The 72,089-nt window shown below is 36.3% G+C and overlaps 3 protein-coding genes and 2 pseudogenes across 3 annotated transcripts; all 5 read right to left on the reverse strand.

Moving 5' to 3' along the window:
* Positions 1-235: 235 nt before the first annotated feature.
* On the reverse strand, positions 236-4,200 carry LOC110208953 (trace amine-associated receptor 7a-like; annotated as a pseudogene).
* An 8,918-nt stretch (positions 4,201-13,118) lies between these two features.
* LOC110208889 (trace amine-associated receptor 7a-like) lies at positions 13,119-14,174 on the reverse strand. Its single transcript, XM_020987081.2, has one exon. The coding sequence runs from the start codon at positions 14,172-14,174 to the stop codon at positions 13,119-13,121; it is 1,056 nt and encodes a 351-aa protein (XP_020842740.2).
* Positions 14,175-25,969: 11,795 nt separating this feature from the next.
* Positions 25,970-27,024, reverse strand: LOC110208887 (trace amine-associated receptor 6-like; annotated as a pseudogene).
* Positions 27,025-41,967: 14,943 nt separating this feature from the next.
* Positions 41,968-50,689, reverse strand: LOC110208952 (trace amine-associated receptor 8b-like). Its single transcript, XM_020987169.1, has 2 exons — positions 50,575-50,689; positions 41,968-43,022 (listed from the first exon to the last, which is right to left on the reverse strand). Exons 1-2 carry the CDS (start codon positions 50,687-50,689, stop codon positions 41,968-41,970), a joined length of 1,170 nt encoding a protein of 389 aa, XP_020842828.1.
* A 3,609-nt stretch (positions 50,690-54,298) lies between these two features.
* LOC110208951 (trace amine-associated receptor 6-like) lies at positions 54,299-62,199 on the reverse strand. The gene is made up of 2 exons (XM_020987167.1): positions 62,172-62,199; positions 54,299-55,359 (listed from the first exon to the last, which is right to left on the reverse strand). Exons 1-2 carry the CDS (start codon positions 62,197-62,199, stop codon positions 54,299-54,301), a joined length of 1,089 nt encoding a protein of 362 aa, XP_020842826.1.
* Between the last annotated feature and the right edge of the window lie 9,890 nt (positions 62,200-72,089).

The raw sequence follows: 72,089 nt of genomic DNA on the forward strand, positions 1-72,089 counted from the left end.
TCTCCCTGGAGAAGCTGGGGCTTGGAATGGGCTTTGAGGACTCTCCATCTGGAATTAGGGGGCTTCCCCTCCTGGTTGGGGCTTAGGAGGTGCCTTGACTTCTCTTTGTCATCTACTTCTTGTACTGGGCTTGGAGTTCACTAAAACACCCATCCAAAAAACTTGCCAGCCATGCTTTTCCACACCTCCAAAAAATAATAATAATAAAGTAAAAATAAAATAAAATAATGGGAACTTATAACCTGGAGTTCATGGCTGAGTTAAAATAGGGAAAAAAAACCCCTAAAATTTCATAAATATAGATTGGAGTTACAAACCCTAGGAAAGCATCAATTATTGTTTCCATAAAATAGGGGAACCATGAAATCACAAATGCAACCACTGCAATCAATGCCTAGTGATTTTGCTGCTTTTCTCTCCCTCTTGGACACTCTGGCTTGTAACTCTCTAAGGATGAAGATTCCTCTTTGTAACTTGTGTTTTCAATCTTTCTAGCCTGTTGTTTAGCTAGTACAAAAATCTTACAGTAAATTATTACCATAGGGTAGAGCCAAGATGGTGGAGTAAAAGTAGTGACTTGCTTGAGCTCTTCCCCAAACCTATCCAAATACCTGTAAAAAATGACTCTAAACAAATTCTAGAGCATCAGAACCCACAAAAAAACAGAATGAAACAAATTTCCAGCCCAAGACAACCTGGAAGGTCGACAAGAAAGGTCTGTGGTGCTGGGCTGGGAGAGGAGCACAGTTCAGAGTGGGCTGCATAGGCAAAGATTGAGCTCCAGCAAACCTGGAGCAGGCTTTAGGGGACTGAATCACAGGGCAGTTTGTGGCGGTTTCCAGACTTACCAACACAAACACCAAAGACAACTTAGAAGGTCAATGGGAAAGGTCTGTCAGCCCTGGGTGAGAGAGGAATGCAGCTCCTGGGCTGAGGTGGTAGTGGCTGCTTCTGGAACTCTTGGCCTACAGAAAGTGGGTATATCAAGTGGCTGATCAGAGGGGGATTGCAGGAATCTCTTTGCTGGTGCTAAGGCAAGATTCTCTTGCTTTGCCTGTGTTTAGATCTGGGTTTCAGTACTGGGTGGTGGTCCTGGGGTGAGGAGAAATGCTGGTGTGGTGGAGCAGAAGGAATCTTCTTCATAGTTCCAAGGTAGAAAAGAGTGCCTATGGTTACTTATAGACCAGAGCACAGTCCAGGAAAGTAGTAAACACCTCTCCTTTGATCATACCACACTGGAAGAACTGAAAATTTACAGGTCCCTGGAAGTACCTCTGAAAACAGATGCACAAAACCCCCAAAGCTTGGAATAGTATACCCTCCACAGTGGAAATAGAGCCCTACCTTAGTAGAGTTTAAAAGTAATTGGCTAGGAACATGAGCAAACAGTATATAAAAAAACTCAGACTATACAATCTTACTTTAGTGACAAAGAAGATCAAAACATACAACCAGAAGAAGACAACAAAGTCAAAGCTCCTATATCCAAAACCTCCAAGAAAAATAGAAATCAGTCTTAGGCCATGGAAGAGCTCAAAAAGGATTTTGAGAAGTAAGTAAGAGAAGTAGAGGAAAAACTGGGAAGAGAAATGAGAGTGATGCAAGAAAAGAGACCTCAAAAAATACTGAAGAAAATAACAACTTAAAAAATAGCCTAACCCAAATGACAAAAGAGGTCCAAAAAGACAATAAGGAGAAAAATGCCTTCAAAAGCAAAATCGGCCTAATGGAAAAGGAAATCCAAAAGCTCACTGAAGAAAATAATTCCTTAAAAATTAGAATGGAGCAAATGGAAGCTAATGACTCTTATGAGAAATCAAGAAATTATAAAACAAAACTAAAAGAATGAAAAAATAGAAGACAATGTGAAATATCTCATTGGAAAAACAACTGACCTGGAAAATAGATCCAGGAGAGATTATTTAAAAATTATTGGACTACCTAAACGCCATGATTTTAAAAAGAGCCCAGACATCATCTTTCAAGAAATTGTCAAGGAAATGTCCTGATATTCTAGAACCAGAGGGTAAAATAGAAATAGAAAGAATCTACCAATCACCTCCTGGAAGAGATTCCTAAAGGTAAATTCCTAGGAATTTTATACCCAAATTCCAGAGTTCCCAGGTCAAGGAGAAAATACTGTGAGCAGCCAGAAAGAAAAAAAATTCAAGTATTATGGAAACACAATCAGGATAATACAAAATTTGGCAGCTTCTGCATTAGGGGATCAGATTGGAGGGCTGGGAATATAATATTCTGGAGGTCAAAGGAGATAGAATGACAGCCAAGAATCACTTACCCAGCAAAACTGAGTATAATCCTTCAGGGGAAAAAATGGACATTCAGTGAAATAGAGAACTTTCAAGCATTCTTGATGAAAAGACCAGATCTGAATAGAAAATTTGACTTTCAAATACAAGACTCAAGAGAAGCACAAAAAGATAAACAGGAAAAAGAAATCATAAGAGACTTATTAAAATTGAACTGTTTACATTCCTACATGGAAAGATGTTATTTGTAACTCATGAGACCTTTCTCAGGATTAGGGTAATTTGGAGGGAATATATTATATTATCAATATATACACATATATAAATATTATTACACACATATATGTATAGGTGTATATGTGCATTTATATATGTATGTATATATGTGTGTGTGTATGTGTATATATATACATACATACACAGAGCACACAGGTTGAGTTGAATATGAAGGGATGATATATAAAAAATAAAATTAAGGGGAGAGAGGAAATTGTACTAGGAGGAGGAGAAAGGGAGAGGTAAAATGGAATAAATTATCTCTCATAAAAGAGGCAAGAAAAAGCATTTACAGTGGAGAAGAGAGAGTAGGCGAGAGGGAATGAATGAATCTTACTCTCATAAGATTTGGCTTAAGGAGGGAATAACATACACACTCAATTGGGTATGGAAATCTATCTTACCCTAAAGGAAAATACAGAGGAAGTGAATAAGGGTGGGGGGGAACGATAGAAGGGAGGGCAAATTAGGGAAGGGGGCAATCAGAAGCAAACACTTTTGAGGAGAGATAGGGTCAAAAGGGAGAACAGAATAAACAGGAGAGCAGAATATGATGGAGGGAATTATAGTTAGTCTTTCACAACATGAGTATTATGGAAATATTTTTCATGACTACACATGTATAACCTCTATTGAATTGCTTGCATTCTCAATAAAGGTGGGTGGGGAGGGATGAAGGGAGAGAATCTGGAACTCAAAGTTTTAAAAACAAATGTTAAAAATTGTTTTTACAATGGGAAATGAGATATATAGGCAATGGGGCATAGAAATGCTCTATAGGAAAATAGAAGGGGAAGGGGATAAAAGAAGAGGGGGCAGTTATAGAAGGTAGGGAAGACTGGGGCAAGGGGTATTCATAATGCATGCTGTCTTTGGGGAGAGGAGAAAGATGGGGAGAAAATTTGAAACTCAAAATCTTATGGAAGTGAATGTTGAAAACTAAAAATAAATAAATTAATTATTAAAAAAAATGACCATAAACAGAATGGGGATGAGGAACAATAGAAAACCTACTAGTGACCAACTTTGATTCATAGCACCCTGACAGCCTCCCACACAGGTGAGGGCACTTACTAATTCCTCCAGCCCATCATCACTGACACCAGTACCAAGAAGTGAAAAGATGTAAGTAATAACAAGAAGCCATGAGTATGCAATGCACACCAAGGAAACATTCAGAGTGAACTTGGTTGGGTAGACCAGAGGGTCAGTGACAGCAATATATGTATCAATGGAGATGAAACACGAGTGAAAAATGGAAGAATAACAAAATGATCTATCAAAATAACAGTGAACTTTACGGTAACTCTCTCCAAAGAACCAACAACACTCCACTGACCTCACCATGCTCAAGGGCATCACATTGGCTCCTACCAAAAAGTCAGCACAAGCCAAAAAAAAAGCAATGAGAAAAATTGGCAGGAGAGTGCAGCTGCTTGAAGTGAAGGATTGAAATCATGACCAAGAGGTTTCCCAAGACAGCAAGGACAGCCCCTGAGCCAAAGACCGGGTAGAGGATGACTGAGGCTGCTGGGGAGTAGGGAGTCTGAATGCAGGACCCATTGATGTTCTCATGGCACAGCTGCACTGCTTCAGGCCGTGTCCTACTGTTGCTGCTCCTGATTCTTCTCTCTGAACCTTGCAGAATTTTCATTGGCTTGTGTCTTTTGGGTCTTATTGAAATCTCTAATTCTCTCCTTAAAATAAAAGATGCATTGAGTTAATGTCTTAACAAATCTACCAGTTACTATATTTAATAAATTATGAATCTTTTCCATTGATAGTACAAATTACAAATCTTCTCATACATATTCAGAAGTTGGCCATGTAAGTAGAAACACTTTTGCAACTAATCTCAAAACAACTCAATGAATAGTCTCTGCAAATCTACTAAAGATTTCTATGAACATGTGCAAATGCCTTAGCTGCTTATTTAAGAAAATATCTTTCTGACCCTCTAGTAAATTGTTCTTTACCTCTGAGGAGCTTCTTTTTGTCAAGAGGGATGAGATGTGATGTGATCACCCAGCTCAAAGGTCAGCTTTTATTCTAATGATCTCCAGTGCCTGGTATCACTTAAAAGTTAATGTCCAAAGTACCCTGGAAGCGTTTAGGAAGTCAGCCAAAGAAATCCCATCCCCTTAAAACCTCCAAGATCAAAATCTTATAGTGTAAGGTATAAACTGAGGAAAGAATTTTTTTCCAGTCATTATCAGAAAAAGTACTGTTTAATCTATAAGAAATCTCTTATCCATTCAATTTTGTAATATATTCACATCTATTCACATGTATTTCATATCACAGATTTCATTATCTGATGGAGAACAATGTGTATGTATTTTATACATATATATGTGTGTATATATATACACATATATGTACATATGTGTGTATATATACATATATATGTACATTTAAATAATAATAGCATTTACATATCACTTCAAGGTTTGCTAAGAACTTTATATATGTTATCTCAATGCTCACAACAATACTGTGAAATGAATGCTATTATCTCCATTTTACAGATGGGGAAATTGAGACTGGGAGGTTAAGTTACTTGTGACATAACTTGAAAGTGTATGAGGCAGAAATCAATCTCAAGTCTTCCTGCTTCTTAATTCCTGCATTCTGTCCACTGATCCACTTAGCTGCTTTTCTTTTCTAGTTCAATGAACAATTTCTTTCTAAATTTCTATGTAAATCTTTGGCCTCCCAAAATTTTCCACCAAGGAGAATAGATTTATGAAGCAAACCACTGAAAATGAGAGAGCACTGATTCTTTGTCCCTTAAGTCAGAGAAAGGGCTGTGGAGCAGGCTGCAGTGTAGTATATCTTGGGGGAATAAAAAAGAATACTTAAACACGAGTCATGGGTTCGAATACCAGCAATGCCACTTGGGCAAGGCACAAGCACCCCACCTCAGTTTGCTTCTTTGTCAAATATGAACCTTGAAGTAGATGCTCTCTAAGCCCTATGCTCTAATCCTTTTATCTTTGATAGATTTTAGAAATACACATGCACTGTGATACTTTCTTCCCTTTTCCACTTATTGTTTTCTTTTCTTTTTCTTCGGCTTCAGTTCCCTTCTGCTGACTTTTGATGTGATTTTCCTCTGAGATGGTAGTGCTAAAGACCAACACAATTCTACTTTAATCCATTCTCTGCTCATCTGTCACATAGATTTTTCTAAAGCACACACCTGTTGATAGCATCCACCCATTCCATAAACTCCAGGGGCTTGCTATTAATTCTGGGTGAAATATAACATCCTCTGTTTGGTTCTAAAGAACCTGGCTTCTTTCAAACTTGCCAATCATCTTCTAACTTACTCCCTTCAGTGTCATCTGACGTTCGGGGGCACAGGCTTCTTTGCTGCTTCTCCTACAGGACGCTCTATATCCCCACTTTGAGTGTTTTCACCCTCCCTATTTTCCAGTGCAATATTACACCCCTGCTGTGAATATCACCAGTTGCCTAGTCTCTGTATTTTTAATAGATTTCTTTCATTTTAATATGACCTGCATACACATATATACATGTATATGCTACCTACATACATAATCATACAAATATATATGTCTGCATACATATCTGTATACACACATATATAAATGCATATACATACATATATAATAATCTCCTAGCAAGCCATCCATGGTACCAAAGAATATAAAAGTAATTAAGATAACAAATTCAGCAAAACCAACACATCAGTAGAGTCTGGTAGTATATGCATAGATTCCATACCTGAATAAACTAAGGAGGGAAGTGCTCAGTCAAATAAGCAACAAATGATCTTTGGGCCAGGCAGACAAACAAGAGCTTCCTACCCCACAATGTAAGTGGGAGAATAGGTCTTAGAAGTCTCACGTCTCTGTGCATATTCTCAAAGCATTTAAGCCAGCTTTTTATATTTTGCCAATAGCTAATTGTGGTTGATGAAGATTGTCCCATAGGCAGAATCCTTGTATACTCATTCTACTGAGATCCTAGAATTGCCTAGAAAACAGGAGAATAAAAAGGACTAATTAGAATTCTATGACACAGTGACTGGCTGAAATAAAGCATAGTTCTTTAAGAGATGGTGTTATATAACACCATCATAGAGAAGTGTGAAGAACCCCAAAGCTGGGTGGGACAAGAGTGGCTCCCCATGAAGAAGGAGTTTGGTCCAATGTCTGTTTTCATATAACTTCACAAATTTGATTAAATAACTTCATTACTTTGGGCTTTGGTATCCTTATCTTTAAAATTGCAGGACTGAAGTACATACTCTTTAATTCCATCCCTAACAGAGTATGATTCTATTTCCTGTTGTCTCCATACAAATATTTAATCTTCAAAGTAATAGGAGTAAGGCATTTTTTGCAGAAAGAAATTGTTTTAGATGTGGTGGAGAGGAGAGATTATTGAATTTAGAGGCTATCCTTGGTGGCATTCCTGTGTTTGAAGCTTTATAATTGTATGTGATAGTGGGTAAGCCATTCGCCTCCTTGGACCCTGTGTTTCCTTACCTATAAAATAAGGATATTGGACCAGGAGCTCATTAAGGTCCCTCAAGCTCTAAATCCTATGGAGGTTAGATCCCACTTCTCTAAATGAACCTTCTAAGTGCAAAGCTACCAAATGACAGCCATTATTATGCATTGTGAGTAGACAAAAAGGACTGATTTCTTCAGTCTTCTGTTCATTCTAATACAATTCAAGTTAAATAGTCAGGCATGAAATCCAATGTACTTTGCTTTTGGTATGACTTGACCTAGCCAGCATTGGCTCTAGATGAGAAAGTGAGGCTGGTGACTTTGTACAGTCCTCATTCACTGTAATCCAATTCATTTGTAAATTATGGCATTGTCTTCCTGATGTCATGACCCTCTTTGAGAATAAATGACAAACATTATATAAAGATCTGCAGTTGAAAATTAAGAGGAATCTCCATTCTCCACCCTATATGCCTATTCAGTCATTCATTTATAAAATGTTCATTTGTGCAATAAGTCTTTGTACCACAGTCATTTCCAGGTAATCCCAATCCTCTTTCCCTATTCTTCTACATTTGGTCTATCCCTATTAAGAAAGAAAAACAGTTAAGTAACAATATAACCAATACATTAACTACTTCATTTAATATATGCAACATTCCCTGCTGAGAGAGGCAAGTATATTTCATTACCCCCTTCAGGACCATTATTGGCTCTTCAATCACTCAGAGTTGTTTCTTTTTTAATAATATATTCATTTATATTATCTTAGATATTACAAAATTAGTCTTCTGGATTTCTTTATCAGATCATAAGATCACATCTCCAGAAGTTCCATTTTGCCTCTTAGACAAGATATAAACTCCTCTATTTGAAATTTAAAGCCTTTGACAACAAATCATACTTTTCTAGGCTTTCTATACATCATTCCCTTCAAGCAAGCTATAATCTAGCTTTTGTGCTGTTTTTCACAAATGATATCCAACCCTGCCCCCTCATCTCTGTGCTGTTTAAATAGACTGTCAGAAAGCTTGGAATGCATTTTCTCCTCACTTCTACCTCTTAGAATCCCCAGCTTCTTTCCAAATTTATCTTAAGCACCACCTCCAACATGAAATCTTTCCTAATTTCCCCCAATTCTTTGTGCCTCCTGCCCCCTAAAATTACCCTGTATTTACTTTGCTTGTGAATAGGTTCCCAAAGTGGGTGATACTGCCCCCTGGTAAGTTGCTGGAATAATCCAGGGTGTGGTAGTAGTCTTAGGTGCCATTGGGAGGAGTTGAATAAAAATAAGGGGGTGGAAGCATAAGGAAAGCAGAGAAAATAAGAAAATTTTGAAAAACTGTTCATACATGTTTGATCTGTTGTGTAACAGAGTTAAATTTGTAGTAATGACATCATTTTCCAAATAAACACACAAAATGCAGGTTATAACCTATTAGTGGTCAAGTCTGCCAACAGGTCTTAACAAGCAAGTATTGGCAGGTGAGCAAAGCCCATTGTAGGAAAGTCTAGCATGCATCAGGAGGAATATGTGCATGTAATGACTTGTTTGCAACACAATGCTATACAGTTACATGATGCAATAATGTGTCATCAAAATTTCAATGCAAGAAAAAAAAACCCAAAAATTTACAATAAATTATTAAATTTAAGATGTGTCATTTTTAAAGAAATGTTTTATATTTTTTAAATGACACAAATTTTTTAAAAATGCTAAAGGGTTAAAGAAAGTAGATTTCCAGGGGGGCATTGAGTAATTTTGTTTCAAATGGAGCCTGAGGCCAAATAAGTTTGGGTACCTCTGATTTAGAAGATCATAGATCTATGAGATACCTTAGAATCCATCTCATTTAGCCTCCTCATTTTACATGTGAGGAAACAGATGAAGAAAAGTGATGTGACTTTCCCAGAATGACAAAACTTGTAAGTGCTAGAACTACAATTTGAACTAAGGCCTGTGGACTCCCAAGCTCACTTTTCTTTCCATGACACTGCATTGCCTCAATGTCTTGACAGATGGGCTAAAACAGGTTGAGGGTGACCAACTGGCCTCCAACCCATTGGTGAGTTAGGGGGATGTCTACCCCAAGCATGTGAAGACTTCCCTGCTGAGGAATGAATGGATGAAAACAATTTGTTCCAATAGCCATGAAGGTGGCAGAAGTAGACACTGGAGGGCTTAGAGCTTAGCCAGACATCAAAGATGCCAGGGTAATCTAAGGGAATGCCAAGGTAATGGATTATCACAAGTTGTCACATCTTTTTCTTGCCACTGGACTTCCATGATTCTGAAAGAGTGAATGAGGCTGTCTACTTTGTGCAGCTCTGTCTCAGTTAAATCCAATTACTGTGTAAATCAAAACATCACCCCATGATATCACTGATCCTCTTCAAAAATCAACAGGAAGGGGAATAATGTGGTACAGTGGAAGGATAGGACCTTTGGCATCAAAAGACCTGGTTCTATTCCTATTTCTATCATAAACTATTTGGGTGACCTTAGGCAAGTCACTCCAGGCCTGGTACTCTATCCAGTACAGCATCTAGCTGCTTAGTAAGCATTTAGCATTGTATTGCTACATTATTTTTATAAGCATTTTGTCTCAGGGAATACAAGAGAAAATGGACCAGATTTTGAAATGTAAAGTCAGCTGTATTCACTGGACACCAATAAGAAATATACCATCTCCAAAGAAGCATCAGGAATGTCTAATCCATGTAAAGAACATTTAGTTTTGAGGTATCTTAGAGTTCATCTTGTACAATTTTCTTATTTAATATGAAAAAAAACTGAGACCCATGTAGGTTAAACATGGACTTTTGGATATCTGGACTGACATATGACATTTAGGGGAGAGGAGAATGCAGTGAATTTTGTGAACAGCAGTGTTGTGGGAGGAGATAGAAAGGATTCAGTATATAAAATACTGTATTACCAGGGAATGTTGGAATTTGAGTAACTGGCTGCCAGACAGAGGTATGTGGCCTCAATAAAGTACTTTTAAAAAATCCTGGTTCCCTATATTACTTCTGGATGCTGCTGTTTGTCCTTCATTCTCAAAGAGGACTATGACATGATGGAAGTGATGCCATGATATGGAAGTGAATTGGATATAAGTGAGGGAGGGCTGTGCAAGGTGTCCAGCCTCACTTTCTCCTCTGGAGCCATCTGGGTCCAGTGGCCAGATAGAGATCAGGGCAACTGGAGATGGCTGTCCAAAAAAGCTAAGATGGGCAGAGGACTGAGGAGTGATCTTGTGGCCCAGGACACTTTGGATTTTTTTTTTTTCCATGAAGAAGAAGTATAAACTAAACCCTTTACTTCCAGCAAAGATGCAGGGGACTTCTCATCATCAGTATTGTCGTCCATGGAACCAATCCAATAGAATGGAGTGTAACCAACTTGGACTGGAAAGCTTTAGAAATGTCAATTTGGGAGTGAAACCTTTGTGATATGAGCCTACTCTCTAGATTTTGGAGCTATTAGACAGCTAAGTGGCAATATGTATAGAATTCTGGGTATGAAAATTTGAGTTCAAATCCTCCCTCACACATTTGTCAGCTGTGTGACTCTGGACAAGTTACTTAATTTCTCTAACCCTCAGTTTCCTCATCTGTAAACTGAGGGTGTTAGATTTGATGGCCTCTAAGCTTCCTTTCAGCACTAAATCTATGATCCTCCATATTCCATTTTAATGTCTTTGTTTTACCTCATTTTCCCTAGACCTGCCTTAGAGAGAGAACAATCTGTGTAGGTATATTGGGATTTCTGTCTAACAAAAGTGTGGATTGTCTCAGGTTTCTCAATAGGAGCTGCAGACTATAGGGAATGACATTCCTCACAGATGGGCCCTTTGCCCAGTATAATGGCAGTGAACTAAATTATCTCTTTTAAGGCAAATGCCAGTTAGAGATGTGTTGTGAAAAATCTAAGGTATAAAATCCTTCTATGCCCACTGTATATCCATTCCAATTAGGGAATGAATGAAGAGTAAAGGTATCCTCTGAGCACTTACTAAGCTATGCCCAAGTGTTGCATACCAAAGAATGAGAAGCCTTCCAATTCCTGCTGAACCATAGATAAGCCCCTATAAGCTATAGGCCCTGGTTCCCACAAATGGGATCCAAGACTGATATGAGACAAAGTATTAAGTTATAAGAAAGACACAGTTTGTCTGACATTTTAATATTTAATTCACAGATCACAACACCCAAAGAATAATGTTTTCTAACAGGTCTGCTGTTTATTGAAATATACAAAAAAATTATTAAAATATATCAACATTTTTCATGTATATTTTTAATTCAGTTCCTAAAGATTTAAAATAAATGCACCCACAATCTTTTAAAATTTCCTATGCTTTTCATTTAAAGGGAAAGGAAACTACATTCCATGGAATTGATGACTATACAGCAAGTAGCAGCAAAAAGTATAATATACATAGTTGCAACATATTTGATAGTATGTGATGGGCAATAGCATTACATAGGTGTGTGCGTGTATATATGTGTGTGTGTGCGTTTATGTGTGTATGTATGTATGTGTGCATACATATATATAAACATGTATATGTATACACACATACATACACACACATATATTTTGTAATTGCAGCCTAAAATTAGGACAGCTATGTGGCACAATGGGTAGAGTGCTGGGCCTGGATTCAGGAAGACTCATCTTCATGAGTTCAAATCAGGCCTTAGACACTTAACTGAGTGACCTCGGTCAAGTCACTTAACCCTTTTTGCCTTAGTTCTCATCTGTAAAATGAGCTTGAGAAGGAAATGGCAAACCTCTTCAGCACCTTTGCCAAGAAAACCACAAATGGGTCAAGAAGAGTCAGACCACCTAAAATCAATGTGGTCCTATGCTAATTTTATGACTTTTTTACTTGATTAACATACCCTCTTATATTAATAGAACAAGCAAAAAGTTGTAAAAGCAAATTAGATTCTGCTGCAACTGCTGATTTGGTAATGTTATGTTATTGAAATATATTGTTGCTAAATGAGGCAGCTACTTGGTATAGTAGATACAATTACAGGTCTTAAATCAGGAAGACCTGAATTCAAATCCAGCTTCGGACACTTGTAATCCTGGGCAAGTCACTTCAGCTCTTTTTGCTTCAGTTTCCTCAACTGTAAAATGAGGACAATATTAGCACCTACTCTGCAGGGTTGTTGGGAAAGCAAATGAAAAAATATTTGAGAAAAAAATTGAGAAAACAGCACAGTGCATGGTATGTATACTATATAAATGTTTGTGATTATTATTATTAATGAGGGAATGGTATAAGAAACAATGATAAAATGCACTTACACTCCCCAAAAACACCTGTATAAGGCTAAATTCTCTCATTGTCTAGAATATAAAGAAAGCCCAGGACTTTGGCCGCAAAAAACCAGTTATTGTTTGAATTCCTTTCACCAGGAGGCTCAGCTTCATTATTGGCTGCAGGTGGAATTGATTCCTCACTTCGCTTTCTTAAAAAAAAAAGAAAGAAAGAAAGAAAGAAGAAAGAAAGGAAAGAAAGAAAACAAAAAGAAAGGAAAAAAACCCCAGCATTCTATAATCCAGTATACAAGTGAAAACATTTCAGGTCTACTGATTTTAATAAATACAATTGATAACTACACAATAGAAAATTATTCAGATTTCTTACATGTGAAAATTTTTTTTTAACTTTTTAAAAAGAAGAAAAGATATCAGAGTTGTTCTGGGAAGGAATCAGAAAAGGCAAAATAGGTACCTTGCCTACTGCAAATGAAAGGCTAACAGAGGGAGGGGTTTAGATAAGATTACAAGATATTCATTAGAGAAAAAAAAATCCTTTTACCTCTTAGTCCAAGAAGGGAATAAAGAACAGAAACAAATGTCAAATGAGAAAAGACAGGAAGAGGAGTACAACTTTAAAAATAGCTGGTAAACACTATTCACATTTAATTTGGCTTAGTAAATAAATTGTATTATTTGTATTAAACACCAACCCTGAAAATTGGGATTTGGACTGAAGAGAACATCCTTTCATCTCAAAATAATTCACCTATTGAATTTTTGACGTGGTCCCATATTTTAATTTCTTCAGTCTAAAATCTTAATTTGTTCAGAAAACAAATCTATTGTTGAAGAGTGACCTCTGAAGACTTTCCCAGTGACAATCACTTTAATTGCTCTTCTAAACCAAGGGTAAAAGAAAGCATAGATCAAAGGGTTCATGGCTGAGTTATAATAGGCAAACCAAACTAAAATTTCATAAATATATGTTGGAGTGATGAACCCTAGGAATGCATCAATTAATGATTCAATAAAGTATGGAAACCATGAAATCACAAATGCAATCACAGCAATGCCCAGTGTTTTGGCTGCTTTTCTCTCCCTCTTGGACACTCTGGCTTTGTAACTCTCTGAGGATGACTCAGCTTTGCTGTTCATACTTTCAATCTTTCTAGCCTGTTGTTTAGCTACTAGAAAAATCTTACAATAAAGAATGACCATGACCAAAGTGGGAATGAAGAACAACAGAAAGTCTATCAGTACCCAGGTTTGATTCACAGCAATCTGACAACCTCCCACACAGGTGAGGGCACTTACTAATTCCTCCAGCCCATCATCATTAGCACCTGTGTAAAAAAGTGAAAAACTAAATGTAATGGCAAGGAGCCAGGAGAACACAATGCATATTCCTGAAACCAACAGAGTGAATTTAGTTGGATAGACCAGAGGGTCAGTGACAGCAATGTATCTATCAATGGAGATGAAGCACAAGTGAAAAATGGAAGAATAACAAAATGACCCTTCAAAAGCAGAGTGGAATTTACAATAACTCTCCCCAAAATACCAGCAACTCTCCACTGACCTCACCATGCTAAAGGGCATCACAGTGGCTCCCACCAAAAAGTCAGCACAAGCCAAGGAGGCAATGAGAAAATTGGCAGGAGAGTGCAGCTGCTTGAAGTGAAGGATTGAAATCATGACCAAGAGGTTTCCCAAGACAGCAAGGACAACCCCAGAGCCAAAAGCCAGGTAGAGGATGACTTGGGGTCCTGGGGAGTAGGAGGTTTTAATGCAGGATCCATTGTTGCTCTCGTAGCAGAGCTGCATTGCTGCAGGCTGGGACTCATTGCTGCTACTCAGCATTCTTCTCTCTCAGCTTATAAGTTTCTTTGTTTTTCTTGGTAATCACAGAAAAGTATTACTGACATTGCCAACATTCCTGGAAAGAAAAGATAAATAAAATGCATGTCTATAGAATGTAAAATATTATCCTTCATGAATTATGATCCATTTCACTGAGATAATATTTGTAAAGCACTGAACATATTGCCTGGCACAGTAGGCACTATATAAATGCATAATCTCTTTCCCCTTTCCTATAAACCATAAAGTCCCCATCCTCTGTTATACTCAGTATGTGTCCATTTAACTCAGTAGAAATGCTTCCTCTGTTCTCAAAACCATAAATAAAAAGCTTTCAATAAGTCTAGTAAGGATCAGCAGCAAGACAGTCAGTCAGTGCTTCTCTGCTTGGTAACATTTCCCTCTAATCCTCTAGTTCTGTACCTCTGACAAGCTCCTCTGCAAAGTTCAGTGCAATACTAAAGGATTCCTCACTTCAAGGGTCACCTTTTACTACTTTTCCCTTCTTCATGTTGTCAACTCTGATTTAATGCCCAAAGTGCCACAACCTTTCTGGAACTCAGCCAAAGAAGTGCCAGAAAACCCCTAAGATACAATCCCCATTGGGTTAGGTGTGAATCAGAAGAAACTTTTTTCCAATAACATTAGTAAGAAATTTATTCTGCTATACTACTGTGTCATCTATAGGCATATAAACTATGCATTTTGTTTTATAAGATTTGCACATTCATGTGTATGTCTTTTTGGTCTATGGATTTTTTTTTGATGGTTGAATTTATAGTGAATATACTGGCATTTCACGTATGTGTGTATATAAACACAAATGTGGGTATATACATATATATACACATATAGCTACATATATGTCTGGATATGTTCCTACATGTAGCTATTAAAGTTTAACTTTATGCTGTCTTTTAGACCCTGCCTACAGGTATATAAAAACATACACATATATGTATAAATAGACACACATATGTAGATGTATTTTAACAATTTCTCCTGATCATTAAGCAATAATCTGTACTTTCTTAGGTATTATCTGCCCATATTAGAGCACAAATCCTCAACAACATTTTAGAAATTTTACCATTTCTAGCTGATCCCCAGCCCACAAACATACAAGCAATTATTGTATCCTTACTCTAAGTTTTTTTTTAGGTTTGTTCTGTTTGAATATACTTGAATTGATTGGCCGAATCTTTCAGAACCCTTAGTCGTTTCCATATTACATTTTGGCATCAGAGGAGGATTATATTGGAAACTGAACACATATAATACATACATACATACATATATATATATATATGTATATATATATGACATGAATGTCCATATATTCAGTCAATGTGAGAAATTTCTACTGTGGACACATCTTTCTACATAGCAAATTGGCTACTACTGTGTATTTTATAGTTATAGAGTTCTGGAGGAGGCATTGGGGAGGGTACTGAGAGGCTAAAAGACTTTCTCAGGGACCAGAATTTGTCAGAACTCAGTGCTTCATAGTTACAAACCAAGCCTTCCTTCTGCTAGTCAATGCTGACCTTCCAGATATAGAGTGTCACAAAAGTATTAGTGCAGTTTTAACATTTAATTACTTAAGACTAAACTAAAATTTTTGGGATACCCTATATACATATGTTATACACACATATTCATTAGCTATAACATAGATGTGTTTATGTACACATATAATGTATATACACAACATGTACACACATACACCTACATCTATATATATGACACATATGTGCACTATATAGGAAATAGCAGGACAAGATGTTAGAATTAAGTAATACCTTGACATCCAAATCAACATTTGACCTTGTTGATGAGTTTCTGTGTGGCACAAAGAATTCTCCAACTTGTATACAATATAGGAACCCAAATTGGAGTAAGATTGCACAGTGGTGCCTGCCTCCAAACTATATTCTGTCCTGATATATCTGCTCAACAATTGCAACTGGTTGGGGCTGGGATGGACTGTATCTGTTGTTGATCCTTCATTTTTGAAGAGGACCAATGACATGGAGAGGGGGACATATCTTGATTCATTGGTGAATTGGATTTAAATAAGTCAGAGTTGCACAAATTCATCAGCTTCACTCTATCTTCCAGAGCGATAGAAGTCCATTGGAAGGACAAGGTCAAACTGGCAATGGCCTAGGATGCACCTTGATGACTTCAATACCTGCCCAAGCTCTAAGCCTTCCACAGCAATTGCTTCAGCTGCCTTCATGTCTGTTGGAACAAATTGTTTTCATCAGCCCATGCTGTGGGGCTTAGGGGTAGGGGTAGGGAGTTTTCACTTCTTGAGGTAGTCATATAGCTAACTCACTGCTGGATTTGAGGACCGTTGGTTATCCTCAACCTGGTTAGCCTGTCTGCCAAGACAGTTTTACCCAGGTGTGGCTGCTGTGCATGCTATAGCTTCTTGGAGCCATAGGTGAGATTTGGGTGGCAGGTGGAAACCAAAGGTAAATGAGCAGCCCTGAATAGGGCATGTTAAGCTCTCACACAAGAAATCCTTGTCCTCCTGGACTATACACCCCTGGACTATACCTACCTGTCATTTTATTGTTGTGGGTATCTCATGGCATGAAAACTCCCTCCAACATAGACAGATGACAACTTGTCTGTCATTTATAATCCTTGAGAACTAGGTGAAGGAAGTGTATGCGAATTTCCAGAAGTATATTATGTGTCAGAGGTGGGAGAAGATCCCAAGATCCCATGTTAAAATTCTGACTCCAAGACCAAACCTCAATCTACTATGTCATGCTGCCTCTCTCTGCATTAATCATAAATAATTAGATATTCATTCCCTATGTGTACAGTAACTTAATAGCTACAAAATTCACATTATGAATAGGAAGACAGTAAGCCCCTGTTGTCTGAGCAGCTTGGTGTCTAGTGGAGTCAGGAAGACTCATTTTCCTGAGTCCAAATCAGGCCTCAGACACTTTAGCTGTGTGATACTGGGCAAGTTACTTAACCCTCTCTAACTCAATTCTTCATCTCTCAATGTGCTGGAGAAAGAAATAGCAAACCACTCCAGGACCTTCGTCAAGAAGATTCTAAATCAGGTCATGACGAGTCAGACATAACTGAAACAACAATGAAAAAAAAGCCCCTGATTAAAATGAGCGCAGTTTCTAAGGAGTGCAGTCCTTTCTCAGACCCAGTAGAGGAGAAATTAACGTTCTACAAAGCCATTTCACTATGGATGCATGTGGAATGGCATACCCTAAGCTAACTGGAAAGTGAGCAGTGCCTCAGAAACTATAATATTTAAGCCCCGGGTTATTTTCCTTTGTTTTTCTCATAAGCCAATAGGGGCATGAATTTGTCCTGTCAACCTACTTTTATTTCAAATACCAACACTGAAGCAAAAGCACTAGACTGGTCTATCCAGGCTGCTGGGGGCAGTCTGGAACTATAGTGAAGCCTTCTAGCTCCCCACCACCATTGGCAATAGCAATTCAGAGATTTAATGTTATGTGGTAGCTAAATGATTATACCTGATGGAAGTTCAACACTGCAATTCAAGAATGAGGAGGAAAAAAAGTCAGAAGAAGGGAACGGAAAGCCCAATTCAATTTCCATTCTGACTCACCAGATACTGTTCAGAAATTACCTCAGTGACATTTAGAAATAGCTTTCCTAACTTCTGCCATGTCCATTAGGATTGAATAGCTACATTATTTATTTATTTATTTAGCAATTTATTTATTCATTCCTTCTTTTGTCTGTCTATCTGTCTATGTATCTGTCTGTCTATCTATCTATCTATCTATCTATCTATCTATCTATCTATCTACCTATCTATCTTGTAAGCATTTTAAATCAAGGAATACAGAGAAACTAGAATGGATTTGAAGTTGCAATACAGTAGGATTCATTGGATGCTCAAGGATGGAACCATCTCCTAGGAGGTGCTACAATGCCAAATAAACCAGGACGAGGTCAAGGTAGTCAAAGGATTCAGGTGTTAGAAGTGACCTTATTTGAGAATTGTCATTGTTAAATTAAGAAACTAAGGTCCAGGGTGTTGAAGTTCAAACTACGAAGTAAGGAAGACATGAAGATTTGAAAGCAGATCATCTATGTATGAAGTAAACATCTTTTCTACTTTGTACCTTGAAGAACTTAGAAACTATGTCACCTATGTCACCAGTTGGTAAGTACAACAGGAGTGTTCCCCAAGAAAATGAAAGAATTCCTCATTGTAAGTTGGACTGGTGACAGTATGTTGAAAGCAAATGACCACAGAGATACACATCTGGGCCTATATTTGTCCAACTTGGAGATGAGAAAAAAAGAAAGATTCCTGTGAGCATCATGGGCACAGGGTTGGCCAGTCCTTAGAACCAGGGTTAGGAAGGCTCTGCACTAGACCTGAGCTAGACTCGGATAACCAATTGCTCCTCAGAAAAATGTATCTAACTCTCACAACAAGTTCCAAGGCTGACATGCATGTGTATTAAATTAGAATATTTGTCTCACATTTTGATATATGCATATATTAAGTTCGTTTCCATAAATCGCAGCACAAAAAGAATCAGATTTCCTAAGGCTCATGGTGTACTCTGAAATGGACAAAAAATTAGTAAAACTTGTCAGTGTTTTAAGATGTCTAATGGAATGCTTCCTAAAAAATACACATTCACAACTTGTTTTCACTTAATTTTTACTTCAAAAGAAAAGTAAGATACTTTGGAATTTCTGAATATATGTAATAGTAAAAAGTGTGTCATCCTTAGTAACATACATGATAGGATTTTTTTTATGTAGAAACTTAATAATGTTTGCATCCTTATTGTAATAGCAAACTGAAATATGTGCAGAATTTTATTTTTTTCTGAATTTAAGAAATAAAACAAGCATTTCTATAATAGTAGAATATAAAAAAAGATGATTACACATGCAACTGCAAATTTATTATGTATAACTTGCTTTTTGCCTTAAATATATAATACAGTTGTTATGTAACTTTCATTTTACCCCTTTTTTCTTCTCTCCCATTCCCCACCATAGAGATGGCTACCATTAAACATAAATATGTATGTCTGTGTGTCTGTGTCTATGTCTGTATAATCATTTTACAAATACTTTTTTTTTTTGGTTGGGCAGTGGGGATTAAGTGACTTGCCCAGGGTCACACAGCTAGTAAGTGTTATGTATTTGAGGCCAGATTTGAACTCAGGTCCTCTTGAACCCAGGGCTGGTACTCTATCCACTGTGCCACCTAGCTGCCCCACAATACTTCTCTTTAGTAGGGGGGAAAAAAGAAACAAAGTTCTTACATCCAGAATGCAGCTGATATTGAAAGAGCTGGAGAGAATGAGAAGGGGAAGGAGGAAGGGAGAGACAAAGAGAGACAGACAGACATCGGAGACAGATAGAGAGATCCACACACAGATAGAAACAGAGAGACTGAAAGGCGAGAGATGGAGACAAAGAGAAAGAATAGTGCAGATGCATCACAGATAAAAATTAAAAAGCAAAGAAACATAGGACAGGTTTTTGAAAAAAAATTTAAAATAGGTGACTTTTCTACTTCATTTGAAATGCTAACCTAAGAAAGAGAATTTTTTAAAAAAATGCTATAAATAAGAGAAAAAAAACAATCAAAGGAACCCAGGAATAAAAGATGGAAACAGATATGAAATGAGTAGAGGAAGGCAACAGAGGGAACCTTTGAAACCTTGTAATTTTACTTAGCAAATGATTTTTTACCAAATGCTATTTATTGGGACTGAAATTGGAGATTTATGTCTAATATAAAGGGCAATAAAATTCTTACATATTAGAAAGTCCTGCATCTTAGGTTTTTCCACCCCTTTATAATAAATTTCTTTCAAAAGAATTTTAACTTCTATCTGAAACTCAGGAATTTATTGTTGAAGTGTGACCTCTGAAGACTTTCCCAGTGACAATCGGTTTAATTGCTCTTTGAAACTAATGGTAAAAAAAAAATAAGAAAAAAAAACATAGATTAAAAGAGAACAAAGCTGATGTCCAGTCAGTCATTGGCCTTCAATGCTTCTTTGAGATTCACATGAATGAGGCTTTTGGGGACACCAAGTTCTTGACTGTTCTGCTGGAGCCCTTACCTCCCCCTATCCCAGGCTCTGGCCTGGCTCCGCAGTGATGGTAACTGAGCCCCCGCCTTGCCCCAGAATATCTCCGTCATCCCCTCATTCATTCCTTCCCTCACCTCTTGGTCCTTCTGTATCCTACCCCTAGATGAGGTTTTTATTTCTCTTGATTCAATAAAAATGTAACTCAGGAGACAAAGTCCCACAAATCAAGCAGGCCCAGAGCAAACTGGGTATCCTGGGAGTCCCTGGCATGGGACTGGCTAGTGGGCATGGCAGCTTCGTGAGTCGCCCTGGCCAGAGAAGAGACCCCATCCCTTTAGTTCGAGGCTTCTCTTGTGTAACAGAGTTAAATTTGTAGTGATGACATCATTTTCCAAATAACCACACAAATGCAAGTTCTGACCTATTAGTTGTCAAGGCCAACAACAAGTCTTAACAAGCAAGTATTAGCAGGTGAACATTGCATATGGTTGGGAAGTCCAGAATTCATCAGGAGGAATATGTGCATGTAATGACTTGTTTACTATACAATACTATACAGTTACATGATGCAATATTGTGTCATCAAAATTTCAATGCAAGAAAAAAAAACCCAAAAATTTACAATAAATTATTAAATTTAAGATGCATCATTTTTCAAAGAAATATTTTATAGTTTTTGAATGACACAATTTTTTTTTAAAAAAACCCTAAAGGGTTAAAGAAAGTAGATTTCCAGGGGGGCACTGAGTAATTTTTTTTAAAAAGGGGCATGAGGCTAAATAAGTTTGGGAACCTCTGATTTAGAAGATCATAGATCTGTGAGATACCTTAGAACCCATCTCATTTAGCCTCCTTATTTTACACGTGAGGAAACAGATGAAGAAAAGTGATGTGACTTTCCCAGAATGACAAAACTTGTAAGTGCTAGAACTGCAATTTGAACTAAGGTCTGTGGACTCCCAAGCTCACTTTTCTTTCCACGACACTGCATTGCCTCAATGTCTTGACAGATGGGCTAAAACAGGTTGAGGGTGACCAACTGGCCTCCAACCCATTGGTGAGTTAGGGGGATGTCTACCCCAAGCATGTGAAGACTTCCCTGCTGAGGAATGGATGGATGAAAACAGTTTGTTCCAATAGCCACGAAGGTGGCAGAAGTAGACACTGTTGAGGGCTTAGAGCTTAAGCAGCTATCAAAGATGCCATGATAATCTTAGGTAATGTCAAGGTAATGGGTTATCACAAGTTGTCACAACTTTTTCTTGCCACTGGACTTCCATGATTTTGAAAGAGAGAATGACGCTGTCTATTTTGTGCAACTCTGCCTCAGTTAAATCCAATTAATGGGTAAGTCAAGACATCATTCCATGATACCATTGGTCCTCTTCAAAAATGAAGGAAAAATCAACAGGAATGGGATTAATGTGGTACAGTGGAAGGACAGGTCCTTTGGCATCAAAGGACCTGGTTCTATTCCTATTTTTATCACATACTATTTGAATGACCTTAGGCAAATCATCTAATTTCTCTGAAACTTAATTTCCTTATTTTCAAAATGAGAGGGATTGGACTACATGCCTACTAAAGGTCTTTTGGGGGTTTTTAAGAACTAACAGTGTCTGTGGAGTTTTGCAATGCCTAGATCCACATTTCCCTTTTATTTATTTCAATAAACAAGGCACTAGGCTCAATGACTTTTGAAGTAAGTTGCCCTTTTGAGAGTCAATATCATATAATATCTAAGTGACTGAACCTTCCAGAATAAGCAGGAAAAGACTGAGTCAAATAAGGAGGGAAGCTTTGTAGTAGACAGCTCAACTATATTGGAAGTATTTAGAAATAATTTCAATGGTATTAATAAGCAGTCTTGTTAACTGCTGCCTTATCTGTTCAGGCTCTTTTTTTTAGGCATGTGTGACTCTTTGTGACTTTATTTGGGGTTTGCTTGGCAAAGATACTGGAGTGGTTTGCCATTTCTTTCTCCAGCTCATTTTACAGAAGAGGAAACTGAGCCAAATAGGGTTAAGTGATTTGCCCAGGGTCACATAGCTAGTAAGTGTTTGAAGCCAGATCTGAACTCAGGAAGATAGGTCTTCCTGACTCCAGGTCTGGCACTCTATCCAATGCATCATCTAGCTGCTCAGTAAGCATTTAGTATTGTATTGCTACATTATTGTTATAAGCATTTTATCTCAGGGAATACAAGAGGAAAATGGACCAGATCTTGAAATGGAAATGCAGCTGTATTCACGACACACCAATAAGAAAGATGCCATCTCCAAAGAGGCATCAGGAACGTTCAACCTATCTAAAGAACATTTAGTTTTAAGGTTTCTTAGAGTTCATCTTGTGCAATTTTCTTATTTAGTATGAGCCCCATTCAGGTTAAATCTAAGGTTATACAGATAGTAAGTTTGGACTTTTGACATCTAGACTGACATATGACATTTAGGGGAGAGGAGAATGGAGTGAATTTTGTGAACATCAGTGTTATGGAAGACAGGTTTCAGAATATAAAATCCTGTATTACCAAGGAATGTTGGAATTTGAGTAACTGGCTATGAGCCAGAGCTATGTGGCCCTAATAACTTACTTTTTAAAAATCCTGGTTCCCTATATTATTTCTGGATGCTGCTGTTTGTCTTTCATTCTCAAAGAGGACCATGACATGAGGTAGGTAATGCCATGACATGGAAGTGAATTGGATATAAGTGAAGGAGAGCTATGCAAAATCACCAGCCTCACTTTCTCCCCTGGAGCCATCTGGGTCTAATGGCCAGATAGATCAAGGCAACTGGAGATGGCCCTCCAAGAAAGCCAAGATGGGGGGAGGACTGGGGAGCAACAGAGTGACGTTATGGCCCAGGAAACAAATACTTTGGATTTTTTTTCATGAAAAAAAAAACATAAACTAAACCCTTTACCTCCACCAAAGATGCAGGGGACTTCTCACCATCAGTATTGTCAGCAAGGGAACCAGCCCAACAGAATATAGTATAACCAACTTGGATGGGAAGGCTTTAGAAACATCAATTTGGGAGTGAAGCCTTTGTAATGTGAACCTGCTCTCTAGACACTGGAACTATTAGACAACTAAGTGGCAATGTGTATAGAATTCTGGATGTGGCATTGAGAAGACTTGAGTTCAAATCCTCCCTTAGATAACTGTCAGCCATGTAAGTCTGGCCAAATCACTTAACTTCTCTAACCTTCAGTTTCCTCATCTGTAAAGTGAGGGGCTTAGATTTGGTGGCCCCTAAGGTTCCCTCCAGCACTAAATCTATGATCCCCCATATTCCATTTTAGTGTCTTTGTTTTACTTCATTTCCCCTAGACCTGCCTTAGAGAGAGAACAATCTGTGTAGGTATATTGGGATTTCTGTCTAACAAAAGTGTGGATTGTCTCAGGTTTCTCAATAGGAATGTCATTCCTCACAGATGGGCCCATTGCTCACCATAATAGCATTGAACTAGATTATCTCTTTTAAGGCTAATGCCAGTTAGAGATGCGTTGTGAAAAATCAAGGTGTAAAATCCTTCTGTACCCTCTGTATATTCCAACTTTTGTGTTACCAAGAAAGTACAATGAAGACTGAAGGCATCCTCTAACCACCTACTAAACTATGCCCAAATATTGAACACCAAAGGATGAGAAACCTTCCAAATTCCCCTGAACCACAGGCAAGCCCCTTTATAACGAATCTCTGCCCTAGTGGAAGCCCAGGCCTACAAGCTGTAGGATCTGGTTCCCACAAATGCGATCCAAGACTGATATGAGACAAAGTATTAAGTTACAAGAAAGACACAGTTTGTCTGACATTTTAATATTCAATTCACATATCACAACACAAAGAGAATTATGTTTTCTAACAGGTCTGCTGTGCATTGAAATACATAAAAAAAGTAATTAAAACATTTCCACATTTTTTCTTATATATCTCTAATTTAGTTCCTAAAGATTTAAAATAAATACATCCACAATCTTTTACAGTTTCCTTGCTTTTTATTTAAAGGGAAAGGAAAGTATATTACATGGAATTGATGACTATATAGCAAGTAGTAACAAAAAGTATGACTTACATTGTTGCAACATATTTGATAGCATGTTGTGGATTGTAGCATTATATATCTATGCATACACATGTGTATGCATATATACATAAATTTATGTGTGTATGTGTATGTGTATGTGTATATACATAGATATAGATATAGATATATACATACACACATACATATACACACATATATTTTGTAATTGCAGCCTAAAATTGGGGCAGCTACATGGCAAAATGGGTAGAGTGCTGAGCCTGGATTCAGGAAGACTCATCTTCATGAGTTCAGATATGGCCTCACACACTTAACTAGCTAGGTGACCTTGGTCAAGTCACTTAACCCTTTTTGCCTTAGTTCTTCATCTGTAAAACAAGCTTGAGAATGAAATGGCAAATCACTCCAGTATCTTTGCCAAGAAAACCCCAACTAGGTCAAGAAGAGTTGGACTACCTGAATCAATGTTGTCCTACTCTAATTTTATGACTTTTTTACCTGATTAACATAGCCTCTTATATTAATGGAACAAGCAAAAAGTTGTAAAAGTAAATTAGATTCTGCTGTAACTGCTGATTTGGTAACATTATATTATTGAAATATATTGTTGCTAAATGAGGCAGCTACTAGGTGTAGTAGATACAATTATGGGTGTTAAGTCAGGAAGACCTGAATTCAAATTCAACTTCAGACACTTGTAATCCTGGGCAAGCCACGTCACTTCAGCTCTTTTTGCCTCAGTTTCCTCAACTGTAAAATGGGGATAAAAATAGCATCTACTCCCCAGGGTTATTGTAAAAAGCAAATGAGAAAATATTTGAGAATAAAAAATTTGAGAAAATACTTAGCACAGTACACTATATAAATGTTTGTGATTATTACTATTAATGAGGGAATGGTATAAGAAACAATGATAAAATGCACTTACACTCCCAAAAAACACCTGTATAGGGCTAAATTCTCTCATTGTCTAGAATATAAAGAAAGCCCAGGACTTTGGCCGCAAAAAACCAGTTATTGTTTGAATTCCTTTCACCAGGAGGCTCAGCTTCATTACTGGCTGTAGGTGGAATTGATTCCTCACTTCACTTTCTTTAAAAAAGAACGAAAGAAAGAAAACATAAAGAAAGAAAGAAAGAAAACGAACAATATTCTATAAACCAGTACTCAGTTCAAAACATTTCAGGTCTATTGATTTTAATAAATTCAATTGTTAACTACACAATAGAAAATTATTCAGATGTATTATATGTGAAAAAAATTTAAATTTTTTAAAAGGAAGAAAAGATATCAGAGTTATTCTGGGAAGGAATCAGAATAGGCAAAATAGGTACCTTACCTACTGCAAATGAAAGGCTAACAGAGGGAGGGGTTTAGATAAGATTACAAGATATTCATTAGAGAAAAAAAAATCCTTTTACCTCTTAGTCCAAGAAGGGAATAAAGAACAGAAACAAATGTCAAATGAGAAAAGACAGGAAGAGGAGTACAACTTTAAAAATAGCTGGTAAACACTATTCACATTTAATTTGGCTTAGTAAATAAATTGTATTAAACACCAACCCTGAAATTGGGATTTGGACTGAAGAGAACATCCTTTTATCTTAAAATAATTCACCTATTGAATTTTTGACGTGGTCCCATATTTTAATTTCTTCAGTCTAAAATCTTAATTTGTTCAGAAAACAAATCTATTGTTGAAGAGTGACCTCTGAAGACTTTCCCAGTGACAATCACTTTAATTGCTCTTCTAAACCAAGGGTAAAAGAAAGCATAGATCAAAAGGTTCATGGCTGAGTTATAATAGGCAAACCAAACTAAAATTTCATAAATATATGTTGGGTGATGAACCCTAGGAATGCATCAATTAATGATTCAATAAAGTATGGAAACCATGAAATCACAAATGCAATCACAGCAATGCCCAGTGTTTTGGCTGCTTTTCTCTCCCTCTTGGACACTCTGGCTTTGTAACTCTCTGAGGATGACTCAGCTTTGCTGTTCATACTTTCAATCTTTCTAGCCTGTTGTTTAGCTACTAGAAAAATCTTACAATAAAGAATGACCATGACCAGAGTGGGAATGAAGAACAACAGAAAGTCTATCAGTACCCAGGTTTGATTCACAGTAATCTGACAACCTCCCACACAGGTGAGGGCACTTACTAATTTCTCCAGCCCATCATCATTTGCACCTGTGTAAAAAAGTGAAAAACTAAATGTAATGGGAAGGAGCCAGGAGAACACAATGCATATTCCTGAAACCAACAGGGTGAATTTGGTTGGATAGACCAGAGGGTCAGTGACAGCAATGTATCTATCAATGGAGATGAAGCACAAGTGAAAAATGGAAGAATAACAAAATGATGCATCAAAACAAGTGTGAAATTTGCAATGACTTTCCCCAAAATACCAGCAACTCTCCACTGACCTCACCATGCTGAAGGGCATCACAGTAGCTCCCACCAAAAAGTCAGCACAAGCCAAGGAGGCAATGAGAAAATTGGCAGGAGAGTGCAGCTGCTTGAAGTGAAGGATTGAAATCATGACCAGAAGGTTTCCCAAGACAGCCAGTAGAGCCCCAAAGCCAAAGGCCAGGTAGAGCATGACTCGGGGTGCTGGGGAGTAGGAGGTTTTAATGCAGGGTCCATTGTTGCTCTCATAGCAGAGCTGCATTGCTGCAGGCTGGGACTCATTGCTGCTGCTCAGCATTTTTCTCTCTCAGCTTCTAATTATCTTTATTTTCCTGGTAATCATAGAAAAATTATCACCGACAGTTCTGATAGTCCTAAAAAAAAAGATAAATAAAATGTCTGTCTATACAATGTCAAATATTATCCTTCATGAATTATTATCCATTTCACTGAGATAATATTTGTAAAGCACTTAACATATTGCCTGGCACAGTAGGTAGTATATAAATGATTAATCTCTTCCCTCTTTTCTATAAAACAATGAAGCTCTATCTTCTGTTATACTCAATACATGTCAATTTAACTCAGTAAAACTGCTTCCCCTAATCTCAAAACCACTAAATAAAAGCTTTGAATAAATCTACTAAAGATCAGCAGCAGACAGTCAGTACTTCTCTGCTTGATAGCATTTCCCTCTAATCCTCTAGTTCTGTACCTCTGACAAGCTCTTCTGCAAACTTCAGTGTGATACTGATTCCTCAGTTCAAGGCTCACCTTTTATTACTTTGCCCTTCTTCAGACTGTTAATTCTGAATTAATGCCCGAAGTAATGCAACCTTTCTGGAACTCAGCCAAAGAAGTGCCAGAAAACCCCTAAGATACAATCCCTGTGGGTTAGGTGCAAATCAGAAGAAACTTTTCCCCAATAATCATTAGTAAGAGATTTATTCTGCTATACTACTGTTTAATCTATAGGAATATAAATTATGCATTTTGTTTTGCAAGATTTGCACATTCATGTGTATGTCTTTTTGGTCTATTGATTTTTTTGATGGTTGAATTTATAGTGAATGTGCTGGCATTTCACACATATTTCTGTATATAAACACACAAATGCAGCTATATGCATATATGTACACATATATAGCTTTATATGCATGTGAATATGTTTCTATGTGTAGCTATTAAAGCTTAAAATTGTGCTGTCTTTTAGAACACCCTACCTACAGGTGTATAAAAACATATACACATATATGTATAAATGTACACATATGCACATATATGTAGATGTCTTTCAACAGTTTTTCCTGTTCATGAAACAGTTATCTGTACTTTCTTAGGTATTGGCTGCCTATGTTAGCACATTACTCCTCAATAAGTTTTTAGAAATTTTTCCATTGCTAGCTGATCCCTAGACCACAAACATACACAATTATTACATCCTTACTTTAAGTTTTTCTAGGTTTGATCTGTTTGAATGGATTCATTGGCAGAATATTTAAGAACCCTTGGTCATTTCCATATTACATTGAAGAATCAGAGGAGCATTTTATTGAAAACTCTGAATACATATCATACATATACATATATATATGTGTATATATATATATGTATGTATGTATTTATGTATGACATAAATGTGTATATATTCAATCAATGTGAGAAACTTCCACTGTGGACACATCTTTGTACATAGCAAATTGGTCACTACTGTGTATCTTACAATGTTACAGAGTTCTGGGGGAGGCATTAGGGAGGATACTGAGAGGCTAAAATACTTTCTCAGGCCCCAGCACGTGTTAGAACTCAGGGCTTCATGATTACAAAGCAAGCCTTCCTTCTATTTGTCAGTGCTGCCCCTCCACATATAAGGTATCACAAAAGTATTAGTGCAGTTTTAACATTTAATTGCTGAAGACTACACTAAAACTTTTGGGATACCCTATATACATACATTATATACACATATTCATTAGATATAACATATAGATATATTTACACACATATAATATATGTATATAGAACATGTACACACATACACCTATATCTATACACATACGACACATATGTGCATTATATAGGAAATAGCAGAACAAGATGTTAGGATTAAGTAATACCTTGAAATTCAAATCAACATTTGACCTTGTTGATGAGTTTCTGTGTGGCACAAAGAATTTCCCAACTTATCTATAAGACAGGAACTCAAATTGGAATAAAACTGCACAGTGATGCCTACCTCCAAACTATATTCTGTCCTGATATATCTACTCAACAATTGCAACTGTCTGGGGCTGGGATGGACTGCACCTGGTTTTGTTTGTCCTTCATTTTTGAAGAGGACCAATGACATGGGAGGGGCATGTCTTGATTCATTGGTGAATTGGATTTAAATAAGTCAGAGCTGCACAAATTCATTAGCTTCATTCTCTCTTCTAGAGTTACAGAAGTCCATTGGCAGGACCTAAGTCAGACTGGCAATGGCCTGGGATGCACCTAGATGCCTTCAATGTATGACCAAGCTCTAAACCTTCCACAGCAACTGCTTCAGCTGCCTTCATGTCTGTTGGACAAATTGTTTGCATCTTCCTGTTCTGCAGGGCTGCAGCTCAGGGGTGAGGAGTCTTCACACGCTTGAGGTAGTCATACCCCTAACTCACTGTTGGATTTGAGGACCATTGGTTGTCCTCAACCTGGTTAGCCTGTCTGCTGAGAAAGTATTATCCAGGTTTGGCTACTGTGCATGCTAGAGCTTCTTAAAGCCACATGTGAGAATTGGGTGGCAGGTGGAAACCAAAGATAAAGGAGCAGCCCTGAAAAGGGCATGTTAAACTCTCAAGCAAGAGAACACCCTATATACCCCTGGACTACACCTACGTGTCATTTTATTGTTGTGGGTATCTCACGGTATGGAAACTCCCTCCACTAATGAGAGATGACAACTTGTCTGCCACTAGGGAAGGGAAGGGGAAGGGAAGGGGAGGGGAAGGGGAGGGGAAGGAAGGGGAGAGGAGAGGAGGGGAGGGGAGGCAAGGGGAGGGGAGGGAAGTACCATGAGTAAATACTCAAGAAAACCTCTGAAGTAGGTACTTAATAAATGTTTATTGACTGACTGATTTACTAACTGAAGTTAAGCCTACTTCTTTCAGCAAATCAGGTCACATTTTCCTGATCATGCATCTCTTTTCTAGGGTCCAAGGTAGGGCCTCAGCTCCTACCTTCCAAGGGTAAGGCAGCAGCTAGGTGTAAGTAACTGATAGTTGATTGGACCTGGATTCAGGAAGATCTGAGTTCAAATGTTGCCACTTAATAGCTCTGTGACTTCAGGAAAGTTACTTAACCATTGTCTGCCTTAGTTTCCTCATCTGTAAAATGGAGCTAATAACAATATCTATCTCCCAGCATTGTTGTGAGGAAAAAAAATTTGTAATTCCCTATATAAATGCTAGCTGTTTACTATTATTATTATTAATATTGTAGTTATGGTTCTCAGTTAATTGAATTAAATGGGGGTAAATTGAGTAGAGGTAGGATACTTTCTGCCAATAAATGGGGCTATGCCTCCCCTTAAGCAGGAATGACTTTGACTAAATCTTGGAATGTAAACAAGATAATATGCCTCATAACACAAATAATAATAGTGAGCACTTATATAGTGCTTTAAGGTTTGCCAAGCATTTATCCAGTGTTAACAGCTATTAGGTGTCAGCTATTAGGTGTCTCTTGTAGTATTGGAATTTGGGTCTTTCTCTCTCCAAGTCTATTGCTCTACCAACTACATCAATTAGCTGCCTCCCCCTTACAAAGGTACAGCTGGGCCACAGGTGGGGAACCTGTGGCCTTGAGACCACATGTGACCCTCTAGGTCCTCAGGTGCCACCCTTTGACTGAATCCAAACTTCATAGAACAGATCCTCTTAATCAAAGGATTTGTTCTATAAAACTTGGACTCAGTCAAAAAGCCACACCTGAGGACCTGGAAGGCCACTTGTGGCCTCAAGGCAGCAAGTTCCCTATCCCTGCTGGACCATAAGCTTGGACCCTAGCAAGGGGATATATGACTAAGAACAAACACATAAACTAGATATTGCCTATACACTCAAATTGAGCATGTCTAAAACAGACTTCACTATCCTTCCTCTCTAGCCCACTGTCCTCTGAATTTTCCTATGGCTACTAAAAGCAACACCTTTCTTCTAGTCACCTAGGTTCACAACCTCAATTTATCAGTAAACATTAAGTGCCTACTATGTGCCAGGCACTGTGAATCTCAGAATTATTTTCAACTTTTCACTCTTACTCATCCCACATGTTCAATGAGTTGGTATTATCATCTTGCCGTTTCTACCACCTCACCTCTCTTAATTTGTCCCTGTCTTTCCATTCACACAGCTATAACTCTAGCTTACCTGAATGGGTATGTCCAGGCTTCTGGGGCCACTCTGGACCTGTAAGAAGGTATTCTCAACTCCCACCCACCCACCCTTGGCAATATCATAACCCTTATCATCTCTTGCCTATTACTGTAATAGGCTCCAAATAGGCTCTCTCTGACTCAAGACCTTCCTTTCTCCAATCCATTTTCCACATAGATACTAAATTGATTTTCCTACAGTTCAGGTCTGACCATGTCACTTCCTACTCACCATTGCCTCTGTGGGCAAATAGAAACTCCTGAATTTGTATTTTAAACCTTCTTTACAACCTAGTTCCAAACTACCTTTCTAGCTTTCTTCATTACTACTCTATGGTTTAGCCAAATGGACTATTTTGTTGTTCCCTTATACTCAACCTATATTTCCTCTCTTTGCCTTTGCATTAGCTGTCCTCCATGCTTAAAAGGTAGTTGTTCCTTACCTCTGCCTCTAAGAATGCCCTTGTTTCCTTTCAAATTCAGTTCAAGTGCCACTTTCTACATAAAGCCTTTCCTAATGCCCCTCAGCTGTGAGTGCCCTCTCTCTAAATTACCTTGTAATTATTTGCTATATGTTTGTTTACATGCATGTTGTATCCCTTGTTAGAATATAGCCTTCCTGAGGACAGAGTCTGTTTCATTTTTATCTTTCTGTCTGTGGCACATTGAGGTAGTACCTGGGACATAGTTCTTAATAAATGCTTGTAGATTGATGACAATCATAGTTTTTATCATTCTCCTCCTTGTAAAATTCTTTGGAAGGGGAAATGGAAGATTATGGGAGTAGTATTGCTTCATAAAACAACAAGAAGCAGGGAAGGAATAAATTTACAGAAAGTTTGGAGTTTAGCCAGATCATCCTGAGAGTATTAACAAATGAAACCAGGAGGGAGACATAAAACAAGCAAAAAAAAAAAAAGAAAAGAAAAGAGCTGTCAAGATTTCTACAGGCTCATAACTGAATACAGAGCCACCATATTTGTCCTCTAACATCACAACCTTGATTTAATTTGACTTTTTTTATAAAGATATTTTTAAAAAAGGCAATTAAAGAAAAGAAAGATGGGAAGAGCATCCAGATTAGACCAATTATACAGTTAGGAGATTATTGCTGGAGGACATATAATCTCTAGGATTCAGGAGACTTAAAAAATCAGACTCTATTATTTAAAATGAGATGAAGACAATATCAGTAACTACTGAGTGATATATATCCTTTATAATCTCTATAGAATCTGTATTAGAATGATTTATGCATACATCAATCAATCAACAAGTATTAATTAATCACATACTTTATGACAGGTCATTCTTGATCAAAGTCAGATAACAGAATAGGCAACCTATTGCAAATGCCATGTCTTTAAGGCATACAATTGTATAAACACGAAGAGAATACAAGATCCTACTTTGTAAAAATTAACCGTTTATTTTGTAGAACAAAACGACATCTTAAAGTCTTTCCTCCAACTGGGTAACTCCCATAAATATGTTAAAATCATATGAGATTCTGTTGTTCGATGGACCTCATTAAGATCAAAGAAGGCAAAAAACAAGTAAATATACACTCATCAAAGGTGTTTTCCTCTGATGTGAATGATATTCAGATAAAAGATCAATGCTCTAAAGATGATGAAGTCTTCCAAGTGATCCTATTTGCTGAGGACAGCGTGATGAGTACACAAAGACCAGAAATATTCAGGAGTCCTGAATAAGATTTATAATTATGCAGAAATACTTCAGTCTAACAACAAAAAAGTAGATAAAGAATGCCTGTTGACCAGGTTATCTTATGTGATGAACAGACAAAATATTGAATTGGTTTGTGCATATATGTGTGTGTGCAAACGCATGCGTGCGCGTGTGTGTGTGTGCGCGCACAGGTGCATGTACCATACATTGGGTAATCACTGTGGATAGACAAATAATTGGTCCTATGATTAAATATGAATAGGATGTGCAAGGTTGTTGCTGTGAAATTGTTTGGTATTTTTAATGATATTAAGTCATCCTGAAACAAAAGCTAATTTCTTTTACATAAATAAATTCCTGATGTTGAAATAATCTATTACAAGTAGTTATTAAGTACCCGTCATGTGCCAGGCTCTGGGTCAGGCTCTGAGGATGAATAGAGAAAAATGGAAATATTCGCTACTCTCAAGAAGCTCACATTCTACCTAGGAAAACAACATGTAGATATTTATAAGACTATTAAAGATGCATACGAAATAAAAACACCACAATTTTGAGGAGGGAGGCAGTCAGACAAATGTCGGTTGTAGTGTCAGAGAACCTAGGTTCAATCTCTATTATTTAAAACTTTGTGACTCTGGACAAGTTGGTCAATCTCTGTGCCTTAATTTCTTCATTTGTTAAAAAAAAAAGAGGGGCTTGAAATAGGTGACCTCTGAGGTCATTAAGGCTCTACTTTTAGGATCCTTTGAACAATTTTGGGGATAGGGATAGCACACCTCTATAAGGTGGCACTGGAGATGAGCTTTGAAAGATGCTAATGATTCTAAGAGGATGCAGTGATAAGAAAGTGCATTCTAGGGTTGGGGGATGATTTGCACAAAGGCATTGTGTTGATGGAATTTTGTGGGTAAGGTAGAATGACAGCCTGACTGATGTTAGAGAACATGAAACTGAGTAATAGGGAGACTGAAGCCAACATGTGAAGAACTTTCAGTACCAAACAGTGGAATTTCTATTTGATCCTAGAGATAATAGGGAATGAATGAAGTTTATTGAGAAGCAAAGTGATGCAATTCTTTTGGAATGTCACCTTGGCAGTCTTTGGCAGTTTTGTGGAAGATGAATTCAACAGAAGAAACTTGAGGAAGGGAGCCCAATTTGAAGGCTGTTGCAATAATCCAGGTCAGTAGTGAATAGGACCTAAACAAAAGGGGCAGTCTCATGATGGAAAGAAAGGGATGGATGCATGACGTGTTGATATAGTAAAACCAACTAGACATGCCAACAGATTAGATCTGTAAAGTGAGGTAGAGTGAGGAGTTAGGGGTGATTTCAGTTTTACAAACCTGTCTGATAGTACTCTTGACAATAATAGGCAAGTTCAGAAGAAGAGTGGTTTTGAGGGAAAAGATAATTTTGTTTTGGACATGTTGAGTGTCAGATATTTGTTTGTTAAGCTCTGTCTATGTGTCAAGCACTATGCTAAGTTCTAGGAATATAAATAATAAATCATGAAGTGTCCCTTCTTGAAGAGTTCCAAGACAATATGCAAAGGAGAATTCAGCTATACAGAGGATAGAGAGGCTTGTAGTTCTTAGAATTCATCATCAGAGTGGATGGCAAGGTCTAGGAGCTCTTAAGGTGCAGTAAGGAAGGGGTTGTCTTTCTCTTCATTGGGAAAGTATGATCTCCAGTGCTCTAATTCTACCCCTACTTCAGATTCCTGAGGAACAATTCTATGTCTGACTATAGTCCTAATGGTCCTCCTAAGAAATGGGGTAAAGAAACAAAAAGACACCCAGAGAACAAACATAAATCAGGCAAGGGTTCTTCCATCATACATTCCTCAAGGGAGTACTGTGTCAATAAAAATCAGTAAAATATAATTCTGTATTTATCATATACAAAAGTAATTTCTCAGTCAGCACCTTGAGTTCATCACTTCTTTGTCAGAAGGTGGTAAGCATGCTTTATCACTGGTCCTTTGGATCACATTTGGTCATTATGTTGTTCAGTTTCTAAGTCTTTTTGAGTTGTCTACAATGTTGTCATTGTCTAAGTTGTTCTTCTGGTTCTGTTCACTTCATTCTGCATCAGTTCATACAAGTCTTCCAAGGCCTCTCTGAAATCATTCCCTTCATCATTTCTTATAGCATGCCATTGGAATTTCATCATACTCATATACCATACCTTGTTCATCTATTCCCCCAGTTGATGGGCAACCCATTAATTTCAAGTTCTTTGAAATGACAAAAAGAGCTACTACAAATATTTTATACATACAAATTATTTTTCTCTTTCTTTGATCTCTTTGGGAGTATAATAATAGTAGTTATATTGGTAGGTTAAAGGGTACACACAATTTCATAAATTTGGGGCCATAGTTTCAAATTGCTTTGTAGAATGGCTGTACCAGTCACAGCTCCATCAAAAAGTACACCAATGTACTTAATTTCCCACAGACTTTGCAACATATGTCATTGTCACTTTTTTCAATTGTGTCAGTCTAATGTATCTGAGTTAGAAACTCAAAAGTTACTTTAATACCCATTTCTCTAATCACTAGTAACTTACAACTTTTTTTTTAATTTAGCTACTGATAGCTTGATTTTTTTTCTTTAAAAACTACCTCTTCATATTCTTTGATTATTAATACTTAGGTAATGACTAATTCTTATAAATTTGAATCAATTCCTTATTTTGAAAATTAAAGTCTTGCCAGAAGACTTGCTACAAATTTTCCCCTGCTATCAGTTTCCCTAACAATTTTAGTTGCATTTTAACTAATTTTATGTAATCATAATTTTCTATTCATTTTCTATGTTCTTCTTTATCTATTGCTTGCTAAAGGACTCTTCTTTTATGAATTGATCAGAAAAGTAGTTTCTTCTAATTTGTTTATGTCAAAGTCATGTATTCATTTGTTCCTTGTTATCTGTGCTAAAATGTTGGACTAAGGGCAGGTAGGGGGCGCAGTGGATAGAACACCAGCCCTGAAGTCAGGAGGACCTGAGTTCAAATCCAGCCTCAGACCAAACACTTGACACTTACTAGCTGTGTGACCCTGGGCAAGTCACTTAACCCCAATTGCCTAAAAGCAAAAATAAAATAAAATAAAATAAATAAAATGTTGGTCTACAACTAGCTTCACTCATACAGCATTCCAGTTTTTCCATTAGCTTTTGTCTAACAGTGAGTTTTTACCCCAGTAATTGGGATTTTTAGTTATATTAAACACTAGGCTATTGTGGTTTTGCTTTCTATGAAGTATACCTAATCTGTTTATATTTGTTAATAATGGTCTTTCTTTGTTTTGACTCACCAGGATTTAGGCATAAAAACCATAACTGTATCATAGAAGGAATTTATTAGGACTCCTTATCATATTTGTTTACATAGTGTATGAGACATGGGAAGTAATTTCTTTTTATATGTTTGATTGAATTCACTTGTAAATCCATCTGATTCTTTTTCTTTGGGGTACCCATTTGTGGCTTGTTGAATCTCTTTTTCTGACGTTGGGTTATTTAAGTTCTCTATTTCTTGTTGTGTTAATCTAGGCACTTTATAGTTCATAAATATTCACGAACTTAATTTAGGTAAGCAGTTTTATTGACATACAATAACAAATATTTTAAAAGAAATTTTCTTTATTTCTTCATTTGTTATTAATTCGTCTTCATTTTGATACTGATTATTGTCATATATGTCACAAATTTTGGTTTAATGTCTTATTTCTGTCATTATCTTTAATGAAAGTATTTATTGTTTCTCTAATGTTTTTCTTTGATCCATCAATTTTATAGGATCAAGTTATTTAATCTTAAGTTAATTTTATTAATATCTGTAGTGGCTTTTAATTGACCATAAATTTTATTGTGTTGCGGTAAGTAAAGAATGTGTTTTAGAGAACATGTGAAAAAAAATGGAACAGTAATGTATTGTTTGTGGAGTTGTGAACTGACCCAACCATTCTCAAAAGCAATTTAGAACTATGCCCAAAGGGCTATCAAACTGTGAATACCCTTTGATCTAGCAATACTATTCTAGGTCTATATCCCAAAGAGATCATAAAAAGTGAAAAGGACCCGCATGTACAAAAATATTCATAGCCTTTTTTTTTGTGGCAAAGAATTGGACGTTGAGGCAATACCCATTAACTGGAAAATGACTGAACAAGTTGTAGTATATGAATGTAATGTAATATTATTGTGCTATTAGAAATGATAAGCAGTGGATTTCAGAAAAACCTGGAAAGACTTAGATAAACTGATGCTGAGTGAAATGAGCAGAACCAGGAGAACATTGTACACAGTAACAGCAACACTGTGAGATGATCAATTTTGATAGACTTAGCTCTTCTCAGAAATACAATGATCAAAGATAATACTAAAAGACTCATGATGGAAAATGCTATCCACATCGAGAGAAAGAATTATGGAGTCTGAATGCAGATCAAAGCATAATATTTTCTCCATTTTTTCTTTCTTGTGTTTTTTTTTACCTTTTTGTTTTGATTCTTCTTTCACAACACGACTAACATGTAAATATGTTTAATACGATTTCACTTGTATAGCCTATATCAGATTGCTTGCCATTTTGGTGAGGGAAAGGAAGGAGGGAAGGAGAAAAAACTGGAACTCAAAATCTTATAAAATTGAATATTGAAAACTATGTCTGCATGTAATTGGAAAAAAATAAAATATCATTAAGTGGAAAAAATAAAAAAAAGTGAAAAGTGAACAGTCTGTCAAAAAATTGTTTAATTTTTCTGCATTTGTTAGTGAAGTTTATGCCATGACCCAAGGTAAATATATCATGAATAGCTGAGAAATACCTATACTCCTTTATATTCCTATTCAATAATCACTAGAGACCTACCATCTCTAACATTTTCTTCAGATCTTTAACTTCTTTGTAGTTTTTTTTTGTTACATTAATCTAGGTCTAAAAGAAGTACATAATTATTGTTTCACTGTCTATTTCTCCCTATAATTCATTCAGCATTTCTTTTAAATATTTAGATGCTATTCATTCTATTAGGTATTATTTATTTGTTTGTTTGTTTGTTTATTTATTTTTCTTTGGTACCTTTCAGTATAATAAAGTTTCCCTGTTTAATCTCTTTTAATCAAGCCTACTTTTGTTGTTGCCTTGTATAAGATCATGACTGCTACTCCTACTTTTTTTACTTCATCTGAATCATAATAGATTTTGTTCCCATACTTTAATTTTAACTATGTGTGAATCTTTATATTTCAACTGTGTTTCTTATAAACAACATGTTGTTGGATTCTGCTTTCTAATCCATTCTGTTTTCCTCTTCTGTTTTATGGATGAGTTCATTCCATTCACATTTTATGATCATTAATTACACATTTCTTTCCATTATATACTGTTATAGCTTTTTTCCCCTTTCTTTACTTCCTGCCCCCTCTTTACAAAGAAGTGGGTGGGAAGTGGAAAATATGTTCAGCATTAGTTCTCTGTGCTAAATTAAATCTGTTTCTACTCTTCTGTCTCTCTTTTACTCTTCCTTTAACAGTAAACACAGATTATTATCATTTCCCTCCTCTCAAATATCTTTTCATAATTAACACCTCATGGTTAGATTTGTTTTGCTTATGATTCATTTCTTGCTGAACATATTCCTGAATATGCCTTCCCTCTAATGCCTATCTCCCTTTTCCCTATTCACTCAATTCCCTGTTGATTAAATGTCTTAGTCTATATTCTACTCTATTTTGACCATTTGAAATGAAAGTGAGGTTCCAGGGATGCCTAGAGGGAAAAAAAAGGCTATATGAAAGATAGGTGACAGTAGGTAGTGTCTCCATGCATGGGGATTACATACCAAGCTTTTGTTGAAGGGTATGAGCCTTAGCTTCTATCTCTAAGAATGTGGGTCCAAAGAAACAATCAGTTGTGGAGAATAGAGTCATTTATTATTGTTATGGGAAATATCCTCTTACACACCACTGTACTTTCATTGCTAATCCTTCAGTGTTAAGTCAAGAAGCACTTATTAAGCAACTACTATGTATCAGGCATTCTGCTTGGCACTGGGGATACAAAAAAAGGGGAAAAAAAGCAGCCCCTAGGGGCAGCTGGTGCAATGGATAGAGCACTGGCCCTGGAGTCAGGAGGACCTGAGTTCAAATGCAACCTCAGACACTTGACACTTACTAGCTGTGACCCTGGGCAAGTCATTTAACCCCATTGCCTAGAGAGGACAAAAAACAGCCCTTGCTCTGTAGGAGCTTTCTACTGAATGGATGTGTTCTTTGTAAATTACCCAATACATATATAAACTAGTTCTGCTTTTGGTTCCAAGAACCTTAGAGCAATGATAGCCTAAACCTTCTAGAGCATTTCCATTCTGAATGCCCAACAGATAAAGCTAGCTTTTTTTAAAGCATTATTTTTCAGAAAGATCATATGGTCATAGATTTAGATCATGATTTAGAGCTGAAAGTAACCTCATTTTCTCATTTTCTCATTTTACAGATGAAGAAAATGAGTCTAGTAAGTTGTGTAGGGTCCCATAGTTAATAAGTGTATTAGGCAGGATTTCAACTCAGGTCCTCCTAAATTTAAGCAAGTACTCTATCCACTGTGCCACCTAGCTACATAAGTCTCAATTTCACTTTTTATTCTTCACACTCAAAGTTCAACTTCACTTTTTATTATGCATGCTGAATTTTATTATTCACTACAATTTGCAAAAAAAAATCAAGAAACTAAATCTTTATCTGTCATATCAGTTAACTCAGTAGATGCTCCTAAAGATTATAAAATTTTTAGCTACTAAACCTTAGCTTGGTATCTCCCAGCAGCAAGTGCGAGATGCCTGCACTCAGGCCATTTTTCACTCATTAGCAATCATAATATATGAGCCTTAGGCCTTTACTAGCAGTGTGAAGACACTCGGCAATCACTGGATCTCTCCAGACCTTCTTTCTTCCTCCATAAAGTAAGAGTGTTGGACTACATGATCTATAAGTTCTAAATTGATTATCTTAATCTTGCATCTTTTTATCTGATTTCCTTATTTGCACTTATTTCATTCTCTTTTGTATTATAGTTATTAGCGCATACAGCTTCCTCCCAGATACATTATAATATATAATATATATATACATCATGTATATGTATTTATGTATGTGTATGTTTCTGTTATTGTTGTTCAGTCATTTCTGTCTCTTCATGAACCTATTTGGAGTTTTCTTGACAAAGATACTGGAGTGGTTTACCATTTCCTTCTCCAGCTCATTTTATACATGAGGAAACTGAGGCAATTGGGATACGGCTGCCCAGGGTCACACAACTAGTAAGTGTCTGAGGCTGGATTTGATCTCAAGTCTTCCTGACTCTAGGCCTGATGCTCTCTCCACTGTACCACCTAGCTGCCCTATATATGTAAATATCCATCTATCTATCTAATCTTTGTATCTCCAGATTCTGACACAGTGCCTATCAAATAAGCATTTTTTAAAGAAATGTTTGTTAAATTTGTAAATGAGCTAATATGTTTTCATTGTCATTAATAATAAAAATTTATTGAGCCACAGTAGCGCATCTATATGGGCTTCCTGCTAGGGGTTGTTGAATGAAATCACAGAAACTAGAGGTTTAACGGGGCGACAGTCTGGATTTAGGTAGCTACCAGCCTATTCAGATTTACCCAAACACTGACTTTTTTACATGCCAATCAACAAATACAAAAGGAATTTATGCAATGTGCAAAGCTTGTGAACTTCCATTTTAAGTTTTGATAAAATATTCTAAAATTTGTGAACTTAATGAGACAATACAGTACAATATGTAATTACAGAAGAACAATTTTCTTTTGGTGAAGGTATTCAATAATGCCTTGGCCAGAGAGGGTCTTATAATCTATAAGATACATAATTAAAAAGTCATAGGATATTTTCTTCTGCAAAGGAGCATTCAACATGCCATACGAGGAGAGGAAGTAGTCATGGGGAGAATTGACAAATGAATTCTTCTTTCCTGCATGATTTTTCTAAGTTTTGCTGTGTACATAACCTATGTCTTTTGCTTTTAATTACAGAGAAGGGTTCATTTATTATGTATCTGTGTATTATTCATGGTGTAGTATTATGCACATATTAGGTGCTTTCTGTCTGTTGAGTGAAAATACTCAAAGAATCATAAGATTTGCCGAAACAAAACCAAGAAAAACTCTTTAATAATTCACAATCATCTAAACAAAAAACAAAACATGAGTAGTCAGTTGCAGTTTACTTTTATTACATGAAAAGTAAAGACACTAGTGATATGTAATCAGCCAAGATATTTTGTGAATGAGTTGATGAAATTTAATCAGAGCAGCATCAGCAGGGCACAGGATTTTCAAGTATAAGGAAAAGTGACATCAGGTAATTCTCAACTCCTCTGTCAATCAGGCTGGTGAGGGGATATTGATATACCAGCCAGGGAACAGAAATAGTATCAGTAAGACAACCACTAGCAAAAAACTATCCCCCACACACACATTGAGCTTAGTCTAACTCAGCACCCAATAAAAAACTGTTCTACTTCAGGGTGTGACCTGATTAATATCACAGGGAAATATTAAAATGGTGCTTTTTCCTTAGGCAGTAAGAGAAAGAGAATCAGGCTCTTCCCAAAGGCTATCAAGCCCTGTGGGCAGTCAGAGACAGGTAGGAAGCAGAGTACACAAAGGAAAATTGAACAAATAGGAAAGGACAGGATAGTGAGAACTTTTGGAGACAGAAAATGAAGTGCAGAAGAAGAATGGTTTAAGAATACACATCAGGGGGAAAAGAGTAGTGAAATGAAAGAAGTTAGGTGAGAGAGACCCAATAAGCAAAGGCATTGTTTAGAATTGAGTCACTAATACTAATCCTTTGTAATATCTATCAGGAATTTTTTATAGTAAAGTCAGAGACATATAACTGCCAACACTCTAAAGAGCATTATAACCTGGCCTAAAGGAAAACATGATTTGTTTATACCTCCTTTAAGAGGTGTTGCTAATTTATGACATTTAGTATCTGTCATTTGGCAATGCTGAATTAATAAAAGAGAATATTCCAGAAAGTTATAAATATCAGGAGAAACAAATTGTTAGATTCTTCATTTTAAGCTTTATTCATGTTCAGAAAACGAATTCATGGCTGAAGAGCCATTCTGTAAGACTTTGCCAGTGACAATGAGATTTATAGCTTTTCGAAACCAAGGGTAAAAGAAAGCATAAATCAGGGGATTCACAGCAGAGTTATAATAAGCAAACCAACAGCAAATCTCATACACATAGGCAGGGGTAATGAAGCCAAGAAAAGCATCAATTAATGAGTCAAGTGAATAGGGTAACCATGAAATGAGAAATGCAATCACAGCAATGCCCAGTGTTTTGGATGCTTTTCTCTCCCTCTTGGACACTCTGGCTTTGTAACTCTCTGAGGATGAAGATTCTCCTTTGCCACTTATGTTATCAGTCTTTCTAGCCTGGAATTTAGCTATGAGAAAAATCTTAGAGTAAATAATAATCATAACTAGACTAGGTATGAAAACCAACAGGAAATCTATCAGTGCCCAGGTTTGATTCACAGCAATCTGACAGCCTCCCACACAGGTGAGGGCACTTACTAATTCCTCCAGCCCATCATCATTGACACCTGTGTAAAAAACAGAACCACTGTAAGACATAGTGATGGTCCAGGAGAAAGCAATGCATAGCCCAGAGACAGAAAGAGTAAACTTGGTTGGATAGACTAGAGGGTCTGTAACAGCAAGATATCTATCAACAGAAATGAAACACAAATGAAGGAGGGAAGTATAACAAAATGCCACATCAAAAGTGGTATGCAGTTTACAGTAACTCTCCCCAAAGTACCAGCAACTCTCCACTGACCTCACCATGCTGAAGGGCATCACAGTGGCTCCCACCAAAAAGTCAGCACAAGCCAAGGAGGCAATGAGAAAATTGGCAGGAGAGTGCAGCTGCTTGAAGTGAAGGATTGAAATCATGACCAGGAGGTTTCCCAAGACAGCCAGTACAGCCCCAAAGCCAAAGGCAAGGTAGAGCATGACTCGGGGTGCTGGGGAGTAGGGAGTCTGAATGCAGGACCCATTGATGTTCTCATAGCAGAGCAGTACAGCTACAGGCTGAGACTCATTGCTGCTGTTCATGATTCTTCTCTCTGTTTATATTCCTTGGGACCACACAGAGCTTACCATTGAAATCTCCAAAGGTTTTGTAAGAAAATATTTCATTAAGTTGCTGTCATGCAAGATATATCAGTTATACCTTCAAAGCGTTATGAACTTCTTCCAGTTTACTTCCTTATTCCCAATTATCTTATATAGCCAGAAGTTGCTGATGTGGCTCACAGAGTAACATCAGTAACCTTGCAAAAAGCAAGCAAGTAATTAGCTTTGACCTGAATATTTGAGAAAGTTGTCTTCTGATGTTCTGGTCTGTACCTCTGAGAAACTTGATTAAGTAAACAGCAATAAATTGTGATGTTACTCATTTCAAGGGGCATCTTTTATTAGCATCCCCTCCCTCATCTAGTCAGATCCAAGTTATGCCCCAAATCCCCTGAGCTCTGAGGATGTCAGCCAAAGAAAACTCACCCTTGAAAGTCCCTTAGTGGGAATCCCGGTAGTATATAGTGTGAACTGTGAGAATAGGTTACTTTTTCCTCCTCCTGTAACCATTATTTAGATAGCTATTGTGAAATAAATGTTTGTCATGTGAGGCCAGAGATTTCTGACAGTTTTCCTATGTTCTGGCCTTCACTAACGTGACTGGTTAAATTGTAGTGATTTGCATCATCTATGATGCTTTAAGCATATAAAAATGTAATTCCTGACAGTCTCCAAAGATTCTATCTACCAGTATCAGTCTCTACAGCTGCTCTATTAACTACAAAGAAGTGGAAAACATGGACCCCAGAGGTCACAGTATCAATAAACATTCATATTTTAATATCCAGGATTTTAATGCTGTGAGTGTTTCCAGTATAGACCTTAGCAAATCCATACGAGTCTGAATGCAGGCTCCATTGATATTCTCGTAGCAGAGCTGCACTGATGCAGGCTGGAACCCAATGTTGCTCCTGGTGCTGCTCCTTGTGAAATTCTTGTCCAGAATTTTCCATCAACTTGCAAATTTAGGGTTGAGGATGAGACATAGGCATATGTGTAAATAGCTATATAGACAGATATTTGTTGTTGTTAAGTTGTTTTCAGTCCTGCTCTTTGTGACCCCATTTGGGATTTTCTTGGTGAAGATACTGGAGTGCTTTGTCATTCCCTTCGGTTCTTTATTTACAGATGAGAAACTAAGGCAAACAGGGTTTAGTGACTTGCCTGAGGTCACACAGCCAGTGAATGTCAGAGACCAGATTTGAACTGTATGAACTCTGCCACCTACCTGTTCCATATACAGATATAAACACACACACACACACACACACACACACACACACATACACACAATTACATGTATATGTTTGCATACATCTATTGATGGAATTTGTTTTGCATGACTGTATGCTTTAGTATTTGTTAAAAGAAATATTTTGTTCTTTTTCTCAAAGGAGGGAGAGAAGATAGATTTCTGTGCATTTTAAAAGATAGAGGTGGTAAGGTGCTACCTATTTGAAATACTGCATACACTTTTAGATAAGATTGCTATGGTATTCATTTTACTTTCATTAAATGAAGTTAATTACATTAACACTATTTAACTACATTACTTCATTAGAAAGGACTTCTAAAGTAGGAGTAATCTATAAATATTTGTAATGGTAAAAAAAAAAACTACATCAATAAAAGGATTCCGGGGCAGTGAGGTGGTGCAGTGGATAGAGCACCGGCCCTGAATTCAGGAGTACCTGAGTTCAAATCTGGCCTCAGACTCATGACATTTACTAGCTGTGTGACCCTGGGCAAGTCACTTAACCCCATTGCCTAGCCAAAAAAAATAAAATAAAATGAATAAAAGGATTCCTGATCAATGGAGCAAAATAACTGGAACAAAGATGGCCAGCCCTGTGTGATTTTCCTGATAAGAAATTGGTTAATAAGTGAAAAAAAATTATTAAGTCCTTACTGTGTGCTAAAGTTAGATAGTCCCTGTACTGAAGAATCTTATATTCTAAAAGACCAAGAGGGTCAGGGACAGAAGTTTTGATTTGGGTAATTTCAGGAAATTAAGTGTGGTAGTGAAGAAGTATATCTATCTATATCTATATTGATAACTATGTATCTATCTATATAATACATATATATATATATACATATATATACATAGAGAGAGATATCTGAGGCCCAATACTAAAATAACTAAATATGTTAATATATATTGGGTTTTATTTAAGCATAGAACTAGATATAAATAATATAACTTAAATTTATGTGGCACTTTAAAGTTTGCAACGTACTTTACAGGTGCTATCTCATTTGACCTCAACAACCCTAGGTGGTAGTTACTATTATAATCCTCCATTTTCCAGGTGAGGATACTGAGGCAGAGAGAGTTTATTTAAATTTTCCAAGGCAACATAACTAGGAATTGTCTGAGATTGGATCTGAACTTAGATGCTCCTTAGACTGGATTTGAACTTGAGTTTATTCTGAATCTAGGATCAGCACCCTATTCACTGTGCCATCTGGCTCCTTCTAATTTACTAGGCATATCATTGCTGTTCACACCCTTGTTTAAATGTACTGTGTGCCCTGACTTCCAAGTACTACTGAACTCAGCTGTGGCCTATCCGAAACATGAGCTCCTGACTTCCTTACCTGGTTATCTTGAAGCCAGGGCAACATTCTGTAACACTAAGTTTCTTGGAACTTTACCTATTGTCTTCTCATCTTTCTCACCTGCCACTCTATTATTTTTGCAAAGGATAGGCTGATCTGATTAGAGTTTTAAAGGCTATTAGTAAAAAATTAAAAATTTTGCATGGCAGGTGGTTTTGAGGCACTATGAAATTACATATTTTCATTTGACTAAGCACCTTGTGGTTCAGTATCCTTTGTCATGCTTTCCATTTCTGTTCATAGGGACTAATCTTCCCTCATGTGCAGTATTAAAGCATGTTGTGAGTTATGTGACTTTCATCTTTAAGTCCAAGTTTCACTCATGTTGACAAAATACCATGTTGGTGCAAGAATTCTATTGTACTTCCTATGGAAACCAAGCAGAGAATCATATTTCTGAGAGGGTAAGAGAACCCAGAATCAGTAATCTACAGGCAGCATGTCTGCTTCTTTGATTACTGTTTTCATAGCATGTTCTGTCTCTCTTATGCTATGTGGAAGCACCTGTCATGTTTGGAAATTTGCTCCCCATCAGTGGTCCAGTGAGGGGAAGTCTTCCCACCATGTACCAAGTAAATTTGGCCTTCCAGAGTCTTTTAAGCTTTTAAGTCTTTTAAGTTGATCTATATTTTTGATATAAGTTGATCTATAATTTTGATATGTGCATGACTGAAATTCATTCTACATTAAATGATATGCAGGAAACAATATTTTGCTACTTCCATATTCAATGAGTCTTTATTATAGGTAGTAGAGGTTTAAGAGAAAGAAGTCTTTACTCTAACTTATATAAGGTAAAAAAATCATAAATTTACTTTTGATTAGAAATACAAAATATAAATTATTTTTCAAACTTAGTTATTTTAATTTTTATTCTATAAGAAATATCTATCATGTCACATTTTAAGGGCAGTTTGAAAAAAACATATAAGAGGAACACAGAATTCTTCAGACAGGATGAGAGCTAGATTATTTCGTTTCTAAAATGAAAAACAATATGATTTTATATTTAATTTGCGGACATAGTTTTAGTGTCCCCAAGGAATAAAATTTTAAATATCACTATGAAATATGCCATTTTGAGTATTATCAATACTTAGGTAATGTAAAAGAAAATAAAGTAAGAAATTTGAAATTTGAATTTCATAAATAACAAAAACTACTTACAAAAATCAATGAAGACAGTAAGAGTGTGGTAAAATATAGTTATTTTATTTCAGAAATCCTGGCTAAATATTCGAAGTGATTTAGTGAAGGTAAATTTTTGAGTAATTTATGGTGAAAACTGCTGAAATTCTTTGTCCTAAAAAAGCCCAAACTTTTCAGAATATTTCATGATGAAATGGCATTGTGAAAAGAATTAGTAAAATTGCTAATAACATCAGGACCTAGAAGCTGATCAGAGGGCTTGAATATAATATTCAGGAAGGCATGTAAGAGTAGACTACAACCCAGCAAAATTGAGCATAATCTTTCTTGGAAAGTGATGGATATTCAATGAAATAGGGACTTCCAAACCCTATTGATGAAAAGACAAGAGCTGAACAGAAAATTTGATCTTCGAATATAACACTCAAGAGAGGCATAAAAAGGCAAACAGGAAAGAAAAAAACATGTTATTCGATAAGGGTGAACTATTTACATCCCTATACAGGAAGATGATACTTGTAACTCCTGAGAACTCTATCTTTATTACTACATTTAGAAAGGATATACATAGAGAGTGTGGGTGTAAGTTGACTTTGATGTGGTGTGAAAAAAATTAATTAAGATCTAGAACTATATTATAAAGTGGCAATCATCAAAACTATTTGGTACTTACTGTCTAAGAAATACAGTGGTGGATCATTGGAATAGGGTAGATACACAAGACAAACTAGTAAGTGTCTATAGTAATCCACCATTTGATAAACCCAAAGACTCTAGTTTCTGGGATGAATCTCACTACATGAGAACAACTGATGGTAAAACTAGAAAATAATATAGAAGAAAGTCAGCATAGACCAACATCTCCCACTGAGATAAGGTCAAAATGGGTACAAGACTTCAAAATAAAGGGTGATATCATAAGCAAATTAGGAGAGCAGTGATAAGGAACTGTATTCCAGAGTTGGAGGGCAATCTGCACAAAGACACTGTGTGCATGGAATTTTGTGGGTAAAGCAGAATGATAACCTGACTGATGTTAGAGAACGCGAAACTGAGTAATACATGATATGCCTGCAAAGGGAGACTGAAGTCAACATGTGAAGAACTTTCAGTACCAAACAGAGGAATTTCTAATTGATCACAGAGATAATAGGGAATGAATGAAGTTTATTGAGAAACAAAGTGATGCAATTCTTTAGGAATGTCACCTTGGTAGTCTTTGGAAGCTCTGTGGAGGATGAATTCAAAACAGAAGAAACTTGAGGGAGGAAGTCCAATTTGAAGGCTGTTGCAATAATCCAGGTTAGTATTGAAAAGGATCTGAACAAGAGGGGGAGCCACATGATTGGAAAGACAGGGATGGATGCTTGATGTGCTGAGATAGTAAAACCAACTAGACTTGCCAACAGATTAGATCTGTAAAAGGAGGTAGAGTGAGGAGTTAGGGATGACTTCAGTTTTGCAAACTTCTCTGATTGTATTCTTGATAAAACAAGGTAAGTTCAGAAGAAGCTTGGTTTTGAGGGCAAAGGTAATGAATTTTGTTTTGGACATGTTGAGTTTGAGATACTTGTTTGTTAAGCTCTATGTGTCAAAAACTATGCTAAGTTTTAGGAATATAAATAATAAATCATAAAACGTCCATTCTTGAAGAGCTCCAGGACAATATGTAAAGGAGAGCTCAGCTATACAGAAGATAGAGAGGCTTGTAGTTCTTAGAATTCATCATCAGGGTGGATTTCAAGGTCTAGGAATTCTTAAGGTGCAGTAAGGAAGGGGTTGTCTTTCTCTTCACTGGGGAAGAAGCATCTCTAGTACTCCAATTCCACCCCCACTTCAGATTCCTGAGGAACAATTCTATTTCTTTTTTTTTTTCAGCTTGGAGGAGTTTTTATTGTAAGCCACATTTCTTTTTTTTTTGTCTTTTAAATTTGTTCCCTTTTTTATATTTTATTTTATTTTATTTTAATTTTTTTTCCATAGGCTTTTGAGTTGAAAATTTTTTCTCCCTTTTTCTCCCCCCCTCACCTTCCCCAAGACAATCTGACATAGGCTTTACATTTACATACCCATTAAACATATTTTCACATTAGTGAAGTTGTAAGTAAAAATTAAAACCAATAGCAGGAACCAGCAGAAAGATGAAACAAAACTCAACTTAAGGTAAAAATAAGTGAGAGTGATTCGACTTCCATAGTTCTTTCTTTGGATGTGGACAGCATTTTCCATCCTGAGGCCTCTGGAGATGTCTTAGATCCTCGTAATGCTGAGAAGGGTTCAGTTTAACATTCTTAGTCATTGCATAACATGGCTGCTATTGTATACAAAGTTCTCTTGGTTCGAACAATTCTATTTCTGACTATAGTCTTAGTGGTCCTCCCAAGAAGTGGGGTGAGGAAATAAAAAAGGCACCCAGAGAACAAACATAAATCAGGTAAGGGTCCTTCCATCATACATTCCTCAAGGGAGTGCTGTGTCAATAAAATAGTCAGTAAAATATAATTCTGCATTTATCATATACAAAAACAATTTCTCAGCACCATGAGTTCATTACTTCTTTGTCAGAAGGTGGTAAGCATGCTTCATCATCAGTCCTTTGGAATCATGTTTGGTCATTGTGTCATTCAGTTGCTAAGACTTTCTGAGTTGTTTACAATGTCATTGTCTTAATTGTTCTCCTGGTTCTGTTCACTTCATTCTCCATCAGTTCATAGAAGTCTTCTAAGGCTTCTCTGAAATCATTCCCTTCATCTTTTCTTATAGCATACCATTGGTATTTCATCATACTCATGTACCATACCTTATTCGTCCACTCTCCCAGTTGATGGGCAACCCATTAATTTCAAGTTCTTTGACATGACAAAAAGAGATATTATGAATATTTTATACATACATAGTTCCAAATTGCTTTGCAGAATGGCTGTACCAGTCATAGCTCCATCAAAAGTACACCAGTGTACTTAATTTCCCACAGACTTTGCAACATATGCCATTGTCACTTCTTTTTTCAATTTTGTCAGTCTAATGGATCTGAGTTGGAAACTCAAAAGTTACTTTAATTCCATTTCTCTAATCATTAGTGACTTACAACATTTTTAAAAAAATTAGTTATTGATAGCTTGATTTTTTTTTCCTTTAAGAACTATCTGTTCATATTCTTTGACTTTTAACACTTGGGTAATGACTCATTCTTACAAATTTGAATCAATTCCTTATTTTGGAAATTTAAGTCTTACCAGAAGGAATTTGCTCTGCTATCAGTTTCCCTAACAATTTTATTTACATTTTAACTAATTTTATGTAATCATAATTTTCTATTTCTTTTCTATGTTCCATTTTATTGTTTGGTAAAAGACTCTTCTTTTATGAATTGATCTGAAAAATAGTTTCTTCTAATTTGTTTGCATCAAAGTCATGTATTTATTTGTTCCTTGTTATGTGTGTTGAAATGTTGCTCTACAACTAGCTTCACTCATACTGTGTTCCAATTTTTCCATTAGATTTTGTCTAACAATGAATTTTTACCCCAGTAGTTGGGATTTTTAGTTATATTAAACACTAGGCTATTATGGTTTTGCTTTTCTATGATGTATACCTAATCTGTCTATCTTTGTTCATAGTAGTCTTTCTTTGTTTTGACTCACCAGGTTTTAGGTATCAAAACCATAACTGTATCATAGAAGGAATTTATTAGGATTCCTTATCGTATTTGTTTACAGAGTGTATGAGACATGGGAAATAATTTCTTTTTATATGTTTGATTGAATTCACTTGTAAATCCATCTGATCCTTTCTCTTTTGGGTACCCATTTGTGGCTTGTTGAATCTCTTTTTCTGAGATTCGGTTATTTAAGTTCTCTATTTCTTGTTCTGTTATTCTAGGCATTTTATAGTTAGTAAATATTCATGCACTTAATTTAGGTAAGTGGTGTTATTGGAATGCAGTAAGGCAAATATTTTAAAATAAATTTTCACTTTTTCTTCATTTGTTATCAATTCATCTTCATTCTGATACTGATAATTGGCTTTGGCTATGTCACACAAATTTTGGTTTAATGTCTTATTGCTGTCATTATCTTTAATGAAAGTATTTATTGTTTCTCTAACATTTTTCTTTGATCCATCAATTTTATAGGATTCAGTTAATCTTCAATTAATTTATTCATATCTTTAGTGGCTTTTAATTAAACATAAAGTTTATTATTTTGTGGTAAGTAAAAAATGTGTTTTGGAGATGTGAAAAAAATTGGAATAGTAATGTATTGTTGGTGGAGTTGTGAACTGATTCAACCATTCTGGAGACCAATTTAGAATTATACCCAAAGGGCTATCAAACTGTGCATACCCTTTGATCTAGCAATACCACTACTCGGTCTATATCCCAAAGAGATCATTAAAAAAAGAAAAGGACTCACACATATGAAGATATTTATATCCTTGTTTTGTGGCAAAGAATTGGACATTGAGGCAATACCCATTAATTGGGGAATGACTGAACAAGTTGTAGTATATGAATGTAATGGGATACTATTTTGCTACAAGAAATGATAAGCAGGTGAATTTCAGTAACACCTGGAAAGACTTAGATGGACTGAGGCTGAGTGAAGTAAGCAGACCTAGGAGAACATTGTACACAGTAACAGCAACACTGTGAGATGACCAACTTTAATAGACTTAGCTCTTCTCAGAAATACAGCCATCTAAGATAATTCCAAAAGACTCATGATGGAAAATGCTATCCACATCGAGAGAAAGAATTATGGAGTCTGAATGCAGATCAAGGCATACTATTCTCTCCTTTTTTTCCCTTTCTTGTGTTTTTTTTCCTTTTTGTTCTGATTCTTCTTTCACAACATGACTAATAGGGAAATATGTTTAATATGATTGTACATGTATAGCCTATATCAGATTGCTTGCCATTTGGGAGAGGGTGGAAAGGAAGGAGGGAAGGAGGAAAAAATTGGAACTCAAAATCTTATAAAAGTGGATGATGAAATCTATCTTTACATGTAATTGGAAAAAAAATAAAATACTATTAACTGGAAAAAATTTAAAAAAAGGCAGTCTGTCAAAAAATTTGTTTAATTTTTGTATTTTTGTTAGTGAAGTTTATGCCCTGATCCAAGGTCAGTTTTTGTATATCTATCATGAATAGCTGAGAAATACTTATACTCCTTTATATTCCTATTCAAAAATCACCAGAGGCCTACCATCTCTAACATTTTCTTCAGCTCTTTAACTTCTTTCTAGTTTTTCTTACATTAATCTAAGTCTAAAAGAGGTAACTAATTATAGTTTCACTGTCTATTTCTCCCTATAATTCATTCAGCATTCCTTTAAAATATTTAGATGTTATTCATTCTATTAAATATTATTATTATTATTATTACTACTACCACTACTAATTGTATTTGGTACCTACCAGCATAATGAAGTTTTTCTGTTTAATTTCTTTTAATCAAGCCTATTGTTATTGTTGCCTTGTATAAGATCATGACTGCTACTCCTGGTTTTTTACTTTATCTTAATCATAATAGATGTTGCTCACACACTTTGATTTTAACTATGTGTGAATACTTATATTTCAACTGTGTTTCTTATAAACAACATATTGTTGAATTCTGCTTTCTAATCCATTTTGTTATCCATTTATGATTTAGGGGTGAGTTCATTCCATTCAGATTTTATGATCATTAATTACATGTTTCTTTCCATCCTATACTCATATATTTTTTTTTCCTTTTTTTACCTCATTCCCACTCTTTGTAAAGAAGTGGGTGAGAAGTAGAAAATATGCTCAGCACTAGTGCTCTGTACTAAATTAAATATGTTTTGACTCCTCTGCCTCTTCCTTTAATAGTAAACACAGATTCTTATCCTTTCCCTCCTTTCAAACACCTTTTCATAATTAATATTTGTGCCTTAGACCTTTACTAGCAGTGTGAAGACACTGGACAATCACTGGATCTCTGCAGACCTTCGTTTCTTCCTCCATAAAATAAGAATGTTGGACTGCACGATCTATAAGTTCTAAATTGATTATCTTATTCTCATAGCTTTTTATATGTCTTCCCTATTTGCACTTATTTCATTGCCCTTTGTACTATAGTTATTAGCGAACTTCATGAGTCAACACAGTACAACATGTAATTACAGGAGAACATTTTTTCTTTTGGTGCAGGTATTCTACAACGCCTTTGCCAGAAAGGGGCTTGTAGTCGATAAGATACATACTTAATTAAAAGGTCATATGACATTTTCTTCTCCAAAGGGGCATTCATTATGCCATATGAGGAGAGAAAGTAGTCATGGGGAGGATTGATAGATGAATTCTTCTTTTCTGTCTGATTTTTTTTTAACTCATCTTGTGTACATATCCTATATCTTCTACTTTTAATTGTAGGGAGGTATCCATTTATTATATATCTGTGTATAACTCATGGTGTCGAACGGTATTATGCACATATTATGTGCTTTGTACTTGAGTGAAAATCATTCAAATACACAAAAAGATTTGCCAAAACAAAACCAAGAAAGACTCTTTAATAATTCACAATCATCTAAACAAAAAAAAATCATCGGTATTCAGTTGCAAGTTTAGTTTTATTATATGAAAGGAAAGACTAGTGACATACAATGAACCAAGATATTTTGTGAATGAGTTGATAAAAGTAACTCAGGTCAGCATCAGCAGAGCACAGGATTTTCAGAGTGTAAGGAAAAGTGACATTAGGTAATTGTCAACCCCTTTGTCAATCAGGTTGGTGAGGGGGTATTGATACACCAGCTAGAGAACAGAAATAGTATCAGTAAGACAATGACTATCAGCAAATTATCCCCTACACATCACACATTGAACTTAGTCTAACTCAGAACCCAATAAAAAACTGCTCTAGTCAGGGTGTGACCTGATTAATATCACAGGGAAATATTAAAATGGTGCTTTTTCCTTAGGCAGTAAGAGAAAGAGAAGAAGCCTCTTCCCAGAGGCTGTCAAGCCCTGTTGGCAGTGAGAGACAGGTAGGAAGTAGTGCAGACAAATGAAAATTGTACAAATAGGAAGGGACAGGATAGTTAGTGCTGGGATGTTTCACAGGATCCTGGGAACTTTCAGAGACAGAAAATGAAGTGCAGAAGAAGAATGGTTTAAGAATACACATCAGGGGGAAAAGAGTAGTGAAATGAAAGAAGTTAAGTGAGAGAGACCCAATAAGCAAAGATGTTGTATAGAGATGAGACACTCATATTAATTCTTTGTAATATCTGTAATGAATTTTTTATAGTAAAGTCAGAGACATATAACTGCCAAAACTCTAAAAAGCATTATGACCTGGCCTAAAGGAAACCAAGATTCTTTTTCACATGCTCTAAGAGGTATTCTTAATTTCTTACATTTAGTATCAGTTATTTAGCAATTCTGAATTAATAAAAGAGAATATTATAGAAAGTTATAAATATCAGGAAAAATGCATAGTCAGATTCTTCATTTTAAGCTTCACTCATGTTCAGAAAACAAATTCATGGCTGAAGAGCCATTCTGTAAGACTTTGCCAGTGACAATGAGATTTATAGCTTTTCGAAACCAAGGGTAAAAGAAAGCATAAATCAGGGGATTCATAGCTGAGTTATAATAAGCAAACCAACAGCAAATCTCAAAGATATAGGCAGGAGTAATGAAGCCAAGAAAAGCATCAATTAATGAGTCAAGTGAGTAGGGTAACCATGAAATGAGAAATGCAATCACAGCAATGCCCAGTGTTTTGGCTGCTTTTCTCTCCCTCTTGGACACTCTGGCTTTGTAACTCTCTGAGGATGAAGATTCTCCTTTGCCACTTATGTTATCAGTCTTTCTAGCCTGGAATTTAGCTATGAGAAAAATCTTAGAGTAAAGAATGATCATAACTAGACTAGGTATGAAAACCAACAGGAAATCTATCAGTGCCCAGGTTTGATTCACAGCAATCTGACAGCCTCCCACACAGGTGAGAGCACTTACTAATTCCTCCAGCCCATCATCATTGACACCTGTGTAAAAAACAGAACCACTGTAAGACATAGTGATGGTCCAGGAGAAAGCAATGCATAGCCCAGAGACAGAGAGGGTAAACTTGGTTGGATAGACTAGAGGGTCTGTAACAGCAAGATATCTATCAATAGAAATGAAGCACAAGTGAAAGAGAGAAGTATAACAAAATGCTACATCAAAAGTGGTATGCAGTTTACAGTAACTCTCCCCAAAGTACCAGCAACTCTCCACTGACCTCACCATGCTGAAGGGCATCACAGTGGCTCCTACCAAAAAGTCAGCACAAGCCAAGGAGGCAATGAGAAAATTGGCAGGAGAGTGCAGCTGCTTGAAGTGAAGGATTGAAATCATGACCAGGAGGTTTCCCAAGACAGCAAGGACAACCCCAGAGCCAAAGACCAGGTAGAGCATGACTCGGGGTGCTGGGGAGTAGGGAGTCTGAATGCAGGACCCATTGATGTTCTCATAGCAGAGCAGTACAGCTACAGGCTGAGACTTATTGCTGCTATTCATGATTCTTCTCTCTGAACCTTGCAGTGTTTATATTCCTTGTGATCACACAGAGTTTAGCATTGAAATCTCCAATGGTTTTGTAAGAAAATAATACATTAAGTTGCAGTCCATACAAGAGATATCAGTTACACCTTCAAAGCATTATGAACTTCTTCTAGTTTAATTCCTAATTCCCAATTATCTTACAGAGCCAGAAGTTATTGATATGGCTTGGAGAGTAACACCAGTAACCTAGCACAAAGCAAGCAAGTAATTAGCTTTGACCTGAATATTTGAGAAAGTTGTGTTCTGATGTTCTGGTCTGTACCTCTGAGAAACTTCATTAAGTAAACAGCAATAAATTGTGATGTTACTCATTTCAAGGGGCATCTTTTATTAGCATCCCCTCCTCCATGTAGTCAGATCCAAGTTATATCCCAAACCCCCTGAGCTCTGAGGATGTCAGCCAAAGAAAACTCATCTTGAAAGTCCCTTAGAGGGAATCCCGGTAGAATATAGCGTGAACTGTGAGAATAGGTTACTTTTTCCTACTAAGGTAACCATTATTTACATAGTGATTAGCATTTGTCATTTGAGGCCAAAGATTTCTGATAGTTTTCCTATGTCCTGGCCCTTAGTGGTGTGACTGGATAAACTGTAGTGATTTGTATCATCTATGATGCTTTAAGAATATGAAATAAAATTCTTGACAGTCTCCAAAGATTCTATCTGCCAATATCAGTTTCTACCGCTGCTCTATTAACTACAAAGAAGTGGACCACAGAGGTCACAATATCGTTAAAAATTCATATTTTAACACCCAGGATTTTAATTCTGTGAGTGTTTTCAGTATAGACCTTAGCAAATCCGTACCTAACTTGTGAAATTCTTGTCCAGGGTTTTCCATAAACTTGCAAATTTAGGGTACAGAATGAGACATAAGCATATGTGTAAATCGGTATATAGACAGATATTTGTTGCTGTTCAGTTTTCAGTCATGCTTTCTGTGACCCTATTTGGGACTTTCTTAGTGAAGATCCTAGAGTGGTTTGTCATTCCCTTCAGCTCATTATTTACAGATGAGAAACTAAGGCAAACAGAGTTAAGTGACTTTCCAAGGTCACACAACCAGTAAATGTCTGAGGCCAAATTTGAACTGTATCAACTCTGCCACCTACCTGTCCCATATACAGATATAAACACACACATACACACATGCAATTAAATGTATATCTTTGTATACATCTATTGAGGGAATTTGTTTTGCATGACTAAGTATGCTTGACTATTTGTTAAAAGAAATATTTTGTTCTTTTTTCCAGTGGAGTGAAAGAAAATAGATTTCTGTGCATTTTAAAATTTAGAGGTGGGAGGGTGCTACCTATTTAAACACAGCATATACTTTTAGATAAGATTGCTGTAGTATTAATTTTACTTTCATTAAATGAAGTTAATTACACCAACTTTAACTGTATTACTTCATTACAAAGGACTTCTAAAGTAGGAGTAATCTATAAATATGTGTAATGCAAAAAAAAAAAAACTACAACAATAAAAAAGATTCCTGATCAATGGAGCAAAATAACTGGAACAAAGGTGGCCAGCCCTGTGCAATTTTCCTGATAAGAGATTGCTGAATAAGAAAAAAAAAATTGTTAAGTCTTTACTGTGTGCTAAAGTTAGATAGTCCCTGAACTCAAGAATCTTATATTATAAAAGAAAAAAAGGGACAGGGAAAGGGGTTTTGATTTGGGGTATCATAAGAAATTAGGTGTGGTAGTGAAGAAATAGATAGATTTTATATATATATATATATATATATATATATGTATATATATATATATATATATATATATATACACATATACATATATATAAAATGCATGTGTATATATATATCCATATCTATATCTGAGGCCCGATACTACATATAAATAATACAACTAAAATTTATGCTGCACTTTATAGTTTGCAATGTGCTTTACAAATGCTATCTCATTTGATCCTCTCAGTAACCCTAGGTGGTAGGTTCTTTTACAATCCTTGATTTTCCAAATGAGGATACTGAAGCAGAGAGAGTTTAGTTAAATTTCCCAAGGCAACATAGCTAGTAAGTTTCTCAGATAGGATCTTAACTTAGATGTTCTTGAGACTGGATTTGAACTCGAGTTTATTCTGAATCTAGGATCAGCACCCTATTCACTGTGCCATCTGGCTCCTTCTAATTTACTAGGCATATCATTGCTGTTCACACCCTTGTTTAAATGTACTGTGTGCCCTGACTTTCAAGTACTACTGAACTCAACTGTGGCCCACCCAAAACATGAGCTCCTGACTTCCTTACCTGGTTATCTTGAAACCAGGGCAATATTCTGTAACACTAAGTTTCTTGGAACTTTACCTATTGTCTTCTCATCTTTCTCACCTGCCACTATTATTTTTGCAAAGGATAGGCTGATCTGATTAGAGTTTTAAAGGCTATCAGTAGAAAAGAAAAATAGAAATTTTGCATGGCAGCTGGTTTTGAGGCACTATGAAATTACTTATTTTCATTTGACCAAGCACCTTGTGGTTCACTACCCTTTGTCATGCTTTCCATTTCTGTTCATAGGGACTAATCTTCCCTCATGTGCAGTATTAAAGCATGTCATGAGTTATACGACTTTCATTTTTAAATCTAAGTTTCACTCATGTTGACAAAATACTATGTTGGTGGCAAGCAATTTATTGTACTGTATATGGAAACCGAGCAGAGAATCATATTTCTGAGAGGGTAAGAGATCCCAGAATCAGTAATCTACAGGCAGCATGTCTGCTTCTTTGATTACTGTTTTCATAACAAATTCTGTCTCTCTTACACTATGTGGAAGCACCTGTCATGTTTGGAAATTTACTCTCTATCAGTAGTCCAGTGAGGGGAAGGCTTCCCATCATGTACCAAGTAAATTTTGCTTTCCAGATTCTTTTCTGCACAGTTTTAATAATTGATCTATAATTTTGATCTGTGCATGACTGAGATTCATTCTTCATTAAATGATATGTAGGAAACAATATTTTGCTACTTCCATATTCAATGAGTCTTTACTATAGGTAAGAGAGGTTTGAAAGGAAGAGCTCTTTAACTTATATAAGGTAAGAAAGTCATAAAATTAATTTTAATTAGAAATACTAAATACAAATTATTTTTCAAACTTAGCTATTTTATTTTTTTTATAAGAAATATGTCATGTCACATTTAAAAAGCAGTTTGAAAAGTCCACACAAGAAGAACCCAGAATTCTTCAGGCAAGATGAGAGCTAGATTATTTATTTTCTAAAATTTAAAAAAACCTGTGATTTTATATTTAATTTGCAGACATAGTTTTAGTGTCCAGCAGGAATGTAATTTTAAATATCATTATGAAATATGCCATTGTGAGTATTATCAATACTTAAGTAAAGTAAAAGAAAATAAATTAAGAATTTTGAAATCTGAATTTCATAAACAACAAAAAGTACTTGCAAAAATCCATGAAGACAGTAAGAGTGTGGTAAAAGATAGTTATTTTATTTCATAAATCCTGACTAAATATTCAAAGTGTTTTAGTCAAGGTAAATTTGTGAATGAGTGCATGGGGAAAGCCGCTGAAACTCTTTGTCCTGAAAAAGCCCAAACTTTTCAGAATATTTCATGATGAAACAGCATTGTGAAAAGAATTAGTAAAATTGCTAATGACATCAATGGAAAACAAATCAAAATTGGAAAATTACCTGACTTGTGATTGTGGTGGATGAAAGTATGAAAATTAATGGACTGGCTCAAGGAATCTCATTTATTCATGCATGTAATAAAAATCTTGCTGTGAGCAAAAAAGTCTCAATATTCTTTCTCTTAATTACATTACAAGTGAACATATTTTAATAAAGTATAGGGACTTTAATAAAGTATATTCTTTCATTATAAAAACTAGTGTGTACAAATACAAATGGTGCTGCAGAAATGACAAGAGAAAAAGATGTGTAGCTCAATGACTGTCTAAGCAGAATGAAATTGCTCCTGATGAGTTTTATCCTTTTTATTACCTTATAGGTGAGGAAAAATGGTACTCAAAAGTAATGAAAGTGGAACACATGTTGAAGTCTGTTAAGAAAACAGAGACTATTGTATCTTCTCAAGGATTGAATCATTAATAGTTTTCTTCATTTGTCTTGGAAATAGAAAGTTAGCAGGAAGGTTTACTTTATACAAAGTTTGCTGGCTTTCCTGCCAAAAAAGGTTTTGAAGTGATTGTGGCAACTTTGAAATGAAATCATTTTTTTTTAAATGAGAGTCACCAGAACAACTTAGCAATAAGAACTGATTTCAGGATTTGGCTTTCATTAAAGATACCACTGGCCATTTCCATGAGTTGAATTTCAAACTTCAGGGTCAAAATCAGGTTACAACATTTATGTACCACTGTATTAAAGCATTTATGATAAAACTTGACCTTTAGGAAAAGCAACTAAAATTGTCATTTGACTTATTTTCCTACATGTGTAAATTATCAAGAGTCATTTGATCCTTGAAGTTTCAGTAAGAATGTCTCAAAATATCCAGTCATTACTATTTGAATCTGAAAAGTGATTTGAAGTATTCAAAGTATATGAAAACAAGTTTTTTTACTCTTTAGCATTCCATTTTCTTCTGATGTTAAAAACAAAAAGGAACTTGTTGAAATTCAGTGTAGTGGTACTAAAAAAAAAAGTATAATGAAATTATTGTGCCCCCAATAAAGAACTTAGAAAATTCCTAGTTTATAGAATTACTTTGGCCTGACAAAGGACAGAAGAAGGACTTGGGAGCGCTACAATGACTATATGACCCAGGAAAGAAACACTTTGGGTTTTGTCATGAAGAGCAGGTATGAAACAAACTTTTCACCCCCAGTAAAATTCAGGGGATTTCTCAGCATCTGCTTTACCAGCAAGGAAACAGCCCAATAGAATAGCATATTATGAACTTGGATGGGGCAACCTTAGAAGCATTAAATTGGTAGTGGAGTCTTTGTAAGGTCAGCCTGGAATTAAAAAACAAAAGAAAACAAAACTAAGTGGCACAATGTATAGAGAAGTGGATGTGGAGTTGGGAAGACCTGAGCTTAAATCCTCTCCCAGACATTTGCTAGCTGTGTGATCCTGGACAAGCCACTTAAACTCTCTGCTGCGCAGTTTCCTTATCTATAAAATGAAAGGCTCAGACTTGATGATCTCTTGGGTCCATTCCACCTCTAAATCTATGACCCTTTGACTGTGCCTGATTTTGGCATCTCTGTTTTACCTCATTTCTCCTAGGCCTGCCTTAGGGAGAGGACATTTTGTAAAAGCATATTGAACTATCTAACCAACAAAAATGTGAGTTGTCTCAGGTTTCTCAATAGAAGCTAGAGACTGTAGGGAATGATCCTCCTCTCAGATTGGCCCTTTGTCCAGCATTGAACTGGATTTTATCTTTTAAGGCAAATGTCAGAAAGATGTTGTGACAAGTCTAAGGTATAAAACCCTTCTATACCCACTGTATATTCCAACTGGGATATACAACCCTCAGGCATCCCTTTTATAAAAACAAGAAAGTACAATGAGGACTGAAGCATCCTCTGATGCCTTCTTATTTACTACTCTATCTTCAGGTATTGAACAGTAAAGGATGAGAAAAGTTTCAATTTTTTCTGCCTTGGAAGCAATTCTGCCTATAAAGGATCTGTGCTGCAGTGGGGGCCCAGGCTCATAAGCTGGAGGATCAGGTCCCTACCAAGGATATCCAAGACTAATATGATAACACTTCTTTAAATTATGAGGAAGATAGAGTTTGTCTGATATTTTAATATTCCGTCTACAAATCACAACACAAAGAGAATCATGTTTTCTAACAGGTCTGCTGTGCATTGCAATATACAAAATATTATTAAAACAATATTTTTGCATATACAGCTCTATTTTAGTTCTTAAATATTTAAACAAACACGCTTGTAATCTCTTTAAAAGTTTTACTTGAAAACAAACTACTTTCCATGGAGTTCATGTTTATAGTAACAAAAATATTGCATGGTTTCAAACATATTTGACAGCATATGGTAGGTAATAGCATAATAATGATATGTATATATATGTACATATATAGATATATATGATTATAATTCAAACCTAAAAACAATGCTTTCCTACATGAATTTTATGGCTCCCTTAGATTATTAAATTCATGTTAATGGAATGAGGAAATAATTGCAAAAGCAAATTAGAATTATTTGCTATAATTACTAATGTGGTAATATTATTAGTATTTTAGAAGTATATTATTGCTAATGGGGCAGTTAGATGGTATATTAGGTATGGAATGCTGGCCTGGAGTCTGGAAGATTTCAGTTCTAATTCAGTATCAGGCACTTTTAATCCTGGGCAAATCATTTAATTTCTCTGCCTCAGTTTCCTCAGCTGTAAAATAATGATAGGAATAATGATAGCACCTACCTCACAAGGTTGTTATCAGAATCAAATGAGATAATATTTGTAAAGTTAGTGGAATGAAAGAAGAGAGAGAGACCCAATGAGCCAAGGAGATGTTTAGAGCTGAGACACTAAGTAAAAGCAATACCAGCAATTTTTTTTATAGTAAAGTGAAAGAGACATAAACTGCCAAAGGTGCTATGACCTGACCCAATGGAAAGAATGATTCTTTCCATCTCCTCTAAAAGATGTTGCTAATTTATTACATTTGTTATCAGTCATTTGACAGTTCTGAATTAACAAATGGAAATAGTTCAGACAATCACTAAACTTCTGTCAGACACTTCAAGAACCTGTGGTAGTTGAGGTGGCTCACAGTTCCCTTTACCATTAGATTTCACTGCACCCCTCTCCATGATGCTCTTGAATATTTTGGTTTACTTTTACTTTGAATGATATTAACAGCTTCTGGAATTTTCTTGTTCTTGTTGTCAGATCTTCATGAAACTGAGTTTTGGATAGCCTAAGTAAAAATCAACAGAGAACAGGAAGTGAGGGTGGAGGTGTCCAATCTGATTCCAAGGTAAGAAGAATTGCAGTGTCCATTGGGTACACACATCCCATTAATCAGTAAGTGTGTTTTTTTAATTAAATTTTATTTTTAATTTATGAAATAAAACCATTTCCACAACATAAAACAATAAAAGAGATGATTGCACATGAAACTGAAAATCACAACTTGCTATTCCTTTCAAATATACAAAAAAATTATGAGAATTTCTTTTTTTCTTCCCTCTCTCCCCACCCAAGAGATGGCTACCATTAGACACAAATAGATACATACACACATATATACATACACACATACACATATATATGTATGTATGTATGTATGTATATATATACATGTATATGTATATATATACATATATAAAATTATTCTATAAGTACTTCTATTTATCAGTTCTTCCTCTGGATGCAGATGGCATCTTTCTTCATATGTTCTTTGTAGTTAATTTGGGTATTTATAATAGTCAAAATAACTTATTCATTTGAAGTCATTCTTAAAACAATATTGTTGTTACCATACACAATATTCTCTTGATTCTGTTCATTTCATTCTTCATTATTTCATGCAAGTCTTTCTATGTTTTTCTAAAATCATTGAGCTCATCATTTCTTATAACGTCTCCTTCTCTTCCCTTCTTACCTCCTAGAAAGCAATCCCACATAATAATAATAATATTTTAAAGACAGTAAAAGTGGAAAAATCACCATAACTAATCAACTCATCAAAAAAGTCAGAAAAAGTGTTCAATGTAGCACATTTGGGACCTCTCACCTTTGCAAAGGGGTGAGGATGTCTTCACATAGCTCTTCTTTTGAACTATGCTTTGTTGTTGCTGAGTTATACCTGACTCTTTGTGACCACATTTGGGTTTTCTTGGCAGATTCTGGAGTGGTTTGCCAACTCCTTCTCCAACTCATTTATAGATAAGGAAACTGAGACAAACAGGCTTAAGTAACTTGCCCTGGGTCACATGGCTATTAAGTGTCTGAGGCTGGATTTGAACTCAGATCTTCCTGACACCAGACCCATCACTCTGTCCACTGCCCCACCTAGCTGCCTCCTTGAGCCATGCTAATTCTTTATACTTCAGCAATTGTGTGTGTGTGTGTGTTTCTATTTATATTGTTGTAAAAATAGCATACGTTGATTTGTAGCTCAGTTTACTCTGCATCAGTTCATATAGATCTAGGTGGCATAGTGGATAGAGCATTGCACTTAGAGTCAACAACCCTTGAGTTCAAATCCAGCCTCAGATACTTCTTACCTACATGATTCTATTTCAATAACTTAGGTAACCTAAGTTTGTCTCAGTTTCCTCATTTGCAAAATAAGGATAATAATGACACCTACCTCCTAGGATTTCTTTGAGGATGAAATGAGATAATATCTGTGAAGATTTTCAAATCTTAAAGTGCTAGGTTTATTATTATTATTATTGTCAGCATCTTTTCCTGCTTTTCTCTATTCATCAATTTCATGCCCCTAACATTTTATTTTTATATAGTTTTATATAGTTTCATTTTTATATTGTTGTATATAGTTTTGTATTTGTCACTTTGTCCTGTTCTATGAAAAAAGGGTTGAACTGCATGATCTCTATATGGTTTCTTCTAGCTCTTAGGTTCTGATTCTATGTTCATAACAACCAATTTCCAGCTATAACTCACTTGTTTATTACCATCTACAAGCCTCCACACTTAACTATTCCCTACACCTGAAATTTTCCCTTCTTTCCTTTAAGCCATACACATTCCTTCTTTCAAGAATTCTCAAAGGAAGTTAGTTAATCTGTGAAGCTTCTGAAATGGAACCTGAATGGTTCTAGTAGCTATGAATAGTATATCAATCTATCATTCCTTTTTTAAGTAGTTCTGTACTACAACAAGCCACAAACTTATTTATATGTCATGGTGGGCTACTGAGTTTTTGTCATCTACTGTTTCCTCTGTTTAGATTATAAGTTTGTCAAGGGCAGGAGTAGATTACCTTTATTTATAGACTCTGTAGGTATTTCTGTTAGTGACAGGACTTTGAGGATATCAAAAAGGTAGCTTCCTACATTTCAGGCATCAATAGAGATAAATCTCACCTACTGGGGGCAACTGGTAGGTGCAGTGGATAGAGCATTACTTTTGGAACCAGGAAACTCATCTTTATGAGTTCAAATCTGGCTTCAGACACTGGCTGTGAGATTCTGGACAAGTCATCTTCTTTTTGGCCAGTTTCCTCATCTATAAAATGAGCTGGAGAAGGAAATGGCAAACCACTCCAGTATCTTTGCCAAGAAAATTCCAAAATGGAGTCATGAAGAGTCAGGCACTGCTAAAAAGACTCAACAACAACTACCCTACTGAGTCCTGAATGTCAACCACTAACAATTTATCACTTTATGTGTCTTATAAAAATAAAATATTTCTAGGCAAATAACTTCAAATTCTAGTATCTTAATGGAAATAAATTTATCAGAACATTTTCCCAGTAGCAGGGGAGCAGAGGAAGGGAAGCCCAAGATACTTGGATACATGAGGGGGAAAGAGTAAAGAAAAACATGACCAAGATTAACTCCATCTTCTGCACAATTTTCAAAGAATTGCCTCCTGAAGAGACCTTATATATTTTTTTCTCTTTGAAAATCCACACCCTCTGGGAGTCAAGTTAGTGGAGCAAGCAGTAAGTCACTATCACTCTCCTTTTTTGACCTCTGGAAAAAAAAAAACAGAAAACAGAATGCCAAGAAAAATTGTGGAACTATGGAGCCAGCAGGAAGAAGAGGTGGAGCATTCTTTTAGCACAGGAAATTTGAAGGATCAGCAAGAAAGGTCCATTTCACTAAGGCAAAAAGGGAGCCTATTTCAGGACAGGAAGTATCCCAGCAAGTTGGTAGCAAGCCCCACCTCAGCAGACCAATGGGAGATCCTGAGCCCCAGGGTGGTAGAGCAGGCAGATGTTAACACCAGAACCCCTCCCCACCATACCCCATGCCTTAGCATAGCTTGAGGAACCGGCAGACTCCAGCTAAGAGAACCACCATGTGCATAGTGCAGCCCTGGGTAGGAAGGTGTCCTCCAGCAATGGACCTCCCCTTGCTTCAGTGAAAACCCAGAAAAACCCCACCTGGCCTCAGCACATTGCCAGACAGCACCACTAGGGTGCTAAATCAGCAACAGGTAAGCTGCCAAACCCATAGAGACCCCAGCTGTCAGCACCTGAGGTCCCAGCACACAAAGCCAGTGACCAGGCCCCTGGCCCCCAGGCAGAAAGCTTAGGACAGTGCCTCCTGTGCTCCAGCAGGAGAGCTCAACTTTAAAAGCCAGGAAATAGGCAAACATCATGAGCAAGAAGAAGAAAAGAACCTGATCATAGAGAATTATTATGGTGACAGAGAAGATCAAAACACAAACTCAGAAGAGGACAACATTGTCAATATATCTACATCTGGAACCTCAAAAGGAAATATGAATTGGTCCCAAGCCCAAAAAGCCTTCTAGGAAGAGCTCAAGAAGGATTTTAAAAATCAAATAAAAGAAGTAGAAGAAAAATTAGGAAAAGAAATAAGAGGTATGCAAGAGAGAGTCAACGGCTTGGGAAAAGGAAGGACAAAAATTAGCTGAAGAAAACACCTCCTTAAAAAATACAATTGGCCAACTGGAAAAAAGAGGTAGGAAAATCTACTGAAGAGAACTCCTTAAAAAGCAGAATGAGCCAAGTGGAAAGGGAGGTACAAAAATTCATTGAGGAGAAGAACTTCTTCAAAAGTAGAATTGGCCAAATGGAAAAGGAGGTACAAAAGCTAATTGAATAAAACAGTTCATTAAAAATTACAATTGAGCAAGTGGAAGCTAATGACTGTATAAGACATCAAGAATCAGTCAAACAAAATCAAAAGAACGGAAAAAAATAGAAGAAAATGTAAAATACCTCATTGGAAAAACAACTGGCCTGGAAAATAGATCCAGGAGAGATAATTTAAGAATTACTGATCTACTTGAATGCCATGATCAAAAAAAAGGGCCTGGGTGGCATCTTTCAAGAAATTATCAAGGAAAACTGCCCTGAGGTCCTAGAACCAGAAAGTAGTCATTGAAAGAATCCACTAATCACTCATGAAAGAGATCCCAAAATGAAAATGCCAAGGAATATTGTAGCCAAATTCCAGAATTATCAGGTCAAGGAGAAAATATTGCTAGCAGGCAGAAAGAAACAATTTAAATATTACAGAATCACAATCAGGATTATGCAACACCTAGCAGCTTCTCCATTAAAGGATCAGAGGGCTTGGAATGTGATATTTTGGAAGGCAAAGAAGCTTAGATTACAACCAAGGATCAACTACCCAGCAAAATTGAGCATAATCTTTTAGGGGAGGAGATGGATCTTCAGTGAAATAGGGGACTTTCAAACCTTCTTGATGAAAAGACCAGAGCTGAATAGACAATTTGATCTTCAAATATAAGACTTAAGAGAGGCATAAAAAGGTAAACAGGAAAGGTAAAAAAAAAACATATTATTCAATAAGGGTGAACTGCTTACATCCCTATATGAGAAGATGATACTTGTAACTTGTAGAGGACCTGCTGTAAGGGTCCTATCTGGGTTTAAGATCCAGGACAAAGCTTGACCTTTGCCTGGCCTTAACCCACAGGGCTCTCCAAATCTCCCCCTGCAAGGGAGATTTGGAGACATTCCTTCTCATTCTCTGAACCTTAGATTTACTTATCACCCCTCTATACAGGTGACGCCTGGGCACCAGGGAAAAGTCTTGGAGTTTTACATCCCAATCTAGGAGCTCTAGGTATTGTCACTTATCAGCAGATGTTCGGGAGTATCTCACGGGGAGGACTCTTTTGTAGCTAGGCTATATTTTCTCTATATAACCTGTACCCTCAGATGAATAAACTGAGTCAGTCCTTACTGCTTCGCCTGGCCCATATCTCACATTTATTTTGCGCCTTCCCATTTGGTGTACTATCTGATTGCTGGCAACAGTAACTCCTGAGAACTGTATCTTTATTACTACATTTAGAAGGGGTATAGACAGACTTTGATGTGATGATATGATGAAGTTGACTTTGACGTGATGACAAAAACTTTAAGATCTAAAACTATATTATAAAGTGGCAATCATTCGAACTATTTGGTACTGGCTAAGAAATGGAGTGATGGATCAGTGGAATAGGGTAGATACACAAGAAACATTAGTAAATGACTGTAGTAATCTACCATTTGATAAACCCAAAGACTCCAGCTTGTGGAATATGAACTTACTATATGACAAAAACTGCTGGGAAAACTGTAAAATAGTATGGAAGAAACTCAGCATACACCATTATCTCACACTGTACACCAAGATAAGATCAAAATGGATACATGATTTATTTTTTTTATTTTTGGGCAATTGGGGTTAAGTGACTTGCCCAGGGTCATAGAGCTAGTAAGTGTCAAGTGTTTGGTCTGAGGCTGAATTTGAACTCAGGTCCCCCTGACTTCAGGGCCAGTGCTCTATCCATTATGCCACCTAAGTGCCCCAACGATTTAGAAATAAAGGGTGATACCATAAGCAAATTAGGAGAGCAAGGAATAGTTTTCCTATAAGATCTGTGGAGAAAGAATTTATGACCAAACAAGACATAGAGAACATTACAAAATGCAAAATGAATGATTTTGATTACATTAAATTAAAAAAAGTTTTATACAAACAAAACCAATGCGACCAAGATTAGGAGGAAAACAGAAAGCTGGAGTATATATATATATATATATATATATATATATATATATATATATATATATATATATATATATATATATATAATATATATATATTACAGCCAGTGTTTCTGAGAAAGACCACGTTTCTCAAATATATAGAGAACTGAGTCAAATTTACAAGAATACAAGTCATTCCCCAATTCACAAATAGTCAAAGGCAGTTTTCAGAACAAGAAATCAAAGTTATCTGTAGTCATATAAAAATGCTCTAAATAACTATTGATTAGAGAAATGCAAATTAAAATAACTCTGAGGTACCACCTCACACCTATCAGATTGAATAATATGACAGAAAGGGAAAATGATAAATGTTAGAGATGTGGGAAAATTGGAACACTAATGCATTGTTGGTGGAGTCGTGAACTGATCCAACCATTCTGTAGAACAATTTGAAACTCTGCCCCAAAAGTTATGAAACTGTGCATACCCTTTGATCCAGCAATACCACTACTAGGTCTGTATCCCAAAGACATCCTAAAAAAGGGAAAAGGACCTCCATGTACAAAAATATTTATAGCAGCTTTTTTTTGTGTGTGGTGGCAAAGAATTAGAAATTGAGGGAATGTGCATCAATTGGGAAATGGTTGAACAAGTCATGGTAAATGAGTGTAATAGAATATTATTGTGCTATAAGAAATAATGAGCAGGCTGATTTCAGAAAAACCTGGAAAGATTTACATTTACTGAAGCTGAGTGAAGTGAGCAGAACTGGGAGAACATTGTGCATAGTAACAGCAGCATTGTGTGATGATCAACTATGCTAGACTTAGCTCTTCTCAGCAACACAGTGATCCAAGACAACTCTAAAAGACTCATGATGGAAAATGCTAAGCATGTCCAGAGAAAGATCTATGGATACTGAATGCAGATTGAAGTGTACTATTTTCACTTTTTTTTGTTTTTTCTTTCTTATGGTTTTTCCTTTTTCTAATGAGTCTTCTTTTACAACATGACTAATGTGGAAATGTATTTAACATGTTGGTACATGTATAACCTATATCAGATTGTTTGCTATCCTGGGAAAGGTGGAAGGGAAGGGAGGAAGAAAAATTTGTAACTCAACGTCTTATAAAAATGAATGTTGAAATCTATATTTACATGTAATTGGAAAAAATAAAATACTATTAAATGGGGGGAAAAACGCAAAGATCCTAGAGTGGTTTGACATTTCCTCCTTCAGCTCACTTCACAGATAAGGAACTTAGGCAAACAGGGTTAAGTGATTTGCCCAGGATCACTGAGCTAGTAAAAGTCTGAGGCCAGATTTAAACTCAGAAAGATGAGTCTTTCATACTCCAAGCCCATCGCGTTATCCTCTGCACCACCTTGTGAGTCTGGTGAAATATGCAGTGGATTAAAGCACAAAGAGTGTTGTCTACTGCCTCTGTGACTCTGGAAAACCTACCTAAGCTATTTGAAATTCATCTTACTTCTCTGTAAAATGGCTTTTCCTGCCTTGTCTTGTTGGCCCAGTTGTGAGAGTCTAATAAGATCATATTTAGAACCACTTGGTAAAGAACTGGGCAGTTATGAGGTATTATTCCAGGAGACAATTTTCTTTCTGCCCTTTCCCTGTAAAATTGTGTCGTTTTCTCCTCCTATTTTCTTTCTAAGTCCGAGACTCTCTTCTAAAGCTTCCATTCCTATGGAACAAAGCAGTTACGTGGCTTGTTTGGTTATTGATGGAAATGGCCCTAGAGTCAAGCACTACTGTTCAAAATGCTCTTTAATATTGTCAGTTTTCAGAGGGGCAAATGTTCCAAATGAAACATCAGGACTTCTATTAAATTTTAAAAATGAACAACTATTTCCACAAATTGTTAACTAACTATATGAAAGATAACTGTTATTAAGGCATCTATTTGTTCTCATTTCCAATTCCTAAAGCATGGGGATCCATTATACATTGTTATCTCTCCTCTAGACCTGCCTACATGTGGCAGGCGTTTAGGAATGAGAGGAACGTGATAGAAATAGTATCTCATCTTTGGGGAAGGATTCCTTGCTATATTTTGCCTTTGACAGTGGGACCAAGGCACTGTGAGCAGACCTTTTTTTGGTCTTGAGGTCTGAGTTAAGAGACTTAAGAAGTATAAATGACATACAGTAGATGGCATGGAAGTTAGCCTGAGTGTAGTGGTACAGAAGGCTAGACAATGGTTGCAGTTAGTAGGTGTCTGGAGCAAGATATGATAGGGGAGATTGAATTAAGAATATGAGACTGAGCATATTTGGGAAAATCCCTCTCCCATCAGCTGGGATGGAGAAAGAAAAAGCCATCAAGGGCAGAGTCCGGAGGCCCTTGATGCCCCCAGATGGTGACCAAGAGCTCCCTAAATGTCATAGCATACAAGTGTGTCAAGGACTCTACTTGTGGTGAGATTATAATAACTGGTGATGACACTTGCCACATCTGGAATGCTAAGTTAGGGACTTCATGGAGGAACAGAAAGAAGAAAACTTTGATCTCAAGTGTTGTCCATGGTAGTACAGTAACACAATATGCAAAAGACAATGTTTGCCTTGTACTGACTGAGTACTTTATTAGCTTTCCAGTTAAATAAGAATGGAGTTAAAGGAATTTTATTTTTAAATCTCTGTGACACAGCTGGCCACATGACTGTTAAAGAACATCTTGATGTTTGATGAAGAAGTTTTATTGATGAGTAACAGGACAGATCCTAAAATGATGGATGTATAATTTGCTTTGGGTCAGCTTCCATGCATAAAAAAAGGCCACATTTTCGAAAACAACATATTCTAATGTGCACAGCCTAGCTCAGAGGTAATGGAGTGTTGCATGCTCACTTTAGGAAGGAAAAGTGAGACAGAGAGAAGCATACAGATAATTTCCAAAGTATTTTATACTTAAGTCCAGTTTATTGTTTAAAATATACTTTTAGCATAGAAATAAAAGTGGACATGGGAAAGGACAAGGAAAGGAATGTTTTGAAGATTTTTCAAACCTACCACCAATCCATTGGTATATATGTCTCACATGTTTCAATTTTGTAGAAACAGTTCTCCTTTCTGTGTGGGTGTGGAAATAACTATTAGAGAGGTGATACAAATAGATTTACCTGAAAATGGACGATTATTTTTTTTCACATTTTCCCTCCTGTTCAAGACTTGAGGGAGGCTGCCAGGCTGGCTTACACTCTAGGAGAAGAGGTAAAATACACACTACAACATAAAAGAGAATTTACAAAATGTGTTTATTTCAAAAGAACAGAATATAGAGAATAGTACGTTATTGATACTACTATTTGATTATTTGCAACTTATTTCATATTTAGGAAATTTTCCAATAGTTTTGAGGCAATGAGGTGGCAGAATGGATAAACCATAGGTCCTGAAGTGAGGAAGACCTGCATCGAGACCCAGCCTCAGATACTTTCTTGTTGTGTGAGCCTTGGCAAGTCACTTAACCTCTTTCTTTCTGCCTTGGTGTCCTCAGGTGTAAAATGGGGATAATAATACCTATCTCCCAGAAGTATTATGATGATAAAATGAGATAATATCTGTAAAGCACTCTGCAAAGTTTAAAGTGCTATGTAAATGCTAGCTGCTGCTATTCCCTTTATTTTGGGTACCAAACATCAATGAAAATGCTACAAAGACAAAAAAAATAAGTTATTTGAAGAGAGAAGCAAAAAAAAATGCAAAGTTTAGTCTTTTCCAACTCTAAATCTATTTTCTTATCAAATACCTAAGCATTGATGAGGAAAAAGGCTAGTTTAATCCCTTCATAGAATACACAAAGAATTGATGCCTTTTGATTTTATATCACTGACAATTCTGTTATATCCCTTTTTATTACACCTCATCTTTCAGCCCAGAATTAGACCCTTCCTGGTAAACAAAGAAAAATGATTAAATATACAAAAAAACCATCGATACAGTAATTACATTTGACATTATAGTCTCCATTCTACCTTCACATAGCTTCTCACCTCTTTGTTAAGA

This window comes from Phascolarctos cinereus, unplaced genomic scaffold (genome assembly GCF_003287225.1).
Source record: "Phascolarctos cinereus isolate Bilbo 61053 unplaced genomic scaffold, phaCin_HiC Scaffold_5;HRSCAF=322, whole genome shotgun sequence".
Taxonomy (NCBI): domain Eukaryota; kingdom Metazoa; phylum Chordata; class Mammalia; order Diprotodontia; family Phascolarctidae; genus Phascolarctos; species Phascolarctos cinereus.

Bases quoted from the DNA above. Each gene is read 5' to 3' on its own strand.
- LOC110208889 (XM_020987081.2), bottom strand. From the start codon at position 14,174: ATGCTGAGTAGCAGCAATGAGTCCCAGCCTGCAGCAATGCAGCTCTGC.
- LOC110208952 (XM_020987169.1), bottom strand. From the start codon at position 50,689: ATGCCTAGAATAACAGAACAAGAAATAGAGAACTTAAATAACCGAATC. The intron at 43,023-50,574 runs GTGAATTCAATC...GAATATAAACAG, and splicing joins AGGATCAGATGGATTTACAA to AGAGAAGAATCATGAACAGC.
- LOC110208951 (XM_020987167.1), bottom strand. From the start codon at position 62,199: ATGGAGAGGGGTGCAGTGAAATCTAATG. The intron at 55,360-62,171 runs GTAAAGGGAACT...AAACACTGCAAG, and splicing joins GGGTGCAGTGAAATCTAATG to GTTCAGAGAGAAGAATCATG.